This window comes from Impatiens glandulifera, chromosome 2 (genome assembly GCF_907164915.1).
Source record: "Impatiens glandulifera chromosome 2, dImpGla2.1, whole genome shotgun sequence".
NCBI lineage: Eukaryota > Viridiplantae > Streptophyta > Magnoliopsida > Ericales > Balsaminaceae > Impatiens > Impatiens glandulifera.
This window is the reverse complement of record NC_061863.1, coordinates 52,441,971-52,514,059: the sequence shown is the minus strand read 5'-3', so window position 1 is coordinate 52,514,059 and position 72,089 is coordinate 52,441,971. Positions and strand designations below refer to the sequence as shown.

The following is a 72,089-nucleotide window of genomic DNA, read 5'->3' as shown; positions in this document are numbered from 1 at the left end:
GGGTTATGTATTTGTCAAGTGTGTCTTTACGCGACCGCCACAACGAGATTCAACGAATTAGAGTTCCGTCGCAGCGTTGCTTGACGCGGCGGGATATTTTCGTCGTAATAACGAGGAAGTTGTCATTTTCGTAAGTTTTATTGGGCGCCGGTCATTTTCCCAACTAAGAGCATCTCCAACGGAACCCATACGCAAACCCATATCCATATTTTCCTCCAACCATCCGGCAAATTTACTCTCTCTTTTAAAAAAAAACGCATATTTGAGTATATATTGTTCATTCCCCAAATTTTTTTTATAAATTTTTAAATCAATCTTTAAAAATATATAAACTTTTTAATTTAAATATTAACTTGTTTATAAATTATTTAAAACATTTAATTTAGTTTTTTAATTTTAAATTTTAAAATAAAAAGGTATAATATTTTTAAAATGTATAATTAAATTATTAAATTTTATTATACTTGAAATTTTATTTTTTTTATTTTTTATTTTTTATTTTATTTTTTATTTTACTGTATATTATTTATTTAAATATATTATTGAATTTTTTTATTGTGTATGAATTATTGATATATAATTAATTTTATTTAATTTTATTAAGGAATGAGAAAAGATTGGGGTTAAAATATATAAAGTTGATAAATATATAGATAATATTAATAAAGTAAAAAAGTTAGTGTAAGAAGCAATATTTTAAGAATATTTTTTTTAGTTTGAAAATGGGTTTTTAGGTTAAAGATGAATTAGTGTTTGATTAATGTTTACTGCATTTTGAGTTTGAGAATAAATCTGTGAGTTGAAGATGGTCCTAAGGTTGGTTTTATTAGGTTCATCTTATCAAATTTCCTCTCTCTCCCTGAAAAAAGAAGATGAGTGACTTGGTATTGAGATTGGGAGAATAGATAGGGTAATTTTATTATTTTTTCAACTAATTATAATACTTACTTATTCTAAATTTACTCCTCAGTCAATTTTTTAAATAAAAATTAATAAAATGAAGATTTTTCTTAAAAGAAAAATGATAAAATGAAAATTAAATAAATTAAAAAAGAAAAATAAAAAGAAATTTAAGATTTTGTTACTTGAAAACAATTGAATAGAAAGTATAATGAATAGAAATAATTTTCTTTTGAAAATTAAAATAATAGAGGTTTTAATTGTTAGTAAGAACAAAATAAAAATAAATGATGTGTTTATTATAATATTTGTTATGCGACTATCAAAAAAATATATTAAGTTATTTTTAAAAATATTTTATTTTTAATATTAATATAGTCTGATATTGGGTTTGGGTTTTGTAATTTCTTCTTTTCTTATTTTCCAGACTTTTTATCTCCATTTAAAATATTTGAACGTAATCATCTAGATCTAGAACCGAGGAAGATCAAATATTCAGACATATATTGATAACTTATTGGGTTAGATAAGTGATTCTAAACTAGAGATTTGGGATTTCAAGTCTTTCACGTGGCAAAGAAATATCCAATTTTTGCTACTAGTTTCCCCTAGGCTTTAATTCAAACAGCCCTCATTGATTGCATAGCATTTAATTATGGCTTTCAAATGCAATCTTGCATTTATTTGGCAGATATTTTGTTTGGTTTAGGCATTAAATTAATTGGTATTTTTTTTTTTTTTTTGGTTGAAAAGTGAAACGATTTTTCATTGCACACGCCCGTGAAGATTATGAGCATATGCAAATTTTACTAAGATTATCAAAGAAACATAAATGTAAAGAGAATTGAAATCATAAGATCCGTTTCATACCCCTCCCTATTGCATAGCATTTAATTATGGCCTTAAAATGCAATCTTAGGCCTTTATAATTTGACAGAAGATATGTTGAATTATCAATCAATTGAATGATTTTATTCTAAATAGATTAAATGTCATTAATTTAGTACAGTTTTGTTTCATTTGAATGGAATCTTAAATCTCAATATTCTTTTAATTTGTGAATCCAATACGAAACCCACACTTCTTCTTCTAGCCATAGTTCAACTGCTTCAAATTAATTTCAAACACATACTACAACACTTGGAATTTACTCCTTTCCACTTTCTTTTTCAAAACATCAAGTTCTCCTTAACTCTTCTTGTTCTTGTTCTTCTTCAATCCAGCTTAACTTCCACTTCCTTCATCTTCATCATCTTCATCACCATCACCATCATCTTCATCTTCATCTTCATCACGGTTCTTCTTCTTCTTCTGCAGCTTCTAGTCAATTCCATAAAATACAGAAACAAGTATTAGACAGATTGTCATATATTGATTGATTGTCTTAATTAAAGAAGGAGGAAAAAGAGAGAGCAGAGTTGTTACAATGAAGTGAAAAGTAGGGTTTTTGGCCTTCTTAATGAGATAAAATCTGAAGCAATCTCCCACCACCCCTAGACCATTTCCAGTTAGAAATTTGCTCCAACCTTTTGACATGGAGAAACGTAAATATTTGGGAGAAAAATATCCCTCCACTTCCAGCCTCCTTCCTCTTCCTCCATCATTATCTTTCAGTATCAACTTACAGTTTCTTTCTAAACCATTCTCCCTAACAAACGCAATTGGCACATACTATACATATATATATACATATATACAAATTAATTAAACTTTCACTACTTATAATAATAATAATAATAATGTATTATTGTTACCTGTTTTCTCTTAATAACTGAGTCAAAGTAGGGGTAAATTTTTGGTGTTTTCCTCTTTTTACAAGGCCTTGACTCCTCAATCTTCTCCTTCTTCGAGTCTGTATTAGTATATAATTACTAATTAGATGCAGATTAAGTAGAGTAGTGAAAGAGCTAGTAATAAACTTACTGATCATCTTCTTCTTAGAGCTGTATATAAGAGGTGAATCATCATCACTAATAGTAATAGTAGTAGTAGTAGTGGTTTTGATCATGTTTTTCTTCTCACAACCTGTGGAGTCGAAAACAGAGACCTCGAAATCCATGTTACCTTTGTGTTTGAATACAAGAATGTTATTCACTTCCATTTTCAAATAAGGATCATGATCATCAATAAACTTGGACCAGCCCTCGACAAGGTCCCTGCCTCTGAGATGGACGACTGATTTCGTGATCATATGATTCCTTTTCATGAAGAGCCCAACAGGAATAGTTTCATCCTTTCTATTCTTCAACTCATCTTTCAAATACATACTCATGAATGCCTCTGGAATACTCTGATCCAAATCCAATCCATTAATCAAACTCAAACACAAAAACATGAACAAGAGAAAGATTTAATATTAAGACAGAGTTTTAGCCCTTACAAGCATTTGCCGGAATTCGGGAAGGAGGGGCTGGAAGAAGTGGGGATCATATTGGCTACCAACTCCGGTTGTCATCAAATTTGACCTTTTTTTTCTTCTTTGTCAAATCTCTTTCTTTACATTCCTCCTCACTCTATATATTCATAGACTCTTGTTTGGTTGGCCAGCATGCAACACCCTTAAAAATTAATTAACCCATTGGAGCTTGTTTGATATTGTTTTTTTTTATATCTATTAAATTGTTAAAATACATTTTATTTCATATTTTTTCTCATTTTTCTATCTTATCTATCTAGAAGGTAGAAATTATCTTTAAATTTTAAAAACTAGTTTAAATAAAATAAGTTAAACAAATGTTTTACTCAAAATTCAGATTAAAAAAATAAAAGCAAAATGAAACAAGTTCTTGATTATAAGGTTTTTACGGATTTATCTAGTATCGATAAGTTCAAAAACGGTTTCAGTACAATCGTCTACCACATATGGCGAGAAAGGAACACAAGGATGCACTCGAGAATAAGAAAAGTGTAGAAGAGACATGGAAAGACATAGTATTCGACATCAGCACAAATCTACAAACGCTGAGACGAGTACCCATAACTGAGCAAAACTGGAAACTAAGCTGGAACTGGAAAATTACATTCAAAGAAGTCACAAGAACGGAATTTTTCTAGGTAGATAAACGTTTTCAGTTGTTTGTGTGTTATATAATTCATTTGTTTAAGACTATTACGAACTAAATTTTCCTAGACCGTAGAAAAATACAAAAACTCAGTTGTTTTTCTTTTTTTTTGAGAATTTGTAATGAAATAAAGTAAAGTCGTTTTTTTAAAAATAAATAATTTAAAATTGATTTATCTATTTTGAATGAAAAAATATTTTATTTGAAATCATCTTAAAAATATATTGGAAAATATGTTATAAAGAATTAATAATAAAACTATGATTTTTGAGTTAAATTATTTGAATAAATAAATTTAAATAAACTTGAATTCAAATCGAACAATCGTGGTTAGTTGGGTAAGAGATAGAGATGCCAATGGGTACCTGTATGCCCGATATTTGTGGGTACCCGATAGTCGGGTTCGGGTATTTTAAATCGGATTAGAGGTCGGGCATGGGGAGAAGGAGAAGGTACCCGGTCGGGTACGGAGTCGGGAATCGGGATTGTGCAAAACCTAAACCCGATACCCGGCTATATTAATATTATTGATTTTTTTTTATTAAAGTTTAATATATGACTTTTCAAAAATGCTTCATCATTGCAAATGTATCATAAATATACATAATTTAATTTAATCTTATCCACACTTCACTCCAAACATAGTCATAAATACACTACACCCCAACTTTAATTATTTTATATTTCCAAAAAAATATTTCTCTACATAACTTCAATTTTTATTTTAATAACAAAATATTAATCTCTCTCATAATTCTTCGTATTCAATCTCTAATTCTTTTTTCAATGTTCATTTTACTTTTTCTCCACTCTAATTTATCTTCTTTAAGATTTACAAAAATATGAGATAGGTAAGTAATGGTTTTATTTTTAATATTTCGATATTACTAATGTTAAAATTATTTATTAAAGTTGTGTTTCTTTTTCTTCAATTTTTATAATCTTATAAGTAATTTAATCGGGTAATGGGGTACCCGTTGGGGATTGGGTACCCGACGAATCGGGAATGAGTATAGAAGTAGAGATACCTGTCGGGTTCGGGGTCGGGTAGTGAAATAAAAATCGGGTTCAGGGATGGGTATTTCACTACCCGTCGGGTAGGGTACTCGTTGTCATCTCTAGTAGGAGAAGAGGACCTCTCATAAATTGTTTAGAAATTTTAAATAAATACTTGAAGTAAAATATTTTTAAATATAATATATAATTATAATAAATTAAATTAGAAAAAAGAGTTAAAATAATTGTGCATATAATAAATATAGAGAGAAAATAAAATATAAATTAAAATTATTTAAAGATCAATTTAATAAATATAGAGACTAATAATTTAAAAAATACTTTCAATCTCTCTTAATTTATTTTTTTAGGGTGATTCTTCATAATATTTTATAACCCGTTTGTATGATTCACACGGGTTAACGTATTCTTTAATTTGGTTTGTTTTATCTCACAAATTAGGTCGTGCACTGTGGTAACCCGTATTCTTTAATTTGGTTTGTTTTATCTCACAAATTAGGTCGTGCACTGTGGTGCAAAGACGGGTTAACGTATTTTTTAATTTAGTTTGTTTTATCTCACAAATTAGGTCGTCCATTAATGTGGTTTACCACATTAATGTGGTGCGAAGACCGCTAATTTGAAGCTGGGTAGATAAAGCATTATTATTATTATTATTATTATTATTATTATTATTATTATTATTATTATATTAACTAGTAAAAGTAACCAATTATTTTTAAATTGCTATTATCTTTTTTAAAAAAAGAAAGTTTTTTTAATCTGTATATACATATTTTTTATTTATAATTATTAAAATCAAATATTTCAAGTCATGATTTCTTTTAAATTTTTTAACAAGATTATTAATTTAAATATATATATATAATATATTATAAAAATATATAATATGTTTTTTAATATTAATAAATTATTATAATAAATTAAATAAATAAAAATATAATTATAAAGATGTATACATTAAAATGGTTAATTTTATTAAAAATTTAAACTAAAATTTTAATTATAATATATTATTAAAATAATTATTAATTTTTTAATATTATAAAAATTATTCTTTTAAATAATGATTTATAATATATATGTATTAGAATAAAATTATTGTGTCAAAATATTTAATTTTAAATATATTATTTACTTCAAACTTAAGAATTTAAAAAATAAAAACTTATAAGAATGACAGAATCTAACACTGTTATTTGAAAAAAAAAAAATTGTCATGTATAAACAAAATGAGGAATGATAAAGCCAACGAATGACTAGCGAAAGCAAGGCCACGAATCCTACGTGGCCTTGCCAGCTAGGAGAGAGAAAGAAAAAAAAAAAAAAATTAAAAAGTTTCTGCATATCCTCTTTCACCCAATAGGGTTTCATATTTCTGCATTTCTTTCTCTCTCTGAAACGCTTCATTTATTTCTCTTCTCCAGCTCCGGCAGCATTTATTTCTCTTCTCCGGCATCATTTATTTCTTTTCCACGGCTGCATTTACTTCTCAATGGTATACTTTTTAAGGATCTTTATTATTTTTTTAATAGATCCAGAGTTTAGATTTTATAGATCTAGGGTTTAGATTTTACAGATCTAGGGTTTTACATTTTACAGATGTATATGTGGATTTAAACGGTTTGAATTTTCAGGATACAGAAGCACCAAACTTGAACAACCCAGTAGATGAAGAACTTAACCTGAACAGATCCACCCCCGTTGAACCCCAAAGGTACCCTGAACAGATCTAGTGGTTTCGGGACAAGAAAGGGTCCTTCCTTGTCCCGAAATGGTTGGTTTCGGGACAAGAAAGGGTCCTTCCTTGTCCCGAAATGGTTGGTTTCGGGACAAGAAAGGGTCCTTCCTTGTCCCGAAATGTGTGGTGTCTTGTAAGAAATTGTTGTGTTTTGGGTAAAAAAAGTTTGTGTTTCGGGACCCGAAATGAGTCGTTTCGGGACAAGAAAGGGTCAAAACCAACCATTTCGGGACAAACATTGTTTTGTTTCGGGACCCGAAATAGGTCGTTTCGGGACAACAAAGGTGGTTTCGGGACCCGAAAGGTGGTTTCGGGACCCGAAAGGTGGTTTCGGGACCCGAAACGGGTGGTTTCGGGACCCGAAACGGGTGGTTTCGGGACCCGAAACGGGTGGTTTCGGGACCCGAAACGGGTGGTTTCGGGACCCGAAAGGTTGTTTCGGGACCCGAAAGGTGGTTTCGGGACTCGAAACGGGTTGTTTCGGGACCCGAAATGGTTGGATTCGGGACCCGAAATGGGTGTTTTATGGACTTTTTCTTACGGTTTCACATAATTTTTGCAGTCACATTCCTAGTGTTGGAATGACATTTTCCTCCGAAGAACAACTTCTTGAATTCTACACATCATATGCCCACTTAACGGGATTCGGCATTACCAAATTAGGGAGCAAAAATGTAGGTGGTAAGAGGAAATATTTCAGCGTTGGTTGTGCCAAGAGTTTTATGAAAGAATCGAAGGCAAAAAATAAGTTTCATCAGCCTAGACCAATAACGAAGACAGATTATAAAGCAAAGATTAATGTTGTTGTTCGAAATGAAGGGGAATATGTGATAACAAGTATTTCTCTTGAGCACAACCATACATTAAGCCCAAAGAGAATACGTCATGTTAGATCCTACAAAGTGATTGACGGAAATGTAAAAAGAAGATTGGATACAAACGATGAAGCTGGAATAACTGTGGCCAAAACATTTCAATCACTTGTAGTTGAAGCTGGAGGGTATGAAAACATGTCTTTCGATGAGAGGACATGTAGAAATTACGTTACAGAAGCACGACGGTTGAGGTTAGGGATTGGGGATGCTGAAGCACTCACTAATTATTTCTTAAGAATGCAAACCAGGAACTCAAACTTCTTCTACCTTATTGATTTGGACGAGGAATCCCGAATTAAAAACGTGTTTTGGGCAGATGGTAGGTGCAGGGCTGCCTTTGAAGATTTTCATGATGTTATCTCTTTCGATACAACCTATTTGACAAATCGCTATGACATGCCTTTCGCTCCGTTTGTTGGTGTTAATCATCATGGTCAATCCATTTTGCTTGGATGTGGATTATTGTCAAGTGAGGATTCAAATTCTTTCACTTGGTTGTTTAGAACTTGGTTGGAATGTATGCATGATAGACCTCCAAATGCCATAATCACAGACCAATGTCGATCCATGGCGATTGCAATTGAGAAGGTATTTCCTAAAACTCATCATCGATTTTGTTTGTGGCATATAATGAAGAAACTTCCTATAAAACTTGGAAGCCATACTGAATATCATTTAATAAAGAAGAGGCTGAAAAACATAGTATACAATTCCATAAATATTCAACAATGTGAAGAGGATTGGAATAGATTAATTGAAGATTATCAGTTGGAAGATAATGTTTGGTTGAAATCTTTGTATTTGGAAAGATCTAAATGGATACCTGTTTATGTCAAAGGACAATTTTGGGCCGGCATGTCAACATCTCAACGGAGTGAAAGTATGAACGCATTCTTTGATGACTACGTGCATTCCAAAACATCTCTCAAACAATTCGTCGAGCAATATGATAGGGCTCTGTTGCGAAATATCGAGAGAGAAAAGAAATTGGATTTCAAATCTTTTAATTCTTTGATACCAACTGTAAGTGGATTTGCCTTTGAAAGACAATACCAAACCTTCTACACTCCAGATATATTTAGATTGGTTCAAGAAGAAGTTAGAGGTTTGATGTTGTGCGACATCTCAGTCATTGAAGAGGAAGGGTCAGTTAGTATATTTAGAGTTGAGGAAATCATTCTGGGGGTTAATGGAGAACATGTAAGAGATGTTTCTTACAAAGTACATTACACAGAAAATGATTGCAATGTGAAATGTCAATGTCGATTGTTTGAGTTCAGAGGTGTTTTGTGTAGGCATATCATGGCTGTATTGAAAAAAATGAGGGTGAATGAGGTACCAATGCATTATATAATGGACCGGTGGCGTAAAGATATTAAGCGTGGGTATCAAAATATCACCAACATTTATGATTCAGATATGTCTGTTGAAGAAAAAAAACGTCACAATAGTCTAACTCGATTGATGCAAGAGGTTCAACAAGTTGGAGTAAAATCTGAAGTCAGCTGTTCTTTTTGGATGAACGGAATAAAAGGCTTGATGGAACAGTTTCTGTCACTTAATCATGGAAGCCATACTGAAGCATCTAAAGACCAAAGCACAGAAGCATCTCCATCTCCATCTCCATTTCAATCTCCCGCTACATCCATTTTGATACACTCTCCTAACAAAGTTAGAAGTCGAGGACGACCACCAACAAAGAGGAAACAATCCTTAATTGAAAAAATCCCCAAGACTTCGAGATCAAAAAAGAAGAGAGATACGGCCACAACATCTACAGTTTTGGATTCAACACAACAACAACAGCAATGGAATGATCCACTTTCAACTCAATTTTCCTTTACATCACTTTTGTCCTCTCAAGTATATGTCGAAGATAATGCGTGTGGGGATAACATTCAACGAAGATAGTATTTATTTGATATTGAAGAGAGTACTTATTTGATAATGTTGTTGTCACTTTGAATATTTTTACTTTTTTATCATATCTTTAACGAAGATAGTACTTATTTGATAATGTTCTTGTCCCGAAACCATCCATTTCGGGTCCCGAAACAACTTTTCGGGTCCCGAAACCACACGTTTCTTGTCCCGAAACAACTTTTCGGGTCCCGAAACCATCCATTTCGAGTCCCGAAACAACTTTTCGGGTCCCGAAACTAGGGTTGTAAACGAATCGAATTGAAGCGAATATTACTGTATTCGATTCGTATTCGTGAAACTATTCAAATATTCGTATTCGTATTCGAAATTTTTTCGAATAATTAATGTGATTCGTATTCGATTTGAAATTGATATTCGTATTATTCGATCCGATTCGAGTATTCGATTCAATTTTTTTTAAAACATATTTTATACAATATGTACTATGGTTTTAGAATAAATAATATTTATAAATTTAAAATTAATAAAACGGTATAAATATATATAATCGAATATTTAATCGAATATTAACGAATACCGAATCGAATATCTTGATTTTGTATTCGTATTCGTTTATTAGTCGAATCGAATCGAATATTTTTATTCGAATTCGAATCACAAAATTACGAATACAAATATCAAAATTCGAATACGAATACCGAATCGAATCAAAAGTATTTGATTCATTTACAACCCTACCCGAAACCATCCATTTCGGGTCCCGAAACCATCCATTTCGGGTCCTGAAACCATCCATTTCGGGTCCCGAAACCACACGTTTCTTGTCCCGAAACAACTTCTCGGGTCCCGAAACCACACGTTTCTTGTCCCGAAACAACTTCTCGGGTCCCGAAACCACACGTTTCTTATCCCGAAACAACTTCTCGGGTCCCGAAACCACACGTTTCTTATCCCGAAACAACTTTTCGGGTCCCGAAACCATTCATTTCTTGTCCCGAAACCACACGTTTCTTGTCCCTAAACCAAACGTTTCTTGTCCCTAAACTACTTTTCGGGTCCCGAAACCACCCATTTCAACTCATATTATACTTGTTTTTCTTGTCACGAAATGGCATTTTCAATTCATATTATACTTGTTTTTGTCCCGAAATGGCATTTTCAACTCATATTATACTTGTTTTCTTGTCACGAAATGGCATTTTCAATTCATATTATACTTGTTTTTGTCCCGAAATGGCATTTTCAACTCATATTATACTTGTTTCTTGTTTTTTAACTCATACTATAATTGAAGACTAGAATATAATTGAAGACAAAAAATTTATATACTTGGATTATACAGGTTAAATGTTTCAGGACAATCTTCTTTCAAAATTTCCAGATACTTCAATAAGATGTTCCTCAGATTTCGGTTCAAACTTGAACGGATGATCATTGCGGTGTATTTGGCTCGCAAAGCTTCAATCATTCCCTTTGCCTAAGAAAATGATAATTCACCGGTTATTTATTAAAGATTTGTGAAACAAATAAAATGTGAAAATATTTAACTTACATTTTTTTGGCTTATAGCACATTCCCAATCTGCATTGCCATAGTAAGTATGAATATGTCTCATGCAGTATATTCCGCAATCCGTTTTATTTGAACTGTCTTGCCAATGTAAATTTAAAACATTGACCGGGAATTGGGCAATTTGGGAATTGGGCAATTTAAAACATGACAATAAGACAATTGGTTTATACAATAATGAAAGATATAGAGATTTACCGTAAGGACTGTTGAAAAAACGATTTTCGCTTCTGAGGCCATTTTGCAGAACAGTGTGATCACGTTTGCCCAAGCATCAATAATACCACTTTCAACATGGCATCTACTTTTCATCGATTGAAATTGCTCTATGTTGATATTGGTATGCTCGGATACATACAATACTTCCTTCCTGAAACCACATATAGAAGAGATGAAGTTAAAAAAAAACCAATTTGGGTCCCGAAACCATCCATTTCGGGTCCCGAAACCACCAGTTTCGGGTCCCGAAACCACCTTTCGGGTCCCGAAACCACCTTTCGGGTCCCGAAACCATCCATTTCGGGTCCCGAAACACACTTTCGGGACCCTAAACCACCATTTCGGGACAAGAAACACCCCTTTCATGTCCCGAAACCACACTTTCAGGTCCCGAAACCACACTTTCGGGACCCGAAACAGCCAAACACATAAAGAATACACATACACATAAGAATTCAACTTTCATGACAAAAACAAATGAACTAAGAAAGATTGATTTACCTCGCATCCTCATCAGCTTTATTGTCAAAAACCATTCCCAAAACGACCTCATCCTTGTCAGCTAAATTGACAAATTTGAAGAAATTTTTATATCTTTTTTTGTTCTCCATCAAATACGGACATTGAAGGCGTGGTGGAATTTTCATCATGACTTTCAGGGGATTTTTTTTAGGTTTTTTGATGACAAATTTGTTTCCTTTGAACACCGATATAGGAACTTCTTCACCACCCTCTTTTTGAACCTGCAATTCATATCCTGCATCACGATGAATTTGGGCAGACTCGAAGTTCTTCGGCTTGTCCTGCGTCATATATGGAGATTTAAGGTTTGCTGGAACTCTCAGTTGTCGCACGGGATTTTTCCTTCTTTTTCTTGGAGGCACCTCTTTTCCATCGTCCTCTGTGTGATACCCCTCATCATTTTGAGCAGCAAGCTCCTTGTCACCGGCCTCATCAAGACCCACCTCCTTGTCAGCGGCCTCATCAAGACCACCATCATTTTGAGCAGGCTCCTTGTCACCGGCCTCATCAAGACCACCGTCATTTTGCGCAGGCTCCTTGTCACCGGCCTCATCAAGACCCACCTCATTGTCAGCAGCATCTTTGTCACATTGTGCTTCAGAAGGTGCTTGATCCTTGAAGTATTTATGCATGGCATCCCTGAAAAGCTTATTCTTGTCCATTGCTCTGTAAATGATGTGCATGGCGTTGTCATACAATGGTGTTGCATCCCAGCCTGAACTTAAAGATTCCATTTTTCTCATCGCTTTTTCAAGCATCACTGTACATTTCGTAACGCACACCAAATTCTCTGTAAATGTTATTCCGACCTCATCCGGAGCTGTGTTCAGAGGTGGTGACCTATTCCTAAGTTCTGTTGCTGCTGCCGCCGCCGACTTTGGGGTCTGAGACACCCCCCCATCAATATCATCCTCCTCGTTCTCCTCCTCGTCGTTCTCTCTGAAATCATTATCCTCGTCGTCGCTCTCATCCCACATGCCGGGTAGTGGAATGCGTCCCAGAACGCTTCCACGTCCGAATCCTCCACTTTCCAACTCTGTATCCAGCCTAAACTTCAACGTTGTGTCATTCCAACATGACAGTATAGGAAATCGTCGTTCAGTAACTCCTCCCAGTTCAGGGTTGCTCACCCTATACACGTAGCATAGCTGAAAACATACATATGTTAAAACTACATATTTTTGAAAACATGAAAATGAATGAGTGATAACTTACGATAAAGAACGTATGTGGTCCTTGGAAATGTCTTTTTTCATTCTGCTTCACTTTTGCGCATGATTGAACTAATCCTTCAAGTACAAATTTGCACCAATTGAACTTCTTGATATTGTCAACATCTGAAATAGATTTCAGAATTCTATACCTGCAAATGAAAAAAACATATTTGAGGATTATTTAACAATACAAATTTGTTGTCATGCAATTGAAAATACTAGAAATGAGATATACCTGGATAGGTTACCTAGGTGATCACACCAGAGAAAGCAACTGACAACAAATAATACGAAGTCTATCTTGAAATTGTTGTCAGCAGCTTTGTTCTCAATGATTTTGATCGGCATAGCAGTAGCTAAAGGAGCGCCATTAACGGGGTTACCCCATCGAGTCCTAAATGCCTTCAACTTGTCATCAATCTCGTTATTCTGATATTCTAAAATATCCAGCTCCCCTCTGGGGAGACCCAATACCATATGAACGTCCTCTTCTTCGATTTTCACTTCCTCGCCATTCTCTAGGGTGAATGAACATTTATTGCAGTCAAACTTTCTGACTAGATAACGAGAGATCTCCCCGGGGCATTTTGAAAGAGATAATGAAAGTAGAGCGCCAAAGCCTATTGACTTCACATCATCTTTTTGTTCCTTAGACAGCATTTGAAGAAGATTGAAAAGGCCACTAGACGATGTCCTAGTTAAAAATAAGTTGTGGGGGGCTGCTTTAGGAGCTGTTGCTCTAGGGGATTTTGGAACTGATTTGGGAGCTGCATTTGGAGCTGTTGCTCTAGGGGATTTGGGAAATGGTTTGGAAGCTGCTTTGGGAGCTGGATTGGGAGCTGATTCTTGGACAATACTTTTACGTTTATTTGCCCTACAACAACAAATGATAAACATTTAAAAGCCATGAAGCAAATAATCACTAAAATGAAGCAATTCGGGTCCCGAAACCATCCATTTCGGGTCCCGAAAGAACCATTTCGGGTCCCGAAACCATCCATTTCGGGTCCCGAAACCACCAGTTTCGGGTCCCGAAACCACCAGTTTCGGGTCCCGAAACCACCAGTTTCGGGTCCCGAAACCACCTTTCGGGTCCCGAAACCATCCATTTCGGGTCCCGAAACCATCCATTTCGGGTCCCGAAACACACTTTCGGGACCCTAAATTCAGCCAAACATTAAGTAATCCAACTTTCGGGTCCCGAAACCATCCATTTCGGGTCCCAAAACACACTTTCGGGACCCTAAATTCAGCCAAACATTAAGTAATCCAACTTTCGGGTCCCGAAACCATCCATTTCGGGTCCCGAAACACACTTTCGGGACCCTAAATTCAGCCAAACATGAAGTTATCCCACTTTCGGGACCCATAACAGCCTATTTCGGGTCCCGAAATCACACTTTCGGGACCCTAAATTCAGCCAAACATGAAGTTATCCCACTTTCAGGACCCATAACAGCCTATTTCGGATCCCGAAATCACACTTTCGGGACCCTAAATTCAGCCAAACATTAATTTTCCCACTTTCGGGACCCATAACAGCCTATTTCGGGTCCCGAAACCACACTTTCGGGACCCTAAATTCAGCCAAACATGAAGTTATCCCACTTTCGGGACCCATAACAGCCTATTTCGGGTCCCGAAATCACACTTTCGGGACCCTAAATTCAGCCAAACATGAAGTTATCCCACTTTCGGGACCCATAACAGCCTATTTCGGGTCCCGAAATCACACTTTCGGGACCTTAAATTCAGCCAAACATTAATTTTCCCACTTTCGGGACCCATAACAGCCTATTTCGGGTCCCTAAATTCAGCAAATACCCAATAAATTTAGTTTTGGCTAACAATAATTCAACCATACACAATTAAATCAGACTTTCGGGTAACGAAAACTTTGTTTCGATAACCATAATGCAGCAATACCCTAACCATAACTCTGAAACCCTAACCCTAACTGCAAAACCCTGACCCTAACCGCAAAACGCTAACCCTACGATTCTAAAATAGAAGATGTCTTATTTACCTTGTCCTTGGAGATCTTGGGGCCTTGCATGGAGATTTACCTGAAACACCAGCCTGAAAAGAAAATATTACGAAATGAACACGAAGGCTGACGATTCTGAAACTGAAATATTAAAGAATGAGAAGTGTCTTACCATTTTCGAGCGAAAGAAGAAAGTAGAAGTCGGGATGCCGGAGTGATAAATCGCCAGAGAAGACGCCGGTTCGTTCGCCGGATGTGATAAATCGCCAGAGAAGAAAGAGAGGGAAGAAGAAAGAAGAAAGAGGAGCTGAAACGTTTTATTTTTTTTTAATTTTTTTTTTATTTTATTTTTTTCTTTCTCTCTCCTAGCTGGCAAGGCCACGTAGGATTCGTGGCCTTGCTTTCGCTAGTCATTCGTTGAGAATATCATTTCTCAAACAAAATATTGTAAGTACATAGAATAAATTTGATTTTTTTAATATTATAAAAATTATTCTTTTAAATAATAATTTATAATATATATTTATTAGAATAAAATTATTGTCTCAAAATATTTAATTTTAAATATATTATTTACTTATGACTTCAAACTTAGGAATTTAAAAACTAAAAAGTTATACGCATGGCAGAATCTAACACGCTATTATTTGACATTTGTTTTTGTCATGTATAAACAAAATAGGTTAAGTACATAGAATAAATTTGACACATTTAACAAAGTTTGTAAGTAATATTATGATATAATAGAAATATATATATATATATATATATATATATATATATATATAAAATTAATGATGCTTAATTTTTAAAGTGTTCGATTTTAAAGTGTCTGAATTGTCGGGTCGATAGTTGTGGTTAATTTGGATATATATGTGAGAGTAAATGAGTTCTTGAGTCGGATTGTGGGTTGACCCGTTCATAAACTTAAAATGGTTAAAAATAAAATTAAAAATGTTATTGGTATGTTTAGAATTTGCAACCTAACAAAACAAGTACAACTCTTTAATCAAGTGTGGTTGAGATGTGGTTTGTCGAGGAATAATAAACCGGTATCAATTGAAAATGGTTAAACAAATATGAATCAAATATTTGATTGACCAAAGTGTAAAGTCACAATACTAAATATTAAAAAATATGAATAAATATTTGATTGACAAGGTGAAGATGTAAAGTCACGAGATGAGAGATTCATTCGGAAAAAATATATGATGAAACATGTGAAAAAATAAATTGTTTTATCAAAGTGAATAAAATTTGGAATGAGAGCGTTCTAATTTTTATTTTAATATATTATTCGTTCTAATTTTTATTTTAATATATTATTCGTGATTTATTAAAAGTTTTAAACATTGAATATATATTATTATAATTTTTTTAATTTATTTGATTTTTATTTTTATTCTTGTGTATCGCATGAAAATTTTCTTAGTTATTGTAGTTTTTTTAAATTTATTTTGTTTTTATTTTTATTTGTGTGTATATCAGAGGAATTTTCATAGTATGATTGAATTACATTACATTTAGACTAATTAAGTTTGAATATATAAGAATTAGGAAGAAAGGTGGAGATTAATTATAATACTTTAAATGGCCATATTAACTTTAAAAAACATGTTACTTGGTTTTTATTGAAAATTGAATTCTTTTAACTTTTTGATCTCTTTAAATAAATATGAAGTATGACTGAATTGAGTAGTAATGTTATATCATAAAATTGAACATATTATGTGGCAGGGCAGGGTAGGGTAAGGGAAAGAAAGAAAGAAAGGTTTCCATTTCAAAAAGCATATTATGATTTCTTTCATATTTACTTACATGCTTTTAGTAAAATTAAAGCATTGATTCAGTTCTCACACATTTTCAAAGTTGTAAAAGTGTTGCACTAATCCATGCACTCTACTCTACTTTTTACAATAAGGAAAACATCACCAACAAAAATAAAATTATATTAAACCTTTTTGGTAATATTTTATAGCTATATATATATTTGATGCAAACGCAGCAGTGTTGAAGTCTTGAAGACCCTACAGTTTATCATTATCTTTCAAGCAATAGTTTAAATTATTAAATTTAATGAATCTATCTATATATCATTCTCTCCGATCGATTATGCTTGTCGTGTTGGATTATCTCTCTCTGTCTGTCAGATCTTGTATGTTTTTGTCAAATAGCAGGCAGGAGTCACGGTTTATTATTTCTCTTTCATTTATATTATACATATTTAACACAAATTTCAACATCTTCAAAATTTTAATCAGTCAACTTTGATATAGCATTATTTACTTATTAAGAGACTATTTATGATCTTTTAAATCAGAATTTGAATACGTTAACATTTTATTTCTAAAATAAATGAAATAGAAGAAAAATGATTAGTCGAGAGAATTTGAGAAGGAGAATTACGTGACAATTTAATCTGATTAGTAACTTCATTCCTACTCTCGTTCTTTATTTCAAATTTTCTCCCCTTATTAATGCGCTCTCTATATATATATATAAATAAAAATAAAAAAGAATTGAAAAAGAAATATTTTAGTAATAAATTGTGTTTATGAGGGGTAAAAGCGATAAAGGACATTGAAGGGTATGCTAAGCAGCTGTGCATGCTAAATATTGGTATTGATCATTCATGTTCTTGGCGCCCTTTCCCAAACTAATCTTGTTTGGCGTTCACTTTCCCAAACTAATCTAATTTGTTCATTCATTCCCAAACTAACCTAGTTTACTATTCAAACTCAATTTTATTTATTTATTTATTATTTTTACATTTAAAATTTATTATATATAAAACTAAATTATTTATATTTTAATATATATTTTAAATTATTATTTTTATAAATTCAATTATTTATATTTTGATATATATAATTTAAATTTGATTATTTTTTTATAAATTTGATTATTTATATTTTAATATATATATATATTTACATTTTAATTATTATTTATATATATAATAAATATCCCCTTTAACATTTCTAATAAATAATTGATAAATAATAATAAATTTAAAATATTTTAACTAGATTAATATAATAATTATATATTTATAAAAACGTTTTTAAATTTATCCATTATTTATTAAATATAATAACATTTTTAATTAATATTTTAACCTTATAAACATGGTAATATTTTTATTATATTTAATAAATAATTAATAAATTTAAAAACGCCAATATTTAATTATTATATTGTTATGGTTAAAATATTTTAAATTTATTAGTATCCAACAATTATTTATTAGAATTATTTAATACTTATTATACTATATAAATAATAATTGAAATGTAAATATATATATATATATTAAAATACAAATAATCAAATTTATAAAAAATAATTATATTTAAATTATATATCAAAATATAAATAATCTAATTTATAAAAATAATAATTTAAAATATATATCAAAATATAAATAATTTAGTTTATATAAATAATAATTTAAAATATATATCAAAATATAAACTTTATATATAATAAATTTTAAATGTAAAATAAATAAATAAATAAATAAAACTGAGTTTGAATAGTAAACTAGGTTAGTTTGGGAATGAACAAACTAGGTTAGTTTGGGAAAGTGAACGTGAAATAAGGTTACTTTGGAAAACCGTTTCCCTTTCACTTACCTTATTCTGCAACATTTAATATTCTCTTTCTCTCTCTCTCTCTCTTTTGAAAACAAGATCTAACTAAAGAAAAGACTGTAGTTTTTGTTTGATTCTCATCCATCCATCCATCGATCGATGATGGATCCCAATACTAATCCGGTCTCGAGACGGACTAGATCGAAGGTGAAGGTGAACCAATCTGACCATGATTATTTGCAGAGGATGGCAGCTTCAATTAAACCCGTAGTTAAATCGGAGCCGGAAAATGTTGAGTTCTTGTTGGTTGATCGTAAGGGCAATATTGTAAGGAAAATTTACATGGATGAAATGCAGATGAAAACTCATTTGGTAGAGAGTTTGGGTTTGAATTTGAAAGATGCATCATCAGGAGGAGGAGGAGGGGGGATGAACGATTCAGCTTCTGTCCAGGGTTCAAACAGTGCTCATCCTATAAATATTATTTCTGATGATGATGATGGTGATGATGAACAGGTCAATGGTACTGGAGATATTGTGAAGTCCAAGAATCCTTCTGCAAACAAAATTAAAGGATCAGGATATGCCTCCTCCAAGGGCATGCCACTAAAGAAAAGACTAAAGGTATATAGTTTTGTGATACATTAAGTTATATAGTAGATGAGATTTGGCTTACATTGATAATCTTCCTACTCTATATATATATATAGGTTCTGAATAATTGCTTCTTATATTCCAATTTCATCCATTATTAATCAATATTAATAATGGAGAACATGTTTACATTGTTGATGAACAAATTTGGAATCCTTTGCCAACTTAATTTACTCATATGTGAAGGTGGAGATGATATATGTAACACCCACAAATTGAAATACTTGAAAATCAGTTCTAAAGCCATGAAATTTGTTATAATTTGTGGGTTTTAAATTGCAGGCTGAAAATCCTTTGGGAAGAAGAATTGTCAAGAAGGAGATGAAAATGGAGGCTAGCTACAAATGAAGTAGTTCATGGAAAAAGACTACATTTTAACTATGTTAGAATTATCGGTGACTAAATGAAATTGGAATTGTCATATGTTTGGTTATAACCTATTATTATTAAGAAGTTTATTAATCTTTCTTGTTGGACTAAAACTTAATTTTGTTTTTTCTCTTGGTTAACATTTTACAAGTCTTAATTGTTCTGAATGGGAATTGAACAATTATGTGATTTTATTATCGGACCATGAGGTATGAGAATTTTTACCTAAAATCTAGCCACTGTATCTAATTGGTCAACTAAACAAATATGATGAGCCCAAACATGAATAGTGATATATTTTATGAAATGGGCTTTACAGAAGATATTTGATCTTTCATTCCATGGGCTTATAACCCAAGTATCAAACATTTAAAAAAAAATGGTAAATAAATTCAACTTTTATTTGTTTATCTTCTTCTTTTTTCTTTTATTTTGTATTTGGATTTTGGAATCATATTCATAAGAAAAGTAAAGAGAAAAACTGTGGAGAGAAGTCGTCGTGAGGTCTAAGCTTTTCTTGTTGGTGGTCCATGCAGTCAGCTTGTTGATGTTGTTCTGGATGGCCCAAAATGTAAAGGAAGGGAAATGACAAACGGTTCTTATTCCTTATTTTTATGAAATGATAAAAAATAAAAAAAAATGGTCGGTGTAGGTTAATATGAAGATTGCATGATTATGAAGTAGTAGAAGTCTAACGAGAAAAAAAGCATCGAAAACATGTAACGTGGAGCTAGCATTGACCAAACACCAACTCAAATTTGGATTCAATGTTTCAATCCAAAATATTATATAGTAAACCATCTTATAATTCAAATCGGTTTTATAACTATTTATGAACAAATTTTATAATATTCCAGATTATTAATGTAGAATCTATCGTATTATACACTTGTTGATCAAAATGAATTCTTTAAGAAAATAATATTGTTTGAAATAAGATTAAGCATATAACTAAGCAAATATAATTTTTTTTATATATTATATAGTTCTGTCTTCATTTATAAAGTTGTATAAGACTATATTTAAAAAGTATATATATAATCTCCTAATCAATATATTCATATTAAAAATAAATAAACACTATTAATGTCTAAATAATTATCTTTTTAAAGGAGACTTTGAATTTTCTACTAAAAATAAAATTTTATTAGTTAATTGTTCAAATATAATTATTTGTTTATATTTCATAACACAAATTTAATGTAAAAATAATACTTAAAATTATTTAAATATAATTGTTCAAAGTTTTGTGAGTGGATTAACATGTAAATTAAAAAAGAGATTAGTTTACTCTAACAAAAACGGAAAATAAACAAAAACAAATAATCATATAAATACATTGTCATGCATTTATTAAATTTATTTTAAATATATAATTTTATTAGTTTAGTTAATTAAAGTGTTGTATATGTCATTTTTATATAAGGTTGGGGTGTAAGTTTGTATCAATTTTTTTTTTTAAATTTAACTGTTCTATGTTTTATTTGCTAATAACACGACCATTTACTCTAATAAAATGGGTAGTGAGTTGTGGTTCGAGTATCTATTTATTTAGAAAAATTGTGTTTATATGTATTGGTTTATTTTATTTTTTATATTATTAGTATTTTTTAATTTCAGTTATATATTTTTTAAATGAGATTTTTTCAATAGTCTTCTCTTTAACAAAAGTAAGGTACAACTATGTGGTGGAGAAAATCAAATTAAAAAGGCACAAATTCAATGATGGTCAAAAATTACAAACCTCAATCAGAAATTATATAGAGAGAGATAAAAAAAAAAAAAAAAAGTAATGATAGGGAGCGAAAAAAGTTGTAGCGAATGTGGCAGCAAACTACGTGGAATGATGATTAGACTTGATGACTCGGTATTTATTTATTTTTCTTTTTTATACTCATTAATAATTTTCTCTCTCTTCTCATTATTTACATTTTTTCTCTTTCTCTTAAATATGACGCATTCAATAGAAAATTCAATTTTTATTATTAAAAAATACTTAATAATTTATTTCTTTAAATTTTTATTATTAAAAATATATTTTTTTTAAATTATTGTATATGCCACCCTAAACGTATTTTAATTATTTCTCTTTTTAAATAATTTGTTTCATTTTATCTATTAAAAAAATAAATTTTATTTTTCAATAATAAAAAAGTATTCAAATTAAAATAAATAATAATTAATTATGTTAATTAAAATTTATATATAAGAGAATAAAAAAAATATTTTTTAATTCAGTTAATTAATTCTATCATCTATTAAGATAATAATATATATATTAATAATAATAAAACAAAAAATTATTAATCGTTTTACTCAACATATTGATTCTCTTTTTTAAAACTCTTAATTGTTATTTTTCTCTCTTTTCTTTCCTTAAAAATCTCCTTCTCTTAATTTTCATTCATCTTCTAAAATTTACTAGAAACTCAATCAAATAGTTAAAAATCAACTACATAAACTATATAAAGGTCAATCAACTACATAAATTATATAAAGGTCAATCAACTACAACAACATTTAACTAGCACACCATGTTATTATTCTCCTAATTAATTATTATTTATTTTAATTTGAGTCATTTTTATTATTGAAAATAAATTTTATTTCTTTAATAAATAAAAGAAAATAAATTATTGAAAGAAATAAATAATTAAAATGCGGTTTATAGTGGGAGAAATAATTAAAATACGGTTTATAGTTCACATGTAGAATAATTTAAAAAAATATATATTTATAATAATAAAAAATTAAATAGATAAATTATTAAGTGTTTTTTAATAATAAAAATTGAATTTTTTTATTAAATGCAAATAAAAGTAACTAGAAGAGAGAATTATTAATAAATATAAAAAAGAAAAATAAATAAATAAATACCGAGTCATCAAGTCTAATCAGCACCCCATTCGTTACAAATCTTTTGCTCCCCTATCATTACTAAAAAAAAAAAAGAAGAAAAAAGTTGATGAGAGCAAGATTAATATATATATATAATAAAAGATCATAGAAAAGAATAGATGAGAGCAAGAAGAGCTTGATTTAATTTAGAGGATAGTTTATTAATTTGTTTTCAAAAATAAAATTACTTTAAGTTGTCTTTATTCTTATGTAAAATAGACTTCAGTTGACCCTAAAAGAAAATAATAATAATAATAATCTGACATAACTCATAATTTAGTAACTTTTTTCAATTTAATTAATTAATTGTTTATCTAATATATAAAATGCAAACTAACATTCATTAACTCATTTTCATACATAATTTATCCTTTATTTTGATTAGTTCCACCCAATTCTAATTTTTGCATTTTTCCAGTATTTCTCATCCTCTATATAGATAAAACATTAAGATATTCTTCTATCTAAATTAATAATAGTCAACACCATTATATTTTAATCACAACTAATTACAATTAAAATAATATAATTAACACTTTAATCCATAATTTGAAATATAAGAGATTAATATTTATTTTAGTTATCTTAATAATCTAAAATCATTCTTGTAGTTATGCATTTACTTTAACTTAAGATATTTTAAGTGTGAAGAATACTTGAAATTTAATTTCTTAAAATTGTTATTATTAACTTGAAATACTTTAATGGGTTGGTATGAATATGTTTAATGATTGAGAATATTATAGTTTTTCAAATTAAAATAATAATATTATTTTAATTAAAAAAATCACATTTTTAAATAGATAAAATTTAATGGTGAATTTTGAATTATGATTTAAAATAAATATTATATTAAAACTTTTAATTTATTTTAGTGAGACTGTTATTGTGTTTATAAATAAGCTATATCTTTAAAATGAGAATGAAAGAGAAAATTAATAATAAAAGAAAACGTCCAAAGCTAGATTTAAACACCATAGTTAGATTTTGTTGGATTTTTTATTTTGTTGAAGTATTCACTGAGTTGAGTGTCAGAAAAATAATAATAATAATAATAATAATAATAATAATAATAATAATAATAATAATAATAATAATAATAATAATAAGTTGAGTGTGAAAAGAAAGTCAATTCTAGATGAGCTCTACTCACCTTAAACAATTACCTTACCAACAAATATAATAAATAAATAAATTTAAAAAATAATAAAAAAAATATTTTTTTTAAGTAAGAAACTAGCTTGATATACTCCAACTTTTATTAGGTATCGAATTAAAAAAATTATTAAGCAGTTGAGACTCCTCATAACTATCTTTAAATTTGGATTTTCATCCAAACTTGAGTAAAATGTGTATTTATATTATTCATTATGTTGTACTCATGAAATTTCACTAATTTTTCACTAATTTGAAATGAGTAATCTTATTTGATCTTATGTTATCTATACATAATGATATTTAATTTTTAAAGTGTTTGGATTGTCGGGTCGAAAACTGTGGTTAATTTGGATATATATATGAGAGTAAATGAATATTTTGGTCGAATTATGGATAGACTCGCCTATAAATTTAAAACGGTTAAAAATAAAATTAAAAATAATATATATATATATATATATATATATATTTCGAACTCGCAATCTTACAAAATAAGTAAAACTCGGTAACCAACTAAGTCAATAAGACTTTATATTTTAAATTCAACACCAATTTTAATAAAAGCGGAACATTCTTAACCATATAAATTCAACTTTTTAACTAACTAATATATATATATATATATATATATATATATATATATATATAATTAATGATATTTAATTTTCAAAGTGTCCGGATTGTCGGGTCGATAGTTGTGGTTAATTTAGATATATGTGATAATAAATTGATACTTGGGTCGGATTGTGAGTTCACCCGCTCATAAACTTAAAACGGTTATGTATGTTCTGAACTTGCAATCTAACAAAAACAAGTATAATAATTTAACCAAGTGTAATTGGGATGTGGTTTACCGATGGATAATAAGTCAGTAACAATTGAAAGTGGTTAAAAAATATAAATCAAATATTTGATTGACCAAACTGTGAGATCACGATGCTAAATATTAAAAAATATAAACAAATATTGATAGACCAAAATGAAAATGTAAGGTAACGAGATAAAAGATTTATTGGAAAAAAATATATGATGAAATATGTGAGAAGATTAATTATTTTATTGAAGTGAATAAAATGTGAAATTATAGTATTTTATTTTTTATTTTAATATATTTTTAGTGATTTATTAAAACTTTTAAACAATGTATATTTTTTTTTAAAAATTTATTTTGTTTATATTTTTATGCGTATGATAATTTTCCTAGTTTTAAATAGTTTGAGTTATTTGTAAAAATATATATGTTTTTATTTTTGAAAAAAAAATGTTTGGATAAGTTGATTATTATTATAATTTAAATTCAAATTTGATTAAGAATTGGATATGTTTATATATATAAAAGAAATTTTTTGATTGACATAAAACTTGTAAAACACTATATTATGAAATTACTTCTAATTAAATTCATAAAAACTTTGTACTTATTATCATTTTACTTTTGCAAATCAACTATCATAAATATGAATACAGTTTTGGAACTATCTATTACTTTATTTCAACTATATTTATACATAGTTAGAAAATTTCATTTATTACACTGTCTGCTGACTGTTGGATAGCCGGACTATAGGACATATTGTAAATGTTAAAATTAATAATATTTTTTTATAAAACATATGCAAAATATGATTGACTTTTATATAATAAATGAAAAATAACTTAGATTATGTTATTTAATCTTTTAATAAGTGGACCAACAATAAGTCTTAAAAGAGACTAGCATTTAGCCCGTGCATTTGCACGAGTAATAATATAAAAATCGTGAAAAAAATTACAGATAACATTTTTTATTTTATTTTTAACCGTTTTAAGTTTATGGGTGAGTCAACCCACAATCCCACACAAGTATTCATTTACTCAACATCATTATATATTAGTTAGTTAAAAAGTTGAACTTATATTAATATTAAAACGTCCCACGTTTATCAAATTTGGTGTTGAATTAAAAATATAAAGTCTTTGTAGTCTAGTTGATTAAAGAGTTGTATTTGTTTTGTTAGGTTGCAAGTTCGAAACATATCTCTAGCATTTTTAATTTTATTTTTAACCGTTTTAAATATAAAAACGGGTCAACCCACAATCCGACCCAAATATCCAAATTAACCACAGCTTTCGACCCGGCAATCCGGACGCTTTAAAAATTAAGCATCATTATATATATATAGATTAGCAAGGTATATCAATAAAAGACTCATAAAATGACTATAAATATTATTCAAATTACAAATATTAAATAAATCTGATCAACCTAATGATCAAATTAAATAAATATGTTCAATATAATAAAAAATAATATTCAACTCAGGAAGTGGAAATAAACGTTGTGGGTGTAGTTAGGATTTAGGAATGATAATGAGACAGATGTAAGCGGTGAATGCGTTTATCTTTCTCACACCATTCTATTTGGGAAATTTTTTACTACCATTGCCTTGAAAATAAAAATAGAGGAAAGTAAGAGCTGTCCGTCGATCATACTATATCATTTCTACAATGCCTATAGATGAAGTGCTTCGCGTTTTAGATCATTTCATCGTTGTAATCGCTTTGATTCATCTCCTTGGTGAAAAACCTATTAGACACTGTTGTCCTTCATTGCAAGTCTGCATCTGACTCCTTATCCCGAGAATTCGAAGTGGAACGAAGTATGAGTAGACTACATTGAGAATGCTCGTTCATCACGACTCTGGGTCACCCTAGGATGAGAACGACTCTGGGTCACCCTAGGATGAATCACTCGATGAAACCTGTAGGTAATAAACGAGCTATCTCATGTTCTTTAGGGAAAAAAAAAACAAAATCGACATAAATTTAAAACTCTTAAAAAATATGAATAAAATGTTATATATTTAATTGTGTTTATTAGTGTTTGGGACATAATTATAATAAAATCAACTTAAATAGAATCACCGTTCAAATCGAAAAAAATAAAAAAAATCCATGACAAGGTAATTCGAATCCCGAGAATTATAACCGCCTATTCTAATGTTATTCCTAATTTCTTATATTAAAATTAAAATAAATTATACATAATAAAAACAAAAGATGAAATCAAAACTACTTAGTTTAGATTTGATTTGATTGAAAATATAATAAATAAATAAATAAAACTTTTGAAGATAAAGAGTGATTTAGGAAAATTAAGAAAGAAGATTTTCCACACTTTAGTATTTTTTTCAGGCTCCGGCATCCACAAAACATCTCACAAACCCACAATTGAATTCTCCAGTTTAGATCTCTTGTCTCTCTCTCTCTCACTATATATATATATATATATATATATATATATTTGCTGAGTCGATTTTACAGTATCTCTCGCGGACGGACGACGGATAAACCTAAGATTGGCTCCAGTGCGTTAGCAACAGTGTCGAGATGAGTACTGAAGAGCTTATAAGCATTGAACCGCGGGAGCTTCAACTTCCATGTAACATTCTTTCGATAAACATTTATGCATGTCTACATAATAGATCTATTATTTGTCCTAGTCTGATCAATGATTTCTACTGTCTTTCGAGAAGTCGAATTGAGGAAGCAGATCTCGTGTTCTCTACAATTAACCAACAAGACAGATAAATATGTCGCCTTTAAGGTATTCATTCTGCTTAATCAATGAATTCTTTTGTGGGTTCTTCCTAATTTCTATTCAAATTTCAGGTCAAAACCACCAACCCAAAGAAGTATTGTGTTCGCCCTAACACAGGGATCGTGCTGCCAAACTCTAGATCTGATGTTATAGGTATCCATCACTTTTTTTTCTCTCTAAATTAGTTTCATCTTACTAATCTTGAGTCCTGTAACTTTCATTTAGTCACAATGCAAGCACAAAAGGAGTCTCCTCCTGATATGCAATGCAAGGATAAGTTCCTTATTCAAAGTGTTGTAGCAAATTCTTGGGCTACAACTAAGGATATCACTGCAGAAATGGTATTATAAGTTGATTTGTATGAAAATAAAGGAAACTTGATAGCTAGATTATGATGTTGAACTTTTGTTTGTCTTGTTTGATGTTATCTGAAGTTCAACAAGGAATCAGGGAATCAAATTGAAGAGTACAAGTTGCGAGTGGTTTATGTGCCTCCACAACGGTACCCATCGCCTGTGAGGGAAGGATCTGAGGAGGGTTCTTCTCCAAGGGCTTCATTATCTGACAATGGCACTATGCATCACTTTGAAAATACTGCGGTTAGTACTTGCAAGATGCAGATTCAATATACAAACTGAAGAAGGTTATTCTGTGAGACGATGACAATGTGATTTTTTTGCTTATAATTTGCAGGCTTCAAAGGAACAGCTTGATGAGTCACAAGAGCACTTATCAGAGGTTGATTTCTTTATCTCTTTTGCTTCTTTGTTTTATCTTTTTCGATCATCATTCTGCCAGTTTTTACTTTCTGTTAAGAAGTTATATATGATTGTTCAATGTGCTATCTAATCCATTACCTTGTATAGTTGGTGTTTGAATTTTACTATTGACATGTCAAAAGTAAAGGTTGCAGTTGTGTATATAATTGCCCCATTTGACCCTTGTTTGATCTAGGGTTATTTTAATAACCAAGTGGTTCTTTTCAAATAACCTTGTTTAATTTAAGTTACTGAAGATCAATTTATCTGGGATTATATGGGTACAAAGATATTTAGGGTATAAATATATAATTGTTAGTTTGGTTGATAATTTGAATAATGTGATTGATGAGTAGATTGTTGACTGGATTATTTAAAAGTAATCTCAAATAACCCACAGATCAAACAATACCCTGAAAAAACTTTTTGTTTATGTTTTTGTATATGAATTTGGATCCAGATGCAAATATGTTTAGAAACTAAACTTTCATACAGATTCCTTTATGTTCTAGGGATCCAGATTCAGAAACAAAAACAATAAGTATTTCCAAATGGGTATAAATCATTTGCACGTTTGATTATACCATAAAGAGTGTATTTAGAGTTTATCTTGTAATGGGTCTCAGATTGATTTTCATCCTTCTCAAAGTGTTTGTTTCTTCTGCAACACTAATTTATGCATTTATAAATCACATCCAAAGAATCGTTTGTTATTTCTTCTCAAAATTACAGTTTTATCTGAGTATTGTTTTTGTTTTCAGTTAAAGAGTCTTATCTCAAAGGTGACTGCTGAGAAAATCTCTGCAATTCAACAAACTAGAAAGCTTAGCCTGGAATTGGTAATGGTCCTTTACCCGTAATAAGCATCATTATGAAGATCTTGTTACTTATTTCTTGTTTTGCATGTTCAGGAGTTATTGAGACGCCAAAGCAACAAGAATCGCAGTGGCTTATCAATCTTACATGTCATTCTCATAGGCTTGTTGGGCCTCCTCCTTGGTTACTTTCTTAAGAGAACATGAACTATCGTGGCCAACTTCTGTCAGGTTTTAAAGAAAGCTTCAAAATAGGCTTGCTATTATCAACTTTACTGGTATCCATTTTCTAACTTAAAGAACAGTTGTGTATCCTTGTCCCTTTTAATTTCTCTTGTATACTCTTTGAGTCTTTGTATCATCAAATCTGTAACAATAAATGTGTGGAAACAGAATGGTTTTTATTTCAATGAATGTCTATAAAAATTGATGTTATATTAATTTTGAAGTTTTCCTTGGTGAAATATTTTGATGTTTTTTTTTTGTTCCTGAAGGTATTTATTAAATAAAGTAAATTACATTTGTTTATGATTTTCATTTAAACTGTTAATACCTAAATTTGCTTAATATATTAGCTATTTGAGTAGGAGTGTGTTACTTTATTATAAATTTGGGAATATGATTTTTAATTATATGAGTGAGAATTAAAACTAAACAATATATATTTTATAAATGGTAAGGAGTGGGCAATTTTTTTCAGTTAACCGAGATGATATTTGTGTACCCACTTTCGTCTTAATATCATCCCGATTTTGTCCCTAACAATTAAATATGTAAACGCATTCCGTGACATGATATCTTTTGTATCAAGCTAGAGACATCTAGTCTTGATTTTAAAAAAGGAAGAAGGAATTAAAAACAAGCATACAACATGTTCATGACATTATTACAATACAACTACAAAGTTCAATCTTTTATCTCACCTTGAATGAATCCAATTTAGTGATTTCCGCATATGATATCCCCCAATTGTTGCATAGGCTCGCATTTTGCTCACACATGAGTATTCGCATCCACGTTCCTATGAGCGAATTGTTGTCCACCACAATGCCCCTACATACCTCATCGATCCCGCGCCAAACTCTAGAAAAAGCCCTCGCATTTCTTTTAGCCCAAACATTATATACAATTTAAGCAAAGCAGCATTTAAACACATTAGACGAGAAACGATCACCACTTGCCTCTGCCTCCTTGATATCTTGCCATTCAGAAGGGAAACTAATGAACTCATGCACCTTCAGAACCTCTTCCATAGCACATTAGCAAATGGGCAGTAACTGTGAACAAGTGGTCCATTGTCTCATCACCGTCACATAACAAACATTTAGTATCCGGTATGTCCATAATCTCTTGACACAATCCTAGTTGAGAGTTTTTCCTAAACAACAACCTCATAATGAATTGCTGCCTCGAAATGATTTGGGGAGACCAAAATAATTTTCAATTTTAATTAGTTGTGTTAACAATTATGATAAAATATCATTTAGTTTTTAAAATATGCTCCATTAAATAAATATTAATTTGATAGTTCTTTCAAACAAAATCCACCTCCACTCCCACAGTCTTCTTCTTCCCTGAAACTGATCTGTGAAGAAGCAAGGTACAAAAATGTCTTCAAACGTGCTACTGAACAATGGGTTTTGTTGCTCTCCGGATTTTCTCAGAAGGGTTTTGCCTTTGTCATCTTGCACAGACGTTACCTATCACTGCGCGTGCCATTCAAGAGCCCTAATAACGACTCGGTCCAATATTTCAATTTTGAATTCCAAGTTACTTCTCGATGCCTCTACTACGGGCATTCGTCGCCGCAACTTAATCACTGCTGTGTCCGGTGCAGAACCGGAAGGCGAGATGGCAGAGGTTGTAAAATTTCTATGATTTTTGAGTTTGTAGCTATATGTTTTGATAAACGTATTTGAATTAATGAAGGAAGATTCAGCTTCTTCAGAGCAACAAGGCAAGGTTATTGAGTTGAATAAAAGGATTATTTTTGGGTTCTTGATTGGACTGTGTTCTGGGGTTGTGGTATTCACGGGAGGACTGGTATACACAATGACTGTATCTGCTGCAGTTTTTGTTGGTGCACGCGAATACTTTGAGCTAATTAGGAGTCGTGGAATTGCTGCAGGAGGAATGATACCCCCTCCTCGATATGTATCACAATTCTGCACTGTTATCTGCACTCTCATGCCCATACTTACATTGTAAGACTCTCTTGTGTCCTTTTTGTCCTCCCTTATTTGTATGATAGACCTGCAATTTCTGCAAGGTTTGGTTTGGTTTGGTATTTCTTATGAGATAAATGTATGATGATCAGGTACCTAGGTGAAATTGATGTGTGGGTTACATCTGCAGCTTTTAGTGTTGCAATGGCATTGCTTTTGCAAAAAGGAAATCCCCGTTTTGCACAACTCAGCAGCACCATGTTTGGGCTATTTTATTGTGGTTATCTTCCTTGTTTTTGGGTTAAGCTCCGTTGTACTTTGGCTGTCCCTGCCTTAAATACTAGTAAGACTCCATTTTTTCATCATCTTATGGAACATTATATGATTAAAGAACTGTGATTCAAATTTGGTTGACAGGGGCAGCTGTTACATGGCCCTTTCTTTTAGGTGGTTTAGCTCAATGGAATGTGGGTTTAGTGGCTACACTGATCTCTATTAGCAGCATAATTGCAGCGGATACATATGCTTTTATTGGTGGCAAGGTATTTTAACCCCTTTCCTTTAATTGGAATTTGTTTCACTAGAACAAAGGTCTCTCTTGTTTATAACATTTTCATTATCTTCATAAAAAGGGGACATCTGTTGATTAGGTTAAAGAGTTTATTTAATATGTTAAATTGAGGGATCAGGATCTTGTCATTCTTAAATACTTGCATCAAGAAATATAATAAAAAGCTTTCTATCAGATTTATTATTGTATTCAATTGAAGATGATTATCAACATTTTGTCAGCTTTTTTAGATAAGGTATCTCATATGAGAACCAGTTTATAAGAATTAATTGCAGGCATTCGGTCGAACCATGCTTACGAACATCAGTCCTAAGAAGACCTGGGAAGGAGTGATTTTTGGTTTAGTTGGTTGCTTAGCCACTACTGCCATACTCTCAAAGATCCTTGGTTGGCCTGCATCTTTGCCTAGGTATTTATATTATTATTTAATTTTTCAGATTTGTACTACTATTATTGAAGAAACACATGACTTCCATTGTCTGAATATTTCTGATCATCACCCACTCATTTCTGTAATGGTGCTCATACTTGATCTGAGCCTGTTTGTACTTTGTGTCCAATACCTTTTTCATTCTAATATTAATACCTAATCATTTGATAAATCATATCAATAGTGTTTCTTTTTCCTATGTAAACTGATATTATTATTATTATTCTTCAATGATTACCCCACCACCAGTGCAATAGGTTTTGGCATTGTGAATTTCTTTGGGTCCTTGTTTGGTGATCTAATCGAGTCGGTGATCAAGCGCGATGCGGGTGTTAAGGACTCGGGTTCCCTCATACCTGGGCACGGTAACTCTCATAATAATCTGATATTTTTATAATTTTCGCTCATTCTGGCTAAACAAAACTCGCAATGAAGTTGTTTTTGTTGATGTAATAATGTGCAGGAGGTATACTGGATAGAGTAGACAGCTATTTATTCACTGGTGCACTTGCATATTCTTTCATTAAAACATTTCTTCCACTTTATGGAGTTTGATTGACATGCTAAATGTTGTTGTTTTTGTTACATCCATCAAAGGCCGAAATTCTTCACACCTATGGTGTAAAACAATTAGGTTAATGATGTTGTTTAGATGTAAGTTTGTTCATATTATGAATTTTGTTGTATAAATAGTTAATACTAGTTTTAATTCACTATGATAGTTCAAGTGTGTATTATCTAAAAGTTTAAAAAGTCATGGTTTCGTTCTCAATAAACTTTTTTTAAAAATTTAAAATAGAAGAAGTCATAATAACCTAACAAATTGGATAAGTCTTCCTACATTTGTTAATCTATTTGAAAACACTTTTTCAATAAGTATTGATATCTACAAAACTTTTGAAAATGATTATACTTGTTTTAATGTTATTTGTTAGGATTTTTTGAAAAGTGGTATATAGTTAATCACAATTTTTTAAAATTTTTTTGAATTTGGTATTAAAGTGTAACAAAAGTTCAATTTTTTTTAAGAAAAATTAATTTTTAACAAACTTTTAGTTGTTGCTACTTACAAAAAAGATTGATAATGTTCTCACCAAATAAATATATCTTTTGTATTTTTGTCAAAAGTAAAAAAAAAAAATAGTTTCTAAGGACACTCATTATTTGTTTGAAATGTGGTAACTAATTTATTTTAGTTTCAAATTTAAGAAGTTAATAATCCCTATTAAGAACTAAACTTCTGAAAAATTTCAATATCTTAATAAAGCTCTTTTCAATTAAAAGTATCCTAGTAGGTTAATTTTGTAACAATTTCATTATTTCAAAAGTTAACTTATTTGTAGAACAACATAAAAAAAATTAAAGAAAAAATATCATAAGTTTATTATATATTAGAAAGGGGCAGGTAGAAATAATAAAATGAACTTCCTATATAGTACTAATATATAAATAATTTGGTCCTTTTAAAATAAAACAAAAGTTTTGCTATTTTGCTGATTTTAAGGTTGACAAATAAAAAAATAATAATAAAAAAAGAGAAATAAATACTTTAATAATTTCAAATATGGTTAAAAAGTTGAAGAGAAAGAAATAGATAGAGCGGGGAAGTCGAAAAGGTTAAAAGGAGGAATATTCCCTAAAATAACCCTGAAAATGTTAAAGAATTACTATTGATAACCTATCTCAGAACAGGCCAAGCAAACATCCTCTCCAAATCAATAAAATGGTGCCCTGTGCGGCGTCCCTTTCCGGCGACGATTCTTCACAATTTCGACAGCAGGATTTTCCGACGCCGGTATTGAACTTATACTCCGACAAGCCTCTCTCAACACCGACACACTGCTCCTCTTCTTTCTAACTACATCCGAAGACGCCGCCGTGCATGCCGCCGCCTGACAACCCATAATTAATCCAATGCCGCTTGACCCAGATGAATTAGTTATGGTCTGGCCGACAACTTCCAGCACCGACATCGGCGTATTCAGACCGTCATCAAGCCCATGTTGTTCCGGCAACAAAGTGACAGAATTCGATTCCATTGTATGAGTCGACAGACTATTATGATGAAGCTGGAAATGATTTCAGATACGAAATTAAACAAAAACCCAGATGAGCCAACAGATTTTAAACGAAATTAAGCAAAAACCCAGATGAAATCAGACCTTGCAGGAGACAGAGCAGAAAAGAAAAGTGTCTTGAAGGGCTCTGTCACAGGTGAGACAGACATTGCCGGAGCCACGACATAGCCTAGCTTGAGGTCTTTGATTCAGAAACACAACTTTGGCATTGTTGGTTGAGTAAAACTAAAACAAATAATTGAAATCAAATCAAATCAACCAAGTTGAATTTTCATCTTTCTCCTTCCTTCCTTCCTAGCTAGGTAGCTAGCTAATTATTCAAAATTGAAGTTTAATTAATTAATTAATTACTCACTTGAACGAGAGCACAATCCACCACTTTATCGGCATCTTCAAGACGTATAACATTATGATAAACGTATCTTCGAATCTGTGAACAAAAATAAGGGAAAACCATCATCAGAATTCTCTTTAAGAATATTCGTATGTATGTACGTACGAATTGAAATGAAATGAAATGAGCAGACAGACAGACCGACCTGCAAAAGATGATGAGAGGAATGAAAGGGCAAACAGTGAGAACAAATTCCTCGGCAGCAATCGAAACAAAACACATTCTTCTCATTCTTCTTCGATTCTTGATGAATTAAGCAGGAGTTGAAGAACTTCTCTGTTAGCAAGCCCTCCAGACACGGCGGAAGCTGACTGTCCATTGTTAAACCAAATTATCGATTGATTGATTGTGGGTTTTGCAGATTAGGAGAGAAGGCCAATGGGTTTTTATCAAAGGTACTGAATTGTCATTTCCATGGATGTGTTGTAGGAGAGAAAATGAAAATGGTGAGTGGGGGCAGTTTTCTTGAGAGAGAAAGAGAAAATAGAACGGCGCCTGGAAATTAAGGCCTGACTCTCTCTCTCTCTCTCTCTTGCTTATTATTAGTACTACTCTACTGTTACCAATGAAAACAGAGACTGCAGGTCTTGTTTGGTTTCTCTTTTTCAATTTATCAAATTAACTCACTTTTCCAACTCTTCAATTTATTTCTAATTTATCTTTAATGATTCTCCCAATTAATACATGTAATTTTTTCCTTGTAATTAATCTCAACTAACTAGTATTCTCAACCATTCAAATTTATCTCTTTGATTAATATAAGTAATTTGCTTCTGATTCATGTTTAAGTCTTTTTCGATTGAGTTTGAGCTATTTGTATTTAATCTTAAATTTCTCTTGTTATAAATAGATTACACAAATTATCAATAAAATTAATTCATTTTTTTTGTCTAGAATCCAAACAAGGTATTAAGACTCTTCTAAACATTACCTATAAATTTAAATTAATTTTACAATAAAAAAATATATTTATTTTTATATCTCCCTGTCTCATTAAGTGATTTCACACGTTATCTAGCAATTAATGTCAATTTTTTACTTTTGGTTAAATTTTAAATATAATATTTTAATAATTCATTATACAAAAATCTTAATTAATTTTTTTTCTTTCTAAAAACCTAAAATCAAACAAATGCTTATAGATTACTTGTATGTTTTCCTCATAAACATAGATAGTTTAATTTTAACCTTAAAATGACTAATTATATCTATTATAAATCTTCAAAAATGCTAGTTTGACTTAAAACATCTATCTCCTCAACCCCCCACATTTTAATATGTTTATAAACAATTCTAAAAGTTATTTTTGTAATTAAATTCTAATGTCAAAATTGAGAAAAATGTAAGATTACGACAATATATTAAAATTTTTGGGAAAAAAATAATAGATTCACTAAATCTTTAGAAGTCAACAAACAAGTATACATGACAATGCAAAAATTCATCATATCATGATATTTAAAAATATATCGAATTTTCAACAGAAATATTAAAAAAAAAATCTTAAATGTTTTGAATAAAAATATTTAAAGTCATAATCCTACCTATCAATACCATTCTAATGAGTTTTTGTAGAATAAATACACACATTATTAAGGTTGTGTTATTTATGTTTAATTTTAAATAATTCACTATCAAATTATATTTATACTCATCAATTAATATAAAACAATTATATTAGTTTTAGTATTTTTATATTAAAATGTTAATTTATTTGTTCATATAAAATCGATATATGGATCAAATATATTTTATGTTTTGTAAAAATTGGACTTTGTAGTTTGTAGTATTATTTAAAAAATAAATCAAATTTCTAAAAGTTTAATTGAAATTTTGTTTAATCCTTATGTATTTTATAAAACTTTATTCACATTAATGTGATAAAATTTTATTTTACCATATATAAATAACATGTAAATTAAAAAAAATACTCTTTATTTTTGTAGATAATATACTTTTGTAATATTATTTACAAATAAATTAAAATTTTCTTAAAGTACAGAGATTTGTTAAATCCTTACTCATTTACTGGTTATAAAAAGTTTATTATTTTTAAGATTTTATTGCCTAAAATTAAATGATATTCAATTTATATTTGACAATATATTAATGAGTAATGACATTTGATTAATATAAATACCATTGTTAATAAAAAAAAGTAAACTATGATTACTATATTATTAAATGATTTTCAATTTATATTTGTTAATATATTAATGACATTTGATTAATATAAATACCCTTGTTAATAAAAAGTAATCTATGATTACTGTATTGTTAAAAAACAATCAAATTTCACTAAAATTGAATAAGAGATTTATTCAAATTCTTATAATACATTTTTTTTAAACTATGCTTTTATGTATATAATGTTATAATTTTGTGATGATAAGATTATAATTTGTAAAATAAATCTTGATACAAGCTCTATATAATATATTATGATATTTAAATTATAGTACAATATAAGTTGCTATAATTTTTTAACATTATTCATTGTTACTTAATATATATATATATATATATATATATATATATATATATATATATATTTTATAAAAAAATACATAAATGGTTGAATATATTAGAAACTTAGATATCTATATATATATAATGATGATTAATTTTTGTAGTGTCCGGATTGTCGAGTCGAGAGTTGTGGTTAATTTGGATATATATGTAAGAGTAAATGGATATTTGGGTCGGATTGTGGTTGTCCCGCCCATAAACATTTTTACGATAATATTTTTTTCACGATTTTTAATATTATTTTTGTACAAATGCACCCATACATGCTAGTTTATATAAATTCTTACGGAAATTATGATCTCATTTAAAAAATATCAAAAATAAAAATTTGGTAATAATTAATTTTTTAGATTCAAAAGGTAATCTATTTGTCATAATATTTTGTCAAAAATATAGCTGTCAAAAGAGAGACAAAGATAGAGACATGTAATTTTTATTTTTATTTTTTTTACTTGAAAAAAAAGAATGGTTGTTTTCTTGTTTGAAGGTATTGTTTATTTAATTTATATTTATATATATATATATATATATATATATATATATATTTAACTGCCTTAAAATTAATGTAAAATCTTTGATAGGATTGGAATAACTGGCTTATTTAGAAAATGATGAATGGTGATAAATTTTGAGGGGCAGTGAATTTTTTGATAAAATAAATTTAAAAGGTAATTGATATATAATGATAAAAAAAATATGATATTTTAATATTTTAGGTAATGAATTAATTAAATGGCTTGATAAATGAGAGATGATGATAGATTATTTTTGAGTTATAATTATTTAAATAAGAAATGCAAAAGAAGGCTTAAGGATGAAATTCCTTTTGAGTATTTTTTACAAGTAATAATTCTGAATATATTTTATATACATGTAATTAATTAAAAATAAGCTAGTAATATATTATACACATTTTAAAAAGTAAAAGGTTGTGGTTGGATTGGATCCCAATTTAAGTCTCATTTTAAAAAGCATATTTTCCTGAAATCTTTAACAGGCTAAAACCATGGACCCTTATGCATTAAAGCTTCCATTTGAAAAAATAAAGCCCATTGGGCTTCGATCTTCTACGAACTAACAAAATTATGCATTGATTAATGAGACCGTTAAAAAAATATATTAAGAAGACATTAAGACTTCATAAATTCATAATATAATTAATCTCAGTGTGCTTTTTTCCTAAAAATTATTAGTACTTCTTAGTAAATTGAAACTTTATAAGTTTATCTCAAAGATAAAGTAAAGTGTATAAATTTAATGTACTTAAGATTATGGGTCATATTCTTTGTACTTAGATCGATCAATTTTTAAAAGAAAAATATATTATGATTGAGTTTTATAAAAACGTGTTTTATAATAGTACAATATATAATCTAGTAACCTTAAATTGAAATAAATATCATAATTTTGGAATTGTGTTAACTCATTAAATAAAAATAAATACAATGATAAAATGTATTTTATGCTTTATATAAGCAATTTGACAAGTTTTAATAAAATGCATAAGAGTGTAACACAAATAAATAATATAACATTGTAGTAAAAAAATAAAAGCGCCCCACAGGCCGGCGTGCATATAAAGAGGTTGTCATCATTACGGTTGGTTTGATTGGTAACGGTTGAGAGTTTTTGGGCCCTGTTTGGAATCCAAAAAATATATATAAGGAAAAAAAAATTAGTTTTTGAAAAACAATGGTATTGACAAATTTGTCTATAAATAGAGAAAGAAAAAGCATAAGTAGTTCATGTTAGCAAATAGAAAGCATAAATACTTTTTTTTTTTAAATATGATAATATTTTATCTTGGAAAGAATCTAGTTACCTATCAAAACTAGTCATTTTTTTTTAAAATTCTTTTAATGTTTTTATATTTGTTTTAAAAATAACAGAATATTTTTGTTCAAGCTTGTCGAGACTATTTGAAAGGAGATGATTAAGAAATCATAATTAAAAACCAATAAATAAAAAAAATTTGTAGTGACGTAAATTATGAGATTCGAGATAATTAACTCTTAGTAAAAAAAAGGTAAAAGAATTAGAGAATGTAGTTGAGACTATTGACATTTCTTTTCTTATTCCATCAATTTTTAGTAATGTTAACATAATTAGAGACTCATTTAGGTATGGACATTATTGGACTTAAACTAATCCAAAAATAAATATTATTACTTATCATGTACTTTATGTATCCCAATTATTCAAAATAATAATAATCTTGTATTATTCAAAAAAATATAATATCTTATATTAGTTATCTAAGTAATTAGTAAGATAAACTCCACATCCTTTACACTTTGTACTTATTTAGTTTTATTTTTCTCATTTAAAATAATTTTAAAAAAAACAAATGATGGTTTTAAAACTTAATATAAGAAACAAAATTTGATGATAAAAATTAATTCAAAGTCTTTATTTTTATCCCGACAACAAAATTTTTACTCTTTCTTTTCTTTGCCGGGTTACTTATTATATGTTAGTTTGTGGTTATTACAAAATCATTAAATTTACTTAGGGAAAATTTTGTGTTTATATGAGATTGAAAATCATTATTCACTCTCAACTGTTTTATAAATGGAATATATTGTAATTCCTTTTTAATGTACATGCAAGACTTTATCATTTAAAAACATATCAATTAATAATGTTTTTGAACAATAGTTAATGTATCTTTAAAAAATAATGATATCAATATTTAAAAACTGAAGGAAAATGTATTCTTTTTGAGGATTAAGACATTCATATATTCTGAAAGTTGGTTCTCTTTGTTGGGAATTTCAAAGTAACAGATGATAATCATATTCTGATCATTCTTATCGTTAGGTCTTGAAAGAGTGCAAAATCAAATTGAAAATAAAATCAAAATTATATTTTGACTGTAATATATGGAAAATTCATTATAATTTACTTTTATATTAAAGATTCATGTTAAAATATTGAGAGCAATTGGGGAAAAAATTTAAGAGAAAATAATGTTGTGTCGTAATTAATTTGTTGAAAAAATAATAAATTTTATCTTTTTCCTCTCCCTTTATTATTTTTTTCAACAAGTAATGTAGTGACACGTATCCTCCTTATTGAATTCTCTTCTCCTATAATTCCTCTAAAATATTTTAATTATAAACTTAATAAGTGAAAATATAATATTATCAAGATATGACATGCAATTTAATAATAATGAAGTCAATAGTCCCATGAAATGTCAAATTAAGCAAATTGCCAACAAACTGAGGGGGTCTAAAACACGTGACTCTTAGTTAATGCTTTATTTTTAGTAATATTGTAAACTAGTATATTTTATTCTATGGTCTATTAATTTTATGTAGTAAAAATATTGAACAAAAATCAACTTATATGATATTTTATTTATATATACCCACACATGTTAGTACAAAATTTATTTTTAAAATATTGTGGTAAACACGGAAAATTTACATGGCCAAAAATTTATTTAAAATAATTAATTATGATTAATTATTGTACTAATTAATTAAATTAATTAAGAGTTAATGTCAAAATAAAAAAATAAAATTATTTGAAATAAATGTTATGCCAATATTATTTCAAAATAATTTTAAAAAAATTAAAGGACAAAAATAAATAATTTTGATGAATTTTTATATCAATTTCATCTAAATTTTTTGTTTATTTAAAACTCTTAAAAAATATATAAAAAACAAATTGGTAAAATATTTGTTATATTTATTTTAATATTTTATATATTTGAAAATATTAAATTTAAAACCAAAAGATGAAAGAAAATTAATTTCAAACAAACCTTAAGGTTTTAAAATAAAAACAAATTCATATATCGGTGTGGGAGAAATCAAGAGGGTTGGCTGTAAGGGAGCCGCGTCCATCAGATGAATGATGGGTCCTCATTCGACACTCCAGGTCCGCACAAATAATCTGTTGTAGTGAAGGAAGCGCGCACTCGCAAGGTAGCAGATCAACAGATGTTCGTCTCCCCGAGCGCTAACGGAACGCTAGGATTTGACGAAGCGCTGATGGAACTCCAACTGAACGCCCAAACGCATGCAAAATGACGTCGTTTTTGGCTCCATCGTGACCACCGTCTGGATAAGCTTAAAGATCTACGACGATCTTCTCTTTAGGAACTCAATCATTGGTCGACGATTTTGATTGATTCAAAGCCTAGAATGATCGCCCTACTAAAATAAGGATGAATCATCCTTATTCCGACAACTTTAGCCAAGAACAACCAAAAACCATTAAAAACCATTAATGGTTTTTGGCCGATTCAGGCCACTTGAAGCCATCAACCAACTTAGGAATGCTATAAATAGTTTCCCTAACTAATTCCGAAGGCAGAGAATCCAATCTCCACCTTCAAATCGGAAGATTTCAGAAATCTACTATTGAAGTTAAAAGTTTCTGGATTTTTCAAAAATTCATTTCAGACCTTAAAGCTTGGATCCAGACATCTCAACAGCTTCCCCAAGGTCTAAGGAGTGTTCTCCAATCCTTGATATGTTTCCAATCACCCTCTAATTCATATTTATAATTTTAATTTGAAATTTTTATATTTCAAAATACAAAAACGTGTAAGCTTGTTCATAGTGTTTTATGGATGAAAGGCATTCTTAGGATCATTTAGGAACTATATAGATATGATAGAACCGATCAATCGATGTAAATAACAAAAACTCAAATTTGAATTTCAAAAATAAAAAACAGTTTTATTGTTATTGGGTTAATTATATTGAATCACAGCCCATAAAACTTTCCAACATGATTAGAATGATGTTAGACAACTATTTGTTTGATCAATCGCGATCATGTTTGATCAAAATCAAAATTTTGAATTCTTAAATTGGCCAAAACAAACAACCAATGTTTTTATTTTGGTAACAATCAAGTATATGTAGTATAAGAAAACTATTGTATATCTTCTTACACTTCAAAACAAATTTAAAATCAAAAACCCGATTTTTGATCACAAATTGTTTTGAACAAATTGATCATCATCTAGGTCGATCCATACTTTGAGATGATGATCAACATGTTCCTAGGAGCTTTGTGAAGTTACCGAGACTATTAGATCAAAGAATTAAAACTAAAAAATGAATTAAAAAAAACTTGCACTTTGTGAGGACCGAGGCTCTTAGCCTAGGACTGAGAGATCTAACCGAGGATCCTCGGTTCAGACCGAATCCTAGAAACGAGAAAATTGACCTAGGACCAAGAGGTCTGACCCATGTTCTTGAGCTAAGACCGAGAAATTTGATCGAGGATTTTCACCTAGGACCGAGAGTCATAACCTTGAGACCGAGACTCCCTAACCATAGAACCGAGAGTCTTAACCTTAGAATTGAGAGTTTTAACCTTGGGACCGAGACTCCATAACCTTAGGACCGAGAGTTCTAACCTTGGGACAAGATTCTCTAACCCTGGGACCGAGAGTCCTAACCTTAAGACTGAGAGTTCTAATCTTGGGACCGAGACTCCCTAACCCTAGGACCGAGAGTCCTTACCTTAGGACTGAAAGTTCCCGAACCTAGGACCGAGGGACCTAGCCTAGAGCTAGCCCATGACTGAGAGGTTTATACACATTGACCGACAAACTTAGCCCAAAGCTAGCCCAGGACCGAGAGATTTATACACCTCGACCGAAAAACTTAGCCCCAACCTAATCTAGGTCCGATATGTTTTAGACCTAGATCGGTAAGATCAGCAAGGACCAAGAGTCCTTAGCACCTCAATTGAGGAACTTCGATCCCTAGACCAAGGATCCCGAACTTCGATCCAGACTGAGATTCTTTTGACCTCGATTGATAAAAACGAACCCTAGACCTAGGACTCCGGTCTTAAGGTTTGTTTGGTTCCACTTTTCAAAATCCAAAAATGTTTTTGTAAATTTAGGACTCCAAATCATTTTCTAAAAATTCCAAAAAATTAGAAAATGCATTTTAAATATTTTTTGGATATTTACACAAAATATTTCGATAAATGCTCGTTTGGTGTTTATTTCTAAACCCAAATGCTTTTAAAAATGACTATATTATTCAAGTGTTTCCACCCTAGTTATCATCCGCAACATGTACCAACATTTTAAATATTAATATTTCAATATTTTAAATTATAATGACAAAATCTAGAAGCATGTCTAGAATCAGAAGAATAATCGATTAAAACTTCATTGTTATACAACCAACTTTATAAGTAGAGAATGTTTTTAATACGTGGAGGATGATTCACGAAAGCTTTTTCATGAGTATCACCAAATTACAAACTAAAAGAGAACTCTGGTTAATACGTTTGTATATGTATGCTAATTTTGATTGATTTTCAAAAAAATTATTGGCGACTCTATTTCAAAATAAATAATCTTTTAAAATAATTATGTTTAATTAATTTAAACTAAAGAATTTTCTAAAAATCAAATTGTGATTTGATTATCATAAATTCCCGAATTAATTAAAATTGAACTCCCGAAATTAATTTTAAATTATTTCAAAAAAATTGTAAGGAATCAGTGACATCTATTAAAAATTAAGTTGTATTTTAAAAAAAATTACTATCACACATATCACACAAACCGAGGTTAAACTTCTCTAATTTCGCGCTTTTTCCTGAATAATATATTAAGAATCATTATTATCAATTGAGTTATATATTTTTTTTAGAAGTATGCACAATAATCGTGGGAGTTATTTTTACAATCACAATTGAAAATATATATGGAGGTCTATTTAGAAATTTATATTTGATTTAAAAAATTGAAAATAATATTAAAATAATTTTATTATTATATATTTAGTATAAGATTTAAGAAAAAAAATTAGAATCTTAAATAGCATGGTAACTTAGGGTAAGGCAATTGAAATTTGAATTTTTTTTTAATCTTACAATTTAAAACTCTTTATAGTTAAAATTATACAAAATGATGTTGTCTTTTAACGGTTTTATATGTAGTTAATATATTTTTACGTAAAATTTATAAATAAATAAATAAAAATCATTGTCAATAATTTAATTATTGAATTTCAGTAAATTAAGTTTTGATTACCGATTTTCTGAAATTTGGTAATAAAAACCCTTAATTTGCTATAATTCGATAGTTAAATTAATTACATGAATATTTTATTTATTTATTAATAAATGTTAAGTAGATAGTAAGTTACATCGTTTCAAATCGTTATGACAAAATCTCATTTTGTATTACTTTAATAATAAAAGTCTCAAATTGTGAGATTTAAAATCTTAAAAGATCTCAATTTTGTCCAAATTATCTTTTAATCATAATTAAATCATTAAGAATATAAGATTACAGTGGATCTTGTTCATATTTTTTTTACATAAAATTTTGTTTTTTAACAGATTTTTATACAAACAATCCTGCATTTATTTTAAAATAAAATAAAATTATACATTTCCCTTGAACAATATTTTATGTGACTATCTTTTAATTAGATTATTATGTCTTTTATAAATCGAATAAGTATATATGTATTGATTCTTACATATAGGCCTAAAGTAATTTTGATTTTGTTAGGTTATATAAATTAGGAAAATTTCTGTGCGATACACACGGATAAAGATAAAAATAAAATAAATTAAAAATTTATAATAATATTTATTCAATGTTTAAAATTATTACGTTCTCATTTCACATTTTATTCACTACGATAAAATAACTTATTTTCTCACATGTTTCATCACATATTTTTTTCGAATGAATCTCTCATTTCATGACTTTACACTTTCACTTTGTCAATCAAATATTTAATTCATATTTTTTAATAATTAACATCGTGACCTCACACTTTGGTCAATTAAATTTTTGATTCATATTTCTTTAACCACTTTCAAATGGTACCGGTCTATTATCCCTCGACAAACCACATCTCAATCACATTTGATTAAATGTTGTACTTGTTTTGTTAGGTTGCAAGTTCGAAACCTACAAATAACATTTTTAAATTTATTTTTAACCGTTTTAAGTTTAAGGGCGGGTCAACCCACAATCCGACCCAAGCAGTGGCGGGACCTACAAGGGGGGCCTTGGGGGGGCCGGGCCTCCCCCAACCAGGGTAAAACTTTTAAGATATTATATATATGTTTATAAAATAAGGCTTTGCCTGGTAGTTTTGGAGTTGAAATGTATAGTAGAGGTCAGGTGATCAAACCCTGTCTCTACTATAATTATAACTTCACACTTCTTTTTATAAAAAATTAATTCATAATTATAGTATTCTAATTTCAAATATAATTTTATTAAAGTAATTATTATTAATATTTTATTTTATACAAAAAAAATATTTTCTAAAATACAATATTTATAGTAATACATAAATTTTAGTTAATATATAAATAACATTTATTTATATAGTTAAAATATAAAGAATTATATATAAAATAATGAAAATCATATAATATTATTATCTATTTTAAAACTACATTTATATTATAATTTATTTATATATATATATATATATATTTTTTATTAATTTTAATATAATTAATAATACAAATTACTTATAAATATAAGGGTAAAATAACCATTTATATAAATATAAGGGTAAAATATTATTTTATATTTCTTAATTTTAAATTAATTTTAAATTATTTCAACAAATAAATGTATTTGTTAGATTTTATTTAGGGGTTGTGACACATATTTATTTTTAATCATTTATTTTATGTAGGATATAAATAATGAAGATGTTCTACGAATTTGTACTTCTACATCACATGACCAACATGAGTCTTCTCAATCAATTAATGAGCATACTAATGAGTCTAATGTTACTGATCAAATATACATGGTTAGAATATAGCATATCAAAAGATGCATCATTTTATTTTTGGTGTTATCTTTTCAAACCTTTAAATAGAGAAAACGTAGATGATACATTTATAGGAGATGAGTACAAAAATTGGAAAAGAGCATTAGAAAGATTCAATCGTCATATGAGAACTTCAAATAGTTGTCATAATGAAGCTAGAATTCAATTTGAATCATTTTAAGATCAAAGACATAACGTGAGAAACGTTTTACGCACACATGTTCGTGATATAGAAATAAATTATCACATATGTTTAATGACAATATTTGATGTAACACGCTTGTATTGAGGCAAGGATTACCTTTTCGAGGACATGATGAGTCAAGTAGTTCATCAAATAAAGGAAATTTTCTTGAATTGATTGATTGGTATAGTCAACGTAATGAAGATATTTGTCTTCTTTTGTACCAATTCATGGACAAGAATAATTTAGTAATTGTGCTTATTAATATTTTTATGTAATTATCGAGTAAAATTTTAATTAAAAAATGCATTTATTTGATAGCCAAAAAATGCTACTTTATTATGTATTTGGCACCCCCGAGAAAATATTTTTGGGTCCGCCACTAGACCCAAGTATCCATTTACTCTCACATAAATATTCAAATTAACCACAATTCTCGACCCGGCCAATCCGGACACTTTAAAAATTAAGCATCATTATTATATATATAGATTTGTAGTTATATAATTTATACAATATAATTTGTAATAAATTAAAATAATATAAATTTTGTGAAGCTGACCTTTGATTTTCTTTATATACACATTAGGACCTACATTTAGAAATTGTAGTGGAAATCAACTGCTAAACTATTCAAGAGAAGTGATCATAGGGAAAAGAACAAAAAGAGATTTGTATCAATCATTGCCTAAATTGCAAATATATCCCGTCAAAAGGAGCATCTATTAAATTGACCATATACTCAATTATAATAATAACAAATTTGTATTTATTTTTAATTTTATAAAACTAGCAACTCCAAGCTAATAGTCAAAATTTTAACTTTATTTTTCTTTGTTTGTTGAGAATGGAAACTCTTATCCTTCTAATGCAAAGTCAAATCTACTAAGAAACTCATATGTAGGAGGAGGCATGATTCTCTGTTCTCGATTTTTTCATATTTCCACTTATAAGAAACTCATATGTAGGAGGGATAAAACCGTCTTTAATTTTTTATATCAAACATAATAACCAACCCCAAAAATATATTATTTTTTTACTATATAAATGTGAAATAATATTTATTTTATATATTTTTTAATTTAATTCATTATTTGTTTTTTTTTTTTTAAAAGCCAAAACACACATTTATCTACTATTTTTATTCATAATTTTTTCTTTATATATATTTAGAACGCATATAACTTACAGTTAAGCATATAACTCACAAATAGACTTGAGTAGACGACATAATTTGTCTCTTAAATCTAGGACTTAGGAAAGACGAGGGATATCCACATCTTATATGTTTATATTTTAAGCTTACTTTAAAAACAATTTCAAAAACCCCCCATTCTAATTTATGAATATGAGTTTATAATAATAAATATTATTTTCTAACAAATATATATTTATAAAAAAAATAAAAACCTCCTTAAAAAAAATTAAAACAATATACACAAATAAATTTTGAAAAAAGTGGGCGAGAAAGAAGGCTGAAATCAAGTTACGTGCTGGTATGAAGAAACGCATATTGGTCGGCTTTACCCTAAATGTTTACGTTATTAGTCAACACAGCTGTTTATTTCATAAGGGCATTATTGGAATTTGAAAAAACAATATTAAATGTAATTACATTTTCTAATTAATTAATTCACAAACGGTAAACACACAGAAACACACATACCTTTCTTCCTCATTCATCCAAAGCACCTCTTTTTATTTTCTCTCTCTTCCAAATCAGAAGAAAGAAAGTCAGAGTGAGTGGTGATCTGTTCATAAATCTCTGTCTAGAAAATGATTATTTGATCGGTGAATTCTTTCAATTCTCTCTGAAACTTTGAAATGGACGCTTCAACAAAATCCCCACAAATCTCTGAGATGTGGCAGAAATTCGCTTTGGCATTCAAGACCAAAACGATCGAGTTCTTCGCAGACGAAGACGACGCCGCCGCCTCCGCCGCCGCAACTGACACAGAGGACGGATTCTCCCTGCTCGATTCCGCCGAGGAATTCATCACTGATCAAAAGGTCGTTGTCTTAAAACCAGACAAAACCCTTTTTAATAATAATAATAATAATGCTTCGAGACCATCTTCTCCTCTTAAATTTACCAATACCCAGTTTGTTGAACCTCTCTTGTCTTCGATTTTCGCTACCATTTCATCCTTTGAGGCGTCGTATCTTCAATTACAGACAGCCCATGTTCCTTTCGATGAAGACGCCATTGTTAGTGCTGATAAAACATTAGTCTCTCATCTCCAGAGATTGTATGATGTTAGAGAATGGTATAAGAATTTTAGGAGAAACCCTAGTTCATGTTTAGATTTGCCGATTGGTTCGTATTTGGAAGTGCAGGTGCAAGAGAATCAGAGTAAGCTTCGGAGATTAGAGACGATCGTTAACCAATTACAGTCTGCAATTGATGATAAAAACGATCAAGTCTCGTCTCTAAGGCAACAGTTATCAGACATCCACAATGCAAACATGATATTTTCTAAGGAACCATCGTCTTTGGGATTGAATTCCTCAGGGATTTTGTTGACGATCCGTGTATTCGATTCAATGTTGCACGAGACATCTAGATCGTTGCATAAGTTTTCCATGATCTTGATCGATTTGATGAAGAAAGCTGGATGGGACTTGAATTTAACTGCTAATTCAGTTTTCAGTGGCGTCAACTATGCTAAGAAAGGGCATAATCGGTACAGTATTCTATCTTATGTATCTTTAACTATGTTTAGAGGTTTTGATTCCGAAAGCTTCGGCTTGGAATCAGGTGCTGATGAAGAAGAAGAAGAACCGACAGAGAAGAAGAGGAAGAACAGTTCTCTGAAGCAATTAATCGAACATGTAGCCTCCAGCCCAATGGAAATATTGAGAAAGACTCCAAACTGCAAATTCTCTAGATTTTGTGAAACAAAATACCAAAATCTAGTACATCCAGCCATGGAAAAATCGATTTTCTGCAATTTGGAACAAAATGAAATGGTATTGGATTCCTGGTTGTCTATAAGCGGGTTCTACGAATCTTTTATCAAGATGAGCAGCTCGTTATGGCTACTTCACAAGCTGGCCTATTCTTTCGACCCCATTGTAAAGATTTTTCAAGTGGATAGAGATGCAGATTTCTCAATTGTATACATGGAAGATGTTACAAGAAAAATCAGATCGTCGGTGAAGAGCCGGCCCAAGGTTGCTTTCACAGTTATACCTGGTTTTAAGATTGGCAATACAATAATTCAGTCACAGGTTTATTTGTCTACCTAGAAGTGTACAGAGTAGGAATCTAAAGGAACTGTTGTTCTTGAATCTTGATGGCGAAATCTGGAGATATAACACACTATTGTTTGTTGTTCATCAACACTCCATCTACAAACATACGGTCTACTCGGTTTTATTTTTACATTTTACGATTTTCATTTCAGGATTGTTGTATAGAAATGCTTCTTTCTTTCTTTCTTCCTTCTTTGATTTTCAATTGTAGCAAAAAGTTTGATACTTCAAAAATTAGGTTGAGAGAACTATATATGTAAATGTTTTTGGGAGAAATTGTAACTGTGAATTTAGCTTTTAGATGGTCAATGATATTCTCATTATTATACTCCTGTCTTCATTTTTCTATGATGATTCAAGGCACTTGTATGCTTTAAATATATGACAGTGCTTTTATGGTTCTTCTTTTGAGGTTAGGTTGCACATGAGCATACTTCTTTTTGATTTCTTATAATCAAGTAATCAGGTATTATTGGGTGGGGGATTCATACATGCTTCTTTTTCTTTTGCATATGATCTTTTACAGGTAGTAGGAATATCTAATAATGATAATAATATCAATAGGTTTGGTGAAATACAAAGGGCTGGGATTATTATGGTTGTTTAGTTTTAGGTTAAGTAAATTCTTTTGTTTACATGTTTGTTTGGTTTCTTCTTCCTTTGTAGCTGCTGGTCTTTCTTCTTTATAGGAGGATTGTTTGGAGGCTTCTTCCTTCCTTCCTTCCATTGCAGCTCCTGATCTTTCTTCTTTATTGGGGGATTGGATTTGGAGGCTTAAGGATTTTGGGTATTCAGAAAACTTGCAGATTATTCTAGAGGGATGATGATTCACTCTGTTATGTATATCTTTTGGGCAACAACCCAAAAGATTTTGGGATCTGTCAGATGCAAACCACCAAGTATTCAGATTCTCTATGTTCTTTCAATATCAATTAACTAATTTTATAAATAAATAAATATATTACTGGGATTATTAATCTATCAGACTTTGTCAGAAGACAAATTAACAAATTTTTGTTTAGTAATATAACAAACAAAACATCTTATTATTTGTTTATAATTGCTAAATTTTATATCATATTGTTAGATAATAAAATGACATTATATTATACTATAAATAATAATAATAATAATAATAATATGTTTGGATCTGTTTCCTCAGAACTAGACTAATGATCAAAGAATTTAGGCAACAATCTATCATTATGACCATATTTCACTAACATGGGATTTTAGAGACACGTACGCCATAATCTTTCAGAAAATCGATTCATATTCGAATAATACATAACTGCAAGGTTCTTCGCGTAAAAATACCCCGAGGTGGAAAACTATAGGTACATAAACAAACCAGTTACAATAACACTTGTGGATACATGTGTGTGGGTTTGGTTTCACAAATACCCAAACATTGTACAACTCAAATTGAACATCGGCTAAATGAAACCATTCTTAAATAGTGTCACAAATCCGTAATCTTAAAAGAAAAGAGAAAGAAAAAAAAAAATCTCTTTTCAAGAATTGCATGAAGCCAGAACTCCCAACATTCGTGCACTCTTAGAACCCGCTGGAATCTACTAATGAAGCATAGGAAGCATTCTCGTCAATTATTATTGGCTTCTTGTCATTATAATTCTTTGAAATTATTACTTGAGTTGGTGTCTCTTCCAAACCAGCCATGGCTTTTAGTTCTGACCTCTGCCTCTTTGCTTCTTCAATATCGCCTTCCCAGCAAGTTTCCGAAATGATTTCTAATGCCTTATCTGTCTTGTCTTCTGCTATAATACTACTATTTTGCAGGAGGACAAGATAGACTTGTTCTGCAGATGCCTTCCGAATCTAAAGGGAAGAAATTGTAAATCAACAAATGCATGTTCTTATTGCAGAGTATTTTTCATATAAATCAATAGCTTAATATTAGTGCTGATGATCGATCACTAACCTTGGGGAATCGATGTCCAATTAAGGTCAAAAGACGAGAGAAAGCTTCAAGATTGGAGGAACACGGAATTGAAGCAATGTATCCAAGAATTGAAATGCTTGAACACAACTTGGAGAAATCCTTGGTTCCTTTAAGTTCAACATTTAGTGATTCCAGGATTCCATTGCAGAAAACAACTGTCTGAGCCTGTAAAAATAAACATCAATCAACAGAATTTACAAAGAAGAAATCCATGATCTGCAGTATGAAGACAGTTTTTAAGTTAATAATACTAAAGAAATTCATTCATAGGGGTACTGTTCAATTCTCAAATAAATGATCCTATCTTCCCTTTCAGTTTATGTATACTATTTCTAGCCCCTTTGGTATGTAAGCAGTTAAGATCATTAGAAAAATAGCTGCCCTATTAATGTTGCATTTATATGGTAAAATTTCACAGAATGTAGTTACATATAAAGTTGTCTGACCTCCATATTTAGAAAGACCTTTTTGCTCATGAGAATCTCGATTGTCTGAAAAAATAGAAGATTCATCAGAATTGGTAAATAATAACACAAAAAACATCATGCTCTAAATATAATACCTTATCAAATCCATAATCTCACCATCAATCAAATCATCAACTAAAATATCATTACTTTATTCGTTTATAACATTTTAAAAATTAAATAGAAAGGATATTTTAGCCATTTAACTCAAATAACCCCAAAAAATCCAAACAAGATTTTTTCAAATGGCCCAGATTATTTCCAAATAAACCCGCAACAAACCAGCTCTAAATGTTTGAATCATTTCAACCAAAAACAGTAAATAAGTTCACTAAGCACAGTCCCTTGTCCTACAGGATTGAACAGAGAGCTCTAAATCTCACATTCAAACCTCAGTCTATCTTCTCATACATCTTCAACTCCCTTCTCTTTGAGTGACTAGTTAATTGGCAAGCTCTAGGGCAAAAATTCACTGATAATCCCACAATGGATTGAAATAAAAGGATATTAGTATTGCTCGGTGATGGACTAAGATCACCATCACTCTGCATGCAGTTTCATTCTTTTTATGTACTTATCTAGCATGTTTATTAATGTATTAAGATTGACAGATTCATTTTCTTTTTGGGGTCTTGTTACTGTCCACATATATCCACGCCATGCAGTTTGACCAAATTCAAATACAGCAATGGACGATAGTTATTTAGAGTGTAGGTTGGCCAACAAATACATGCGAAAAACAATTAAGGGAAATTCAACATTTAAGAAATTGTAGAAGGTGGTCCATCATGTCCAATGGAATCTCCATAAATGATGGTCATGCTCTAGCACTTGTAAAATGGTCAAGAAAGTTATTATTTTCATGTGTAATACTAGACTATGAAAATACAAATTTTATTAGCCATATTTTAGTACCTTTTGGTATTTATGTAATACATAAATCCTTCAGTGATACTTAAAAGATAATTTCTCTGCAATAATGGGTACCTTCAAAGTGGGTAGGATTACTCTGTCACATCTTTTGTACTCCTGTAGAACCCAAATGATGTCATTTGATAAAATAAACTCTCTGGAGCTCTGATTGGTATTCTTTCTGGTCACTGAGGCATCAAGATACTGCAACAAGGCAGTGAGAGATGACTTTCTCAAAAAATCTTCTAATCCGCCCATAGAAATGACTAACCCAGATAACACAAATCTACTGTAACAGCTGAACTGAAGCAGCGGAATAAGACATGGAAATGAAATGGTTGGTACCTGCATGAGAATCCTGACTTCTTAGTCAAAGGAACAAAACCACACACATATATATGTAGAGCACAAATATTTAGTACTCACCCCCCACTCTATGTCAGCATTATTGGGGATAATTTCTTCTAACTTCTCCCTGTAAGGTATATAGGGCACAAATATTTTTTTGTTGTGTAGAATCCTTTGAAGAACTTTTGCTGCAGTTTCTCTTATTTTATCCATCTTTTCAACAGCTTGCTTAACTATGCTGCCAACTAAGTTGGTCGCAATATTATTATCAAAAAGTGCAAAGGTCTGATTGTTCTCATTCTCATTGCTGGTAGGCTTGGATATTCTTTTGCATAGAATATATGTGCACCTCTCAAGGCCATCCATGGCAGCCCCGCGAACCCAGGAGCCTACATCTCCTCTGTTATCTACAGAATAGTCATCGAGAGCTTTAAGTAAGCAATGCATCACTTCATTCTTAATGAAAAGTAGAAGTGGCATTTTATCCTCCTCAGTATGATAAACTGAACATTCTGGACACTCTGCAAGTGTTTCACATACAGAGACGAGTCCTTTGACAGCGTTAACTCGTGCTTCAACATCTCTATCTTCAGGGTTCTCCTGCACAAGCATTCAGCTATGAATATGCTCTTCTATTTAGCTATTTGGAAAATAGTGCTGCAACCAGTACAAAGTTTACCTCTATTGCACAAGCAGTACACAGTTTTGGCAGCAGAAACTTCCATCCTGTAACCAAATATTGATATGGCAAAACACCTATCGCCAGAGAAGAACCTCTTCTTGCTGCCGCATTAGGATCCTTTAGTTGCTCCTGGTATTTGAGTAAGATATCACCAGCAATTTTATCTTCTGCCTTAGCATAGTAAGCTGGAATGAAAGTTTTCAGGGCTTCAACTGCAGCATTCTGTATTTATACCAAACATCTCTACTTCAGAACACAGAAAAGATAATATTTCTCAAATGTCTGATAAAAAGACGGTAGCATTAGGAAAGAAGAACCTGAATGTGAGAATTTGGGTGTCTCAAATTCTCATTAAGGGTATCAAGCAAACTTCTTTTTACTTTTTCTGGCAAATGTATATGAGCTGACGAGATACAATCAATAAACCGAGAAACAGCAGAACGCATTATTTCTCCACCCTTCCCACGGTACAATCGTGCTTTCTCTATAGCAGGAACAAGACCAGCAACGTGTTTTTGCTTATCTGCGAGAATGGAATGCAACAAACTATATCTAGGTAAACCATTCAATGCAAGAAATAACACCTACTTCAACTGGAGATTGAAAGAGAACATCTAAAGCATGAGAAACTTTACATAGGGTCTTCAATAAATTGAATAATGGAAAATGATTCAGTAATGGTAAGTTGTACCTACCAGAGGAGAGAACATGATTGCACTGATGCAAAGAAAAAACAAGTTCCCCCACTGCTAAAGTTGCGCCATGACGCTTGCAGAGATCAGATGACAGAGTACTTGGAATCAACTTTTCAAGAACAGAGTCTGCAAAATACTGAGGATCATATTTTACAAGAGCTGCAAGGGCATTTGCTGCAAGTTCTCTCAAGCCCTTTTCCTGATCACGAAGCACAAAAAAAATGCTTCAAAGAAAGATTCAATTAAATTGGTTTGGAGTAAATTGTCAACAAGGAAGCAAAAACCAGAAGCTTTTCTCCAAAATACAAGGACCACTTTTGGGTGAACAGATAGATTCCATATGACCACTATAGTACAATTACAAGAATGAGAAAGAAAAAGAGCATACCCAGTGACAGATCTTGTTATCTATTAGCTCATCAATGAAATGGTGAAGGTAACCGTCATATTGTGCAATGCTAATAGCAACATATAGATAAGAGTTTGAGCGCGATGATAGAGCAAAATAGTCAGCAGTGTTCACTATGTCAATTCCATGGGGATAATTCCCTTGTCTCCCAACATTCTCTTGGAAAGCTGCAGCAGCAGCTCTTCTGCAGTTAACCTGAACATTACATCAGAAGAATCCCCTCTCATATAAACAGTTTAAAGTATTAAATTGGTGAATAACAGCATCTCTTGAGAGGGGAATTTGATAAAGGACAAACAAACAGAATACAGTGGTTGAGCACCTCACGGTCATAGCAGGCAACTGTCAGAAGATGAGGAGCAAGATCTTCCAGTATGCTTCTCATATCTCTGTGTAAATATGCACGACCAAATGCCCAACAAACATAAGCGGCTGCATCACGCACATGAGACCCAACGCTATGTGGACCTCTTCGAATGTCATAATGCAAGGCCTGACAAGAATTCTTGTATTATAGCATACCAAAGTAATAAAGGGATCTTTATGCCCTTTAGGAATTCCAAGGCTTATCACGTACAAATGAAAGCGTAACAGTACGACCCTTGAATTCTTTTTGGTCTCTATATAATCATAACAACTCTAGGCAAAGTGAAAAATTATTCTAACTTCAAAGAGTTCTACTTAAGTACCTCCAAGAAAAATAGGCAACAACTAACTAACCTTTATAACAACAGGTACAACTTTGGGAAAGTTGACAGGTAAGAGTACCCCTCGACGTGCCAACTCTGCCAACGCTAGGCAACCTCCATGCCATGAACCATCCCCCTGTAGAATAAAGACATAACTCAGACTGATAAACTTGCAAGAGAAACTGAAAATTTAAATCTGATGCAGTGTCATTGATAATACGTCAATACTTCATTAGGTTAGAATGTCTCTGTACTCACAAGAAAAGAATAAATCACTCAGCCTACCTCACCAGGTGAAAATAGCTCCAATACAGAAGAGAGGACTTCATCTGAGAAACTATAGGTCAAACGAGAGCTCACACGGCCAATGCCTTTTGCAGCAGACCAACGCACAACCGTGTCCTGAATTATAAGACCAGAAAATGAATGTTATAACAGACAATCCACAAGCATGATTAGTACTATTTCATTCTTTTTCAGGCACACTAAATTAGGTATGTAGGCCTGTGTTTCACAGTCATATAAGAACAGAAACAAGTGCTGCAAAGCCAAGATTATCTGGACATGACATTGCAGAGTTCATAAATATGTTATTGATCCACAACCAATAACCGTGTTTTAGAAATTCTTCTAACATATCTTATTTCATATCCCTTAACATGCTATAAGATCCAACTGGAAAGAAAGGCCTGGATTGATAATTCAGATTCAGCTAGTTATTGCCTCCTAAAGTGCGCAAAGGTAATTTGGGTTGCATTTAATACTGACACCATAAACATAAGATGGAAGAAAATATTTTCTGGAGCTTGGCTAAAAAATAGTTGAGCTATATGCAGATAAAATATGATATGCATTGATCTTCTTGAGTAATTTATCGTGCAAATATGCTAATATCCTAAACTATACTATTTCCTAATTAGTCTTTGCAATGTTCTCTAAATTAGTTTTTGTGTTTTCTTAATTAGACTTTCTTAATAATTAGTCCTTCATGTGCTTGATGTTATGCTAAACATCCAAGCAATATAATAAAATCATCTTATCACTAAATTCCTACATTTATCATGGTAAGTTACTTTGCATATCTTCTCCATTGTAAAGAATGAATCATGACACGAACCTTCTTTCTTGTATGATGGATCATTATATCCTATATACTGCAGCAAGCAAAACTATATATGTATGTTCTTCTTTTAGCAGCCTCTAGGCCATCATACGTATCAATCTTCTACTAATTCTATTACAGAGTCTATCTCTCACATATAGAAAGCTGACTTTATCAAAAGTTGAAGCCTGGGCTTATTCAAAATAACCACATGATGTCAGCAGTGAAGCATACTTCGAACAAAACTTAATAACATTAAACTAACTCCAGATTAACATCTCTTGCAAATTGATAAACAGATACACAAATGATAAGATGCATACCAGATATCAATTTTCAAGGGAAATAGAAACCTGCAGAGACAACAGACTACCATACTCTTCATCAATTTGTTATAGCCAAATTACTATACTTTTTCAACCTTGTAACCTACCGTATCTCTCAATCCAGAAAGCAATAGCTCAATTATCTCTTCAACAATGTCTGGGATATCCATGTCTTCTTCTTGTTGAAAACCAGCATTTATGTCTGAAATTGAGTCCACTTCCATACCATCATTTTCTGAACTTTGAGCTCTAATTGATGCATTTTGTGAAACATTCGCATGGAGAGTGCTGTGCCTGCCCTAAATAAAAGTCAATGGCGTAGAAAAAGTATATAATTAGAGAAGCCTCCACGAGAACGTCAAAGCAAATAACTACAAAAGCTCACAAATTGCATAATATAAAATGAAGTTTAAAATGCAAGACATGCAATAAAACATTGATCAACACTTGGAGTGGATGATTCAAGCAGTTTCTAAAATTTTCTCCCATATGAATACCATTGACTTCTCTGGTAAAACATAACCAGGATGATTATACATCCTCAAGTAGTGTTGTTATGAGCATTACCCTTTTTAACAACAATTGCAATAGCATCATTGCCACTTCAGACTATAGCAGAATATCAGTTTTCTTTCCATGAACATATGGTACCCAGTTAGTTTTCTCTCATCGTTCTGATTATGTTGGGAATTTGTAAGACTGGACCATAAATGCAATATTTAGACATTAAGCACAAGAATATATTGCAATATTTAGAAATATTCAATGTCCACTGTCCTCTATAACTGTAGGACCATATAATTGTTAGGGTCTAGAAAAATTATACAATTCCCAGTTAACGCAACTAAGTTCCTATTACAGGAAGCCAGTGATACATGCTTGCTCATAAATTTGTCAGGGAGAGGAAGTTGGATTTTACAGCAGAAGAATATGGATGAAAACAGAGAAAGAATAAATGAGAAAGCAGAACCTTTGGCACTTAACATCTAGATACAAATTTCTTCCTAGAGCCCCAGATAGACAAATAATTTCCCCCCAAATAGTTAGGTTGTTCTTTGCAATGAAAAGAGAGTAACAAATTCTACATAGTCAACAGATGTCAAAATTTAACCTCTTACCACATAGCGCCAGGATGGAGAACGATGAGGAAGGCAAGTAAGCGCAATACGTTGACTCAGCTTCACTAGATACTTACGAAGTAAAGGACTTCGAGATGCTATCCCAGACTTCATTAAGACTGATATGTCACCCCAGACAAGAGGAACCACATCAACCAGTACCTTCTTGCTTCCAGCCTGAATTGGGAAAAGAAAGAAAAAAAAAACTATATATGTGATCCAAATAGCAGAACTGTGTATCAAAAGTGTGAACTGAAAGAAACCAGCAAAAGACTGCTCTACTTTTGCCGAACTTCTCCAATCTTGTATTCACGATTCTCACAACTCATCTGACCATTGACTACTCTTAAGGCATTTGGTTTCCCAAGCCAGATCAATCATTGTAGCCTTTAGTTTCCTCTAAAAGTTAAAAGATCTGCTTCTTGGATTCCTCAAACAACGACCAAGTATATGCATTTACCTTGAAGCATAACTTTGATAATAAGCAAAAAGAATGAAGAACCTAGCAACTAAACCAAATTACTGGCTATTTGGGCACCTAATGAATGGCATTCTTGAGACACTATGGTAACATAGCAATTTTGAAACAGAGAAAACAAATTCTAAGAACAAGATATCATAAAGCACATCAAGGGAAAAAAGACCATAGTAGTGGTATGCTAAATGTCAGATTGAGTAAATCAAAAGTTCATACGAGTCTAAGACAGATACCACTAGCCTCCATCATCTTCCTATTATTCCAATAGGGATGACAAGAATTGGATATGAACACATTCATATCCTTTATTCACTACAAAAGCATTAAAGAATGTACTAAGAAAACGAAAGTCAAACCTTAAAAATTGCTGCCAGGGCTTCTACAGCACCAAGTAATCTGAAGTGATGATCCATTACATCTTCTTTGACATAAGATAGAACTTCGTGTGTCCATTCAATAAAGCTGAATTGCACAAAAAGAAACTTATAGTTTACGAAACATGGTTAATGGTGATAACTCCAGAATGATCATCATCATAGGAATGTAGCTCTAGAGTAATAAAAAATTAAAATATTTTCTAGGCAAAATTGTTTTGTTTTTTTTTTCTTATTTCCTCTATGAAAAATATTTTCCTCAGTTTTCTAGATGATTGGTCTTGAACTATTGGGAGAAAAGAGAAGAAAGTAATTAAATTTGGTGCATGACTACGAGTCATAAAGTTCAGTATATCAGTTCACTTGTTTTTTTAACCAGGGTTTAATCCCTGCAGAGGCTAGCACTGCAACCCAAGGTGCTTTCAATGAGATTCAAACTTGAGATCTCAACCTCTCCAAGTCCAAACCATTTCCACTTGAGCTTCCATGAGTGGGTATATATCAGTTCACTTGTACTAAGTAACAACTCTCATACATGGTGTAGAATCTGGAGGCATCACTCAAACTTCTTACCAAAGATGAATAAAGGAAGAAAATCAGCACTCAATCGATCAGTGATTGACTCCTCAATGATTTATCAAGAACCAAACAGATCGTGAAAAGATCAAGTTAAAGGGAACCTGGAAAAAGCCTTTGACATGTCTGGGCGTGTTAGAAGCTTTGAAAGCACCAATCCAGACATGGTCCGCATGGGACCCGCATTTGATAGATAATCTTTACAGAACTTAAGCATGTTTAATACCAAAGGAGGCGGTGCACCTCCCAAAAGATGGTCACCAACAATACTACTGTCAACTGAGGAGATGTCAAAAGGAACCAAAACTAGAATTGAAAGCCAGAGTAATATCACACACTTCGCCTCCATCTCTCCGGTACTTTCTTCCCGCATTGATGTAGATGAAGTGTCAGCATGACACATTTCCAAGAGAGATACTGCTAGTTCCAAATCAGAAACCTGATGAGGAAAAAACTTTATAACCACTTTGTAACCACAAACAGTCACCAAAGAATATATGATGATGCATATGGGCTTGATCACTTCAAGAACACTCTTTGAGTCTGTTCCAAGTTCGATTGATCTGGATTGAACAATGGACATTAAAGGAGATACTGTGCTTTGCAGAAACGGCTCCAACAGTTGACCCTGTTCCTGATACTTGTCCACCTACACAACAGAGACAGTGTTAAAGGGATTATAGAGAAGGAATGTACAAATTAAAGCAATTTTTTTTCAGGGAAACCTCGTTTATTTGTTTGCAATAATTTGCAATCATATGACAAGAACCGTCAGTACAAAAATTTCCTAGTAAAGCTAGGCCACATGAACCCTGCTTCCTAAACACATATCCAATCCATTATTTATCTTTCCTGGATTATGGCTATATGGATTATGGGTATGAGCTTCAAGTGGGTCAATTAGATGTGCTCTTTAGCAAGATCTTAAATTTATCAAATTTGAACAAATTCAGAAGCCTCATGTGACAAAGAATTGTAAGAAAGCTTCCAGTCAGCTACATGGGATTAGCTAGATCAATTATTTGACCCCATTCAACTCCATTACAAGCAAAGTGTTACGCATGTCACAAGGCTTAAGGAGACTAGTACTCAACTTCCAAACAAAGAGAAGACGGACTAAGAAAGTGCATATAATTTGTGGAAGCTAATATATATATATAAATGCCTGTCGGGAAACCCAATATAAGAGGACACAAGCTTAACTTGAACTGAGAATTGAGCATGATTTGACAAAACAAAGACGAAGGAAGAGTGAATATTACGATTGATCGGATCTTGTGAACAGCAGATACATCTGATACACGGCGATCTGCAACTATAACGTCGATGAGAGACTTAACAAGTTCCCATTCTTGAAGGAAGTATCTTTGAAGAACCTTCTCTTTCGTCTCATGCTCAACATCTTCATTCAGTGAAATCACTGGTTCATCCTCCTTCATCGCCATGGTGTCTAGACAGAAATGGACCTTCAATCTTCCCGCCTGTCAATATTACCACAAGTACGGACCGACGGGCTTAATTAAAATGGGAGTTAATATTTCATTAATTTAATCTTTTCAAAAAATGGATGATTCAGATTAATTATAACCCACGTCAAATCACAATCTTAGGGTTATTTTGATTCAGTTTATTCATAATTTATTTGATAAAGGCTCAATATTATTCATTTTATTTGAAATTTTAAGATTAAGAATGTTTGATAAGCTTAATTGCTATAACTTCTTCTTTTTTATTTGTTTCAAAATATTCAATTCAATAAACATTAGACAATCACTATTTCTTTTTTATTTATAAGCAGAATTAGACTAACCTTACAAAGCTTGTTTGATCCTTTGTTTTTATCAAGGTTTTTTTTAAAAAAAAAAAAAAATCCTGTTTGATATTTTTTTAAACAGTTTTTTTTGGTGTTTATTGACAAAAAAAAAAAAAAACTTTTTTTACCTCTACACTGTATGGTAAATTTTTGAAATAATTAAATAAAAGATAATTTTAATATATAAAAAAAAAACAATTAGATAAATAAATTGATAATCTTTTAAGTCAAAATCTCTCAAACAAATGTTCCCAGTTAAAATATCACAAATTTTAATAAATAAAAATTAGACGGTGAATAATGGAAGTGATTATTTTATTTTATATTTAATATAAATATTACAACTGAGAGTTGTCATTTTTGATAAAAAAAAAAGATTTTAGGATAACCAAAACTTAAATTCTCTGCTTTTATTGTGATTTTTATATATAAGCTTACACTAATGTAAACAATTTTATTGAATAATTAGTAAATATCTTACAAATATTGACCAATTTAAAAGTGTTGGTTCATTTATTTATTATTGTTATGATAAATATAATAGAATGTACACTATATTTTTCTTAAACATGTAGATGAAAAGGAAAAATTATTCAAGCATAGGGAATTAAATTAAAAACAAACCCTAGTTAGATTGAAAATATTTTGTTCTCACCTGTGAAATACCAAGTTTTGTATATTAAAGCCCAGCTGAAAAGCATCAGCAAGCCTTCATAAAGAAGATTATATGCAAATAACAAACCTTTTACACAAACAATATTTGTTTCCAAATAAAACAGATTAATTTTAAATAAGTGAATAACCCTCCATCAAACAAGACTAAAACAACTATATATTATATTACTGATGTTTTAGTTCCTTAAAATTTTGTTACAATCCATATTCAAACCAAACAAGCTTGAAACTTAGTATTCTCATATTATAAATTATCATCCAAACAACACTCTACTAGATAAAGTTTATATTATCCCCACCAACCTGTACAAACCAAAGCAAACCAAATGGAGCCTAACCAAGTCTGGATGTGATAATCACTATTACATATTTGGACATGCAAATCACCATTACATTTCACAGCTTCACTGCATGTAAGTAAAACAAAAACAAAAACAAGTCTTGTTTGCTTCTTCCTATGATGATAATCCAGCTAAACTTTTTTTAGGCTCCTCTCCCAAAAAGTTAGCAAAGCAAATTTTGGGCTTAAAACTATGCCAAAACTACACTTAATTAGATTAATTTAAATATTCCACCTTCAAACCAACCTGGCCTGGCTCCATCAACTTGCGGCTACAGCGTCAGCTCTGGGTTTAGAGTCCAGCAGCTGTCGAAGTTTCATGCCAGAGTTAGTTTTTTTCTTGAAAATTTCCACGTTGCTTATATCCGGAGGAGGACCCGATTTGTCGACTCTTTCCAGGAGATTCTCCGTACTCACAGGTGCCCATTTGGGACCTTCCACATCTCCTCCTCTTTTCTCTGGTTGAGTCCTGTTTAGCTTCTCCTGTAATTATAAAAAGCCAATGGTTGTTTAGCCAAAAGAAAAACCAATGGTTACCTTGGGCCTTATTTGGGATTAATTTCAGATAACCCAATTCTAATCCTAGCACTCTACTCATTATTATTATTATGTTTATATATATAAAAATTGATATCCATGGTGTATTTTAACCCAAACAGCGATAACCTTACTTCGAAGAAGGTTATTATGAAATAACCACTAGCAAGGTTACTCAAATAAACCTAGATCAAACAAGGTCTAAGTTAATAACAACAATAAAAAAAATAGAGTAAAAGATGCAGTTGTGAATGAACGGTAAACATACGGTTAGTGCAACATTCTCCAGCTTCAGTTTCTCCGAATTTCCTGTTAGGAAATTGATTTCAGATTTGAGGGAGGCATTCTCGGTGGAGAGCGCATCAACTCTTTTTTCAAGTTCCTCAGCTTCAGCCTATTGTTGGTGGCAGTTGGAAAATTAAAGAAGACATTCATGGATGGAAACCTTTAATAAGCCAAAGAACAAACATCACAGCAAGTTGATGTTGTTGACCATACCTGCTTCCTCAATCTGGACCTCCTTGCAGATTCTCGGTTGGACTGTTTTCTCCTCTCCCTTTTCAGCTCCCTATCATTCTAAAATCAACCAAAATGAAATCCTTAGGGTGCGTTTGACGAAACTAAAAATCAAGTGTTAAATGTTAAATACTGAATTTTAAGTGTCAACTAGTTAAATGTCTTGAAAAATAAATATTGAATAAACCGAATGAAAATATCTGAATACTAAGTATTTAGTACTTTATTTGCTAAAAAGTGTAAATGATGTCAAGAAAGTACTTCAATACTATTTTATCCTTTTAGTGATGTATCTTTGGGGTTAAAGTTGTCTTTTCTACTATGGAGTTACATTATTCATAGCTTATTGAATTAAACCAATTCTTTTAGCATAATGAGTTGAATATAAATAATTAAGTGATCTAAAAAAAACTGTTACCAAATGATCTAATTTAATTATGTACTTAAATGTTTAGATTAAGTGATCATTTGTGTTATCAAACAGAACCTTAGACTATGTTCATTTAGCTATAACTCGAATAAGAAATAGAAATCGGGACTAGATATAAGATATGAGAATATTTTTTTTACATAAGAATTCCATGGATTTCCAATTCCAAATGGGAAATTAAAGTATACTAAGTCCCCAATTTCAATCCATTTCTAATTTTAACTCTCCCCTCAAACAACGGATCCTTATTGAAAATTGTTATGTCCCACATCGAAAAATAACAGTAAATATGGACTCATAATATAGATACCTTCATGGGTACCTTTTTGGGCTTGGGTTGTGGTGCCTATGTGGTTTGCTTGAGGGGTATTTGTAGTCTATTTTTCTCATGGGTAATGGCACCGGGGTTCGCGGTGTTACAAAAATAATGGTTTGGTATTGATCATGCAATGTAAGTTTGGATAAACATGCCACAAGAAGAAAATGAGTAATCAAAATGACTATTTTTTTCACAGGCATACCTTTAACCAGGTTTCAGTTGCCATTGTGGCACAAGGTTGCAAAGAATTTGTTGTAGCCTGTACAGCCAAGCTAGAAGGGTTTCCAAGCTCTAGTTTTATAAAATTTCCTCCAACAGCGCCAATTTCTATCCCAACTGGGACTTGAGACTTCTGTGTTTCAGTGTTTCCATCTCCATCTGGTGTAATATGAGTAGCAGAACAATAGAGGATTAACAAGACCATAAGGCAATTTCAAAACAATAACTAACAAGTACAATCACTTACCAGTTGTTGGTGTCTCTTCTCGACTTCGCTTTTTACCTTTTCGTGGTGCCTTTAATAAGGTAATAGTTAGAATTTTGTTTATTTTTACTTTTTAAAATCATTCACTTTACAAGCAACAAAATCTTACCCCTGCTGCATTTCCAATACTTCCATCACTTGAGCCATCTGATTCCGAACTGCTGAAATCAACATAGAAATATGAGAAATAGATCTATAGAGAAGCTGTCAACATGGAAGATCTAGAACTTGTTTAATGTAAAAAGTGATTTATTTGAATTATTTGGTAAAATGACAAAGTAAAGCAAGTGTATTTAGTTCACGGTTTAACAATTTGATGGAGAAGTGCACGTGATTGATGATGGGAAATCGGTTCCAAATAAACAACATCAAACAAGCCCCTAATATTTTATTTAAATACTTTTCAATTCATTTAGAAAGGACGAGAATGATACAAAATCATTGTTAAAAGTTTATGCAGCAAAACAATCAACCTGTGAGAATCATTACGGTTAGCCCCAGTATCAGCACTGTCAGCATTGCCATTGCCTATAGACATAGTTAGACCATCAAATCCTTTCAATTTCTTCTTCATCAAACCCTGATCAGTATTATCTGTTGACTTAGTAGGGGTTTCAACATCCAGTGTTGGAGCCTGCATCATCATCAAAGAGAAATTTAAATCCTTTCTAATATTATGTGCATCCAGAGTTGTAGGACAATAACTTCTCTTGAAGGTAACTTACAAAAGAAACTCCAGGATGGGCATGGGCATAAATGCCTCCATGTGCATAGATTGCCCCATAAGGTATTCCGTAAGGTGGCATCATAGGCTAATATATCAACCATTCTATTAGAGATGGTCTACTAATTGCAAATGAACATCAAGTGAGACCAAAATTAGGAAAATACCTGTGCTGGTCCCCACATGTAAGGGTGAGGTGCATGATCAGATGCAACAGTTGAATTGAAGTACTGGGGAATAGCAACCCTGGGCCCATAATATGCCTGAAAAATGTGATTTTACAATTTGGATCATTACAACACCTAGATTGTATTGTTCACAATCCAAGTTGCGAGACATTATTCAGCAATCTTCTTTTTGGAATAGTTAGTTAGGGATCAAGGTAGCTCAGTAAAGAAACCTGCATAGCCGCCCAATCTGGATAGGCATGGACATTAGTCTGATCCTGTAAAACAAAAGATAACAAGCAAATACTCAGTTTTTTTTCTTTCTGAAAACCATTTTAATGTGACTATAGCTATAGCCTTTTCAAAATGAAGAGCTACAAAATCATTCCTCAACTTACCACTGGAGGTGGAATGGCTTTCTCAGACTTAGGCTCCTCACCATTTCCCATTGCGAGTTCTACAGTTACCCTTTTGAGATGTTCTCCTTTTTAATTATCTGCAAGAGAACAGCTGTGTCAACAACCAACTAACAAAAGGTAATAATAGTGTAATAGCCAGAAGAGAGAATCCACTTTTCATGGTTAATGCAAATAACTGAATTGTGAATCACTAGAACGACGGTTGTGAATTTCGCACAACGATAATGTGAGATTTCAATCAAGGCAAGTGATCAGCATAACTATGATCCAAACAAATTTCATGTACAGTTTGTGTTCCAAGAAAGAGAATTCTCTTTTTATCTAATGTATGGATTATTACTGACTTTCTATCCAGTATATTTACCGGTGGTCCAAGATCTGAAAAGTGTGAAGCTCCATGTAATAGTCCTAGTAAGAAGAGAAACATTAATGGCACCATGTAATTTCATTATGACCTTCCTTCTATTGATATACCTACAGTAGTAGTTCTAAGTTCTAACTTGTGGACAGAATTGTCATTTCCAATACATGGACAATAGAACTACAAGAAACTACAAATCGAAAAGCACCGTGGGGCATAGATCCACGATCACCCCTGCAGTATTTGACAATATAACCCTTCCGATCAATAACTCTAAGCAAATCTTGGACATGAAGATTAGTCAAAAGAATTATACAAGTAATTATCTATTCAATAATCACTGAAAGAGTGTTTAATTCTCTGTTTTCTTCTTCCTCACGAAAAAATCATGTCAAAACATTGCTCCGATCGGATTAACAGCCACATATATGAATAGTGAAATACAAAAAAATAAACAAGGAAATTGTGAGATCCACGCGAATTCTAGTTCAGAAAAAGCAGCTTCCACTCCTTAATCTCTGTATTTCGACATCAGTACAGAAGATAAGTTCAGAATTTCGTACCTCAAGCTTTTGGCGCAGAAAAAGAGCGAGATCCTAAGATTTGCCGGAAATCAGAGATACGCAGTAGCTAGAAAATCGCTCCGATGACGTGAAAATGAGAAAAGAAAGCGTTTTGATTGGCGCACTCAGTCTACATGTACATTATAGCTTTACAGTTTCTCTCTCTAGAAAGTGAAGAAGAAAGAGTCTGCGCAGGCTTAAAGTAAAGAAAGGTAGAAGAGGGAAAGAACCAGGGAGGGAGGAAGGAGGGGGCGCCAAGGGGAAACACACGTCATCACACACGTGTTCGTTTATTTCCTGCATATCCAATCAAATTATATTATGTTTATTTAAAATAATTATTTATTTTTTTGATAAAATTTATAAAAAATAATTATAATTAAGTAAAACGATACAGATGTTTAACAATATAAAGAAAATGAAAAAAAAAAGTTTACTCTTATTGAAAAAGTTATTAAAATCAAATTATTAAAAATAAATTGACTTGAATTAATATAAACTTAAAAAAATATAATATTACAAAGATACAAATTTGATAAAATGTCCATAAAAAGGATTTTTTTATAAACGCATAAATTTATTTACGCAAATGATCATTTCAAAATATTCTAACGAAAGTATCCTCGTTACGTAACGCGAAGGCCAGGTCGTCTCGCGAAGAAAAAACCTATGAAATTATCCCGTCGCGTAACGCAAAGGGCACGATCGTCACGCGAAGGACACGATCATTCTGAACTTTTTACATGATTTTCCATCACGCAGGGCCGGCTCTGGGGTAAGCCCGACAAACCCTCGGGCTAGGACAGTCCACTCCCCAAGACAGCCCATTTATTAAAAATAGTAAGGTGTTAATTAAATATATTGTAATTTTAAACACAAGATATTGTAGTCTAGTGGTTCTAGATAAAAAAATTTAAAACCTTTGTTTTGATTATGGGTTCGACCCTCACCAAAAACTATTTTTTTATTAAATTTTTTAACTCAACCTAGGGCAACAAAAAATATCGAGCTTTTTTCTAACGGGGACTGGGGCAGCCCAAAACTCGGGGCCGGCTCTGCGGCTTTACGAGATGATCTTACATTTCGTGTTACGGGGTATTTTCGTCAGAATATTTTGAAGTGCTCATATTCACAATTAAATTTATGCGTCGGTCATCAACGCATTATTGACTTTTTTAAGGTCATTTTGTCAAATTATAATAAAGATCTCAAAAATAAAACAACATTTAAAGATTAAAAATAATACATAATTGTAAACAAAAACATGTTATTTATTTGATGAAGTAAATTAAAACGATTTTTTCTAAGGATTTAAGATAAGTGATCTATTTCTTTCATTACTACTACCATTAGAATTTAAAGTCATAATTAAATCCAACAATTATTACATTTTGTATTATTCCTATATTTTCATATGTTAATATCTAATTAAGATGAAAAAAAAACTCAATAACTCTAAATAAATTATTTTCATACATATTTTTTAAAAGCTTAATATCATATTAATCATGTTTAATTAAGAACTTATGTACCACGAATTCTCAATTCAATATATCTATAATAATAATAATATTTTAACTGTATAGAAAGAAGAAAAAAAACATTTTAGTTCGGTTAAAATAGTTAAATATATAAATATAAAGTAACACAAAAAAAATCAGTAAACCCATGCTTGGTGATAGAAGTGGTCCATTCAACTGGTACACGTGTCAATTGATGAATCGATCTACGCGTCTGGTTGCAAGCGGCTCATTGTCACCGAATAACCATACCGTCGTGTTGATGACGTGGTTCGTACAAGGCCTAAAGATTTTTTAAATATTAAATTACCTTTATTACAAATAATTCACTTATATTAAAAACATTTTTCAATAATACTTTAACCTTTTTGTAATTATTTTAAAATTTTAATATTTCAATCATACTTTTTATTTATTTAAATTATTAATTAATTTTTTTTAAATATTTTAACTAATTATATTGAATAAATTTATTAAAGGGATAATAAGTATAATGTTTCATTATTTGGTTTGAAATTATTCTTTATATATTTATTTTTTTTTTAAATTTACTTATTTATAACACCATCACTTTAGTTGAAAATATTCATTTTTCATATAAATGGTCTAATTTATTTTTAATTTTTTTTAAATATCAATTCTAAGAAAAAAATAAATTTGTATCATAAAAAAATTAAAAATATTTTTTATAATATTTTTTTTATTAAATTATGTGATTTAAATAAATGAATACAAGTTTGAGAGTTATTTATAATTAAATTAAAATAAATTTTTAAATGTCAATGTATATTAAAAATCGTTTAAGCACAATTATAAGACATTACATAAAAAAAAAAAACGTTACTTTATAAGTTATCGAGCTCGTAAGTCTTCGAAAAGAATGATAAACTCCCGATGAACTCTATTGATTTTTCGGAACAAATCTCAAAAAGCGTCGTAATAATAACATTATTAATGATACGCATCAGACGAATACAATAATTGAAAGTTCGCGATTTTTCTCAAACTTAATAGTTCACTAAAAAAATAATTAAGATGGTAACCCAAATACATATATCATATCAGTTCGTTTCAATCAAAATTTCACAATAATTATTCAAAGACTCGAACATCACCTAATGAATCGCATTAGTACTCCACAAAAACTCCATATACTAGTCATCTTTGGAGAATGCAAAATAAGTGAGTTGACAATTTAACTTTTTCGTGTCACATACGAAAACGACTAACCATAATATAACATTTTTTTATTCACATATCATTCGTAAGAATTTCACCGTGAATAACATTTCATTCCAAGAACGATATCTTAAATTAAATATTTGACTCCCAAAATTAAACAAAAATTATATGGAATCATCTTAACTAACCATTCATGTATTATAACGCATAACATTTTGTTCACACGAGTCATACCAAAAAAGTAGACCATATTATGGGACGAACTCTCCGTAATATTAATTAAATTCCAACATTATCATTAAATATATATAAAAATTATTTTTTATGATAATTTAATATGGTTTGATATTGATTTTTTAGAATTTTTTGTTTTTGTTAAAAAAATAGATAATTTAGTTTTTTTTATTTGTTTGATTATTAATTTAATTTAAATTTAATAAAAATACAGGAAAGATATTTTAATGATAAATAAAAATAAAAAGGAATTTGATGAAACGAGCTAAGTGTCAAAAGTATCTCAAATGAGATACTTTTATTCATATTAAAAACTCTATTTTCATGAACTGTCATGTTGTAATAGACAATGTTAAGAATAAATCACTATAAAAAAAATCTCAATATAGAGCTTGTTTGAATGTAGAATTTTAAAGATTTTTGTTGATTTTTTTTAAGTAAATATATTTTAATATTTTATTAATGATTGCATTTAAATTATATAAAAAAATATTGATGAATTAAGATAATTGTATATTTGAAAAAAACAGCATTACATATGATTTAAAATATATATATATATATAAAACCCACAAAAAAGAAGAAGTATAAAATAATAAAAATGGCTCCCTTATTGTCATTGTCATAAGCCTGCTCTAAGTGACACTTCCCCCATCAACTATCTTATCACCATTGGCCTACCATTGTCTCTTTTAAGTTCATTTATGCAAAGTGATAGAATTTATTGAGCCATTTAATAATACTCAAATTAAACTTAGGGTCTTTTATTTTATCCTTTTTAACCTAGTACCATATCAAGATCCAAAAAACAGCATCATCTTCAACATCAATGGAATGAATGACAATTGAAATTAATATCAAAAGAAACTAAGAACCCTAAAAAAAAGATGAAGGAATGGAGATTGGAATTGTATTTGTAAAGAAATATAATTGTGTTAACATTCTCTCCTGCAACAATATCAAATTTTCAAATAAACAAAACAGAGGAAGAAGAAAAGCAGCAATGTTCAACATAAAAAGCAAATTGAAAAACCAAAACCAAGAATCCGGCAACATAATAAGATAAAGTATGTTGATATGAAAAACGCAGAGTACGAGCAATTCTATAATTCTCAAACGAGAAAGGAGATAGGAACAAGATTAGGAACAAAAACCTAGATTTTATCAATATCCTCGTCCTCGAACTCAATGTAATCATCTCCAGCACCATCGTCTTCCTCGTCCAGACCTCCGGCAATTCCTTCGTTGAGTCTAACATTATCCGGAAGCTCGCCGTAAGCCTTAAGGAGCCTAGCCTCATCCGGCATGTACTTAAGGATGACATCTGCCTTGTCATCCTGGTAATCTCTCAAACCGACTAGGACAATGTCACCTGCAGCGATCCAAACCTTCTTGTGCATCTTTCCGCGGATATGACAGAGGCGTTTCGTCCCGTCGATGCACGTGGCCTCACAACGACCGTTGCCGAGCATCCGAAGGACCTGTGCATATTCCTGTCCGTCTTCCTTGAAGACAAGCTCGCGCTTCTCGTCATCGGCCTCGTTTTTTCCTCTCTTACGGTTCTTACCTCCCTTACCTTTATTCTTCGGCATTCTTCTGAAAACCCTAGATCCAACGACTTTGAGATATAACTTATTAACCCTAGAATCCTCTTATTCACGATTTCCACCCAAAATATTCTGGATCCACCTTCTTTCAATCACCAAAATATCTTATAATAATATAATAATTGAGTCGGTCTTCCTAAATTCTTTGTCAACAAATAAATAATATTTTATTAACAACTATTTATTTATTTATTTATTTATTTATTTATTTATACATATATATATATATTTAATTTAAAAATTTAGCAATTCACGTTGTATCATTTGTACACTTTTCAAATTAATCAATCACAATCATATAGATTACCAATTTTTTTCGTACTATATTCTAAAAAATAAATATTTTTTTTTATATACATATATTTAATTGTGTTATTAGTATAATCGGAATGAAATCGGTGTAGGAACACAAATACTTATGTCAAACCAGGAAAAAACCGTTCGGTTCGATTACCGTAATGCGGTTTTAAATTGTCATCATTACTTTTGAATTGAAGCGGGCTTTGAATCTTAGAGTTCGTTTGATGAAAAGATTTTTGGGATAAAACTAAATTTTATCCCAAAACCCAAACAACTTATCAATCATCAAATCAATTAATTTTATCATTTAAATACCAAAACTATCTTATAATTTTATCCCCTCTCTAAACCATCATTCTTTCACCTACACCATATTCTCTAAAGTCAAAGGATAAATTAGTTTCAAATTTTAAAAACCATTTTTTTCCTAGTTTTTATCAAATAAGGGTTTTTAGAATAAAAAACAGATAAAACCCAAAAAACGCTTTCCTCAAACAAGCCAAGATAAACAAAAACATTCAATTTTTTATC

The 72,089-nt window shown here is 30.7% G+C and overlaps 7 protein-coding genes across 11 annotated transcripts; 3 read left to right on the top strand and 4 right to left on the bottom strand.

Moving 5' to 3' along the window:
• Positions 1-26,815: 26,815 nt before the first annotated feature.
• On the top strand, positions 26,816-29,250 carry LOC124926292 (vesicle-associated protein 1-2-like). The gene is made up of 8 exons (XM_047466487.1): positions 26,816-27,083; positions 27,178-27,248; positions 27,314-27,395; positions 27,468-27,583; positions 27,677-27,841; positions 27,936-27,980; positions 28,762-28,839; positions 28,912-29,250. Exons 1-8 carry the CDS (start codon positions 27,032-27,034, stop codon positions 29,020-29,022), a joined length of 720 nt encoding a protein of 239 aa, XP_047322443.1. The 5' UTR covers positions 26,816-27,031; the 3' UTR covers positions 29,023-29,250.
• A 1,093-nt stretch (positions 29,251-30,343) lies between these two features.
• LOC124926590 (phosphatidate cytidylyltransferase 4, chloroplastic-like) lies at positions 30,344-32,668 on the top strand. The gene is made up of 4 exons (XM_047466841.1): positions 30,344-30,675; positions 30,745-31,019; positions 31,133-32,346; positions 32,445-32,668. Exons 1-3 carry the CDS (start codon positions 30,424-30,426, stop codon positions 31,377-31,379), a joined length of 774 nt encoding a protein of 257 aa, XP_047322797.1. The 5' UTR covers positions 30,344-30,423; the 3' UTR covers positions 31,380-32,346; positions 32,445-32,668.
• An 807-nt stretch (positions 32,669-33,475) lies between these two features.
• On the bottom strand, positions 33,476-34,917 carry LOC124928166 (protein RGF1 INDUCIBLE TRANSCRIPTION FACTOR 1-like). The gene is made up of 4 exons (XM_047468694.1): positions 34,599-34,917; positions 34,415-34,489; positions 34,144-34,284; positions 33,476-34,050 (listed from the first exon to the last, which is right to left on the bottom strand). Exons 1-4 carry the CDS (start codon positions 34,770-34,772, stop codon positions 33,697-33,699), a joined length of 744 nt encoding a protein of 247 aa, XP_047324650.1. The 5' UTR covers positions 34,773-34,917; the 3' UTR covers positions 33,476-33,696.
• A 12,781-nt stretch (positions 34,918-47,698) lies between these two features.
• On the top strand, positions 47,699-49,555 carry LOC124925660 (protein GRAVITROPIC IN THE LIGHT 1). Its single transcript, XM_047465727.1, has one exon. It carries the CDS (start codon positions 47,798-47,800, stop codon positions 49,220-49,222), a length of 1,425 nt encoding a protein of 474 aa, XP_047321683.1. The 5' UTR covers positions 47,699-47,797; the 3' UTR covers positions 49,223-49,555.
• Positions 49,556-50,509: 954 nt separating this feature from the next.
• Positions 50,510-60,857, bottom strand: LOC124923833 (tubulin-folding cofactor D). Its single transcript, XM_047463811.1, has 17 exons — positions 60,630-60,857; positions 59,472-60,016; positions 58,774-58,879; positions 57,940-58,116; positions 56,929-57,120; positions 55,679-55,795; positions 55,425-55,529; positions 55,027-55,197; positions 54,684-54,899; positions 54,296-54,494; positions 53,918-54,123; positions 53,598-53,822; positions 52,997-53,518; positions 52,646-52,915; positions 51,638-51,682; positions 51,171-51,356; positions 50,510-51,067 (listed from the first exon to the last, which is right to left on the bottom strand). The coding sequence occupies exons 1-17, from the start codon at positions 60,810-60,812 to the stop codon at positions 50,786-50,788; spliced, it is 3,747 nt and encodes a 1,248-aa protein (XP_047319767.1). The 5' UTR covers positions 60,813-60,857; the 3' UTR covers positions 50,510-50,785.
• Positions 60,858-62,075: 1,218 nt separating this feature from the next.
• LOC124927761 (common plant regulatory factor 1-like) lies at positions 62,076-66,900 on the bottom strand. 5 transcript variants are annotated; one of them, XM_047468230.1, is made up of 13 exons: positions 66,716-66,900; positions 65,771-65,868; positions 65,606-65,650; positions 65,373-65,468; positions 65,207-65,293; positions 65,076-65,115; positions 64,955-65,009; positions 64,591-64,642; positions 64,464-64,512; positions 64,200-64,375; positions 63,231-63,308; positions 63,001-63,126; positions 62,076-62,678 (listed from the first exon to the last, which is right to left on the bottom strand). In XM_047468230.1, the coding sequence occupies exons 2-13, from the start codon at positions 65,819-65,821 to the stop codon at positions 62,457-62,459; spliced, it is 1,077 nt and encodes a 358-aa protein (XP_047324186.1). In that variant the 5' UTR covers positions 65,822-65,868; positions 66,716-66,900; the 3' UTR covers positions 62,076-62,456. The 5 variants fall into 5 exon arrangements, with proteins under 5 accessions (XP_047324186.1, XP_047324187.1, XP_047324183.1 ...); XM_047468231.1 differs by having other exon boundaries at positions 64,591-64,639; XM_047468227.1 differs by having other exon boundaries at positions 64,955-65,115.
• A 3,757-nt stretch (positions 66,901-70,657) lies between these two features.
• Positions 70,658-71,334, bottom strand: LOC124926424 (eukaryotic translation initiation factor 1A-like). Its single transcript, XM_047466650.1, has one exon. The coding sequence runs from the start codon at positions 71,241-71,243 to the stop codon at positions 70,806-70,808; it is 438 nt and encodes a 145-aa protein (XP_047322606.1). The 5' UTR covers positions 71,244-71,334; the 3' UTR covers positions 70,658-70,805.
• Between the last annotated feature and the right edge of the window lie 755 nt (positions 71,335-72,089).

What these genes read in the sequence shown, in the direction of transcription:
- LOC124925660 (XM_047465727.1), top strand. Translation starts at nt 47,798, where the DNA reads ATGGACGCTTCAACAAAATCCCCACAAATCTCTGAGATGTGGCAGAAA.
- LOC124926424 (XM_047466650.1), bottom strand. Translation starts at nt 71,243, where the DNA reads ATGCCGAAGAATAAAGGTAAGGGAGGTAAGAACCGTAAGAGAGGAAAA.
- LOC124923833 (XM_047463811.1), bottom strand. Translation starts at nt 60,812, where the DNA reads ATGGCGATGAAGGAGGATGAACCAGTGATTTCACTGAATGAAGATGTT. An exon ending in TTCACAAGATCCGATCAATC is followed by an intron (nt 60,017 to 60,629) that starts GTAATATTCACT and finishes TCTGTTGTGTAG; the next exon opens with GTGGACAAGTATCAGGAACA. An exon ending in TAATCCTACCCACTTTGAAG is followed by an intron (nt 51,683 to 52,645) that starts GTACCCATTATT and finishes CTATTTTTTCAG; the next exon opens with ACAATCGAGATTCTCATGAG.
- LOC124926292 (XM_047466487.1), top strand. Translation starts at nt 27,032, where the DNA reads ATGAGTACTGAAGAGCTTATAAGCATTGAACCGCGGGAGCTTCAACTT. An exon ending in AGGATATCACTGCAGAAATG is followed by an intron (nt 27,584 to 27,676) that starts GTATTATAAGTT and finishes TGTTATCTGAAG; the next exon opens with TTCAACAAGGAATCAGGGAA. An exon ending in CACAAGAGCACTTATCAGAG is followed by an intron (nt 27,981 to 28,761) that starts GTTGATTTCTTT and finishes TTTTGTTTTCAG; the next exon opens with TTAAAGAGTCTTATCTCAAA.
- LOC124928166 (XM_047468694.1), bottom strand. Translation starts at nt 34,772, where the DNA reads ATGGACAGTCAGCTTCCGCCGTGTCTGGAGGGCTTGCTAACAGAGAAG. An exon ending in TGGATTGTGCTCTCGTTCAA is followed by an intron (nt 34,285 to 34,414) that starts GTGAGTAATTAA and finishes TATTTGTTTTAG; the next exon opens with TTTTACTCAACCAACAATGC. An exon ending in TCTGCTCTGTCTCCTGCAAG is followed by an intron (nt 34,051 to 34,143) that starts GTCTGATTTCAT and finishes AATCATTTCCAG; the next exon opens with CTTCATCATAATAGTCTGTC.
- LOC124926590 (XM_047466841.1), top strand. Translation starts at nt 30,424, where the DNA reads ATGTCTTCAAACGTGCTACTGAACAATGGGTTTTGTTGCTCTCCGGAT. An exon ending in CGGAAGGCGAGATGGCAGAG is followed by an intron (nt 30,676 to 30,744) that starts GTTGTAAAATTT and finishes GAATTAATGAAG; the next exon opens with GAAGATTCAGCTTCTTCAGA. An exon ending in CTCATGCCCATACTTACATT is followed by an intron (nt 31,020 to 31,132) that starts GTAAGACTCTCT and finishes TATGATGATCAG; the next exon opens with GTACCTAGGTGAAATTGATG.
- LOC124927761 (XM_047468227.1), bottom strand. Translation starts at nt 65,821, where the DNA reads ATGGGAAATGGTGAGGAGCCTAAGTCTGAGAAAGCCATTCCACCTCCA. An exon ending in AACCGTAATGATTCTCACAG is followed by an intron (nt 64,643 to 64,954) that starts GTTGATTGTTTT and finishes TGTTGATTTCAG; the next exon opens with CAGTTCGGAATCAGATGGCT. An exon ending in GGTCCAGATTGAGGAAGCAG is followed by an intron (nt 63,127 to 63,230) that starts GTATGGTCAACA and finishes CACCAACAATAG; the next exon opens with GCTGAAGCTGAGGAACTTGA.